At 38.3% G+C, this 71,450-nt stretch overlaps 2 protein-coding genes and 1 pseudogene across 3 annotated transcripts; 2 read left to right on the plus strand and 1 right to left on the minus strand.

Annotated features, from left to right (window-relative positions):
* Positions 1–495: 495 nt before the first annotated feature.
* Positions 496–4,267, plus strand: LOC110710006. Of its 2 annotated transcripts, none has more exons than XM_021888268.1 (2): positions 496–1,030; positions 2,271–4,267. In XM_021888268.1, exon 2 carries the CDS (start codon positions 3,219–3,221, stop codon positions 4,062–4,064), a length of 846 nt encoding a protein of 281 aa, XP_021743960.1. In that variant the 5' UTR covers positions 496–1,030; positions 2,271–3,218; the 3' UTR covers positions 4,065–4,267. The 2 variants fall into 2 exon arrangements, with proteins under 2 accessions (XP_021743960.1, XP_021743962.1); XM_021888270.1 differs by having other exon boundaries at positions 496–1,009.
* Positions 4,268–48,860: 44,593 nt separating this feature from the next.
* LOC110710035 lies at positions 48,861–50,684 on the plus strand. Its single transcript, XM_021888298.1, has one exon. The coding sequence runs from the start codon at positions 48,861–48,863 to the stop codon at positions 50,682–50,684; it is 1,824 nt and encodes a 607-aa protein (XP_021743990.1).
* Positions 50,685–57,690: 7,006 nt separating this feature from the next.
* LOC110710036 lies at positions 57,691–60,639 on the minus strand (annotated as a pseudogene).
* Between the last annotated feature and the right edge of the window lie 10,811 nt (positions 60,640–71,450).

The following is a 71,450-nucleotide window of genomic DNA, read 5'->3' on the forward strand; positions in this document are numbered from 1 at the left end:
GTTTACCTTTTGAAGGTCTAATGATTAGTTTGCCAAGTGAACAAGCTTTACAATGAAGTTCATTTGATTGTGGGATCCATATAGTATTTAACGATTACCCATTTGAATTTTTAATGATTTTTTATCATCATGCTTGTTCCAGGATGACCCAAGCGGTCATGCTATATATTAAACATTTCCTGGTTGTCTACCTTGTGGTTAGACACTAAATATGTTTCAATTGGAATGATATAAGTAAAGTACAATCTTGAGGAGTATGTTTCTAATTTTTTAAGAGTCTCGTTATTTTCAGATTTTCTTTTAACGAGATACATATACTCCTTATTGTCATTGACGGTTTCCATGTGATAATCTGATAAGGTCATAAAAGTACATTATTTTATTTATTAGACTCTTCTTTTTATATTGACTTTTAATGATTTAAATGTTTATTAAGTAAAATTTTCTTCCTGAGACACGAGTTATTACTATTTGATTTATTTGTTTGTAGGAAGAAAGATTACGGTATCAAAATGCACTTTACCAAGCTCGGAAAAAGAAACAAATCTTACAAGTGAAGTCACATACGTTAAGCCCAATAGTCACATGTATCCTGAATATAACAAATTAACAACTTGACCCTCAGCCAAAGCAAAAAGAACAAAACAAAAAGAAAAATAAAGGAGCAGCTACTCATTTTTCTCGCGGGTAAAACACAAAGTTCTCCACCGACTTTTGCGGGTACCAAACTGTCAAGCAAGAGATGATGAAGATGAAATTGGATAATTATTGGAGCAAAATACTCGGTGTAGTGGAGATAATGAATGGAGGTTTCTTATCTTTTTGTTGGGGTTCTGGGGAGTTATCAAATCCGTTTTTTTTTTTGGATTTTTTTGGGCTAGGTCTGAGGAATAAATTGAAGATATTAATTTGAGGTAGAGGGGGGACGAAAGTGAAGAAGCACAGAGAAGGAGTAGCGGATTTCATGCGAGCAAATCTTGGAGCAGTGAAGTTCTTGGCATCTTCCTTTGTAATCCTCAAATTGAGTTTGGTACTACATTAGTTTAATATCTTACTTTTTCTTATTGAATTCATTTTGTTATGATTGATATCTTATTAGATTATAGGATTGAATCTTATTATTTAGTATATCTTTGTTAAATTATTGCATTTGGTCAATATTGGTACTTAATTGTTTCGTTTAGCTACTGTTAGCGTTATCAATATAATGTTTAACTATTTCTTCCATATTATGAAGTTTCTGTCTATAATTGTTATTATTCTTTCAACTCTTAGTATGTCAGGCTAGATAAAACAAGGGTAGGGAGATATATTATGCATTGGACTATTGTATTGTGAGACTTGATATGCTTTAATTATTAGATATTATGTTTATATTCTTAATTGGTTTGATAATCTGCTTGAATATTACGAATTTATTGATTATATTTGGGACCAACCATCTTTAGTATAATTTTCTAGTTTGACGACTAGAGTATTAGCTTGTGATCCGTAATTGTCCTAGTTAATATCATTAGTAGTGATTAGGTGTTTGATTGGTGACCAAAACTTGTCATACTACCTAAGATTATCAACCCTTTGAGATGCACAAGTCCGAGCTTGTGAGATTTGTGGCTTAAGTTAACTACTTCCTTGTTATTAATGCGACTAATTAATCGAGTCTAGAGAGCTTGTTCTAGATTATTAGTTAGTTAGACAATATTCCGAGAGCTTATTTGGTGTATTTGCAATTAAGGGAAGTTTCGAATGCTTGTTTGTGTTCATTGGTTAACATTAAAATATAAACGTAATTCATATTATTCGATGAGCAATAATTGATACTCCAATGCAATATATCTTTCGGTCCTTATTTCATTATATATGATTTGTTAATCCCTTAGTATTACTATTTATTATTTTGTTTAGTACGTAGTATATATTTCTCTTAAATTTGCCATTAAACACAGGGGTTTCTAACTTACACAAGTAATAATTTGATAATCCAATCCTCTGTGGGATCAACCCTAGCTTACCCTACTGCATTTTAGGAGGTTTTTGTTAGGTTTATTTTTGGTAGACACGCGACAGTCGTACCAAATTTTGGTGCCGTTGCTAGGGACTTGGCGTTTTATTACATTAATACTTGTGTTTTTGCTAACTTTCCTTACTAACGTGTCATCTAGTTCTTTGTTTGTTTATGTGTGATAGAAATTCAAAGAATAAAATAATAAGGGAATTTGCAGCAAAGAACTAGGGACTTATAATTAATCCTTTTTCTACGTCTTTTGTAGCTAAAAGGACTCGTGCTCAAATACTGGAGCAAGCTCGTCAGATTCCGTTGCCTCTAAGTGAGAGTTCATCTTCGGAAGAGGAAACTGAAGAAATTTTTGAGATGGTTGACCGTACCTTAAAGCAGCTTGCTTTTCCTACATTTGATCCTAATTTGCTGTGCATATTAGATGGCGGGACAAAATGTGAGATCAAGCCTGGACTGATCAGAGCATTACCCACATTTTTAGGTTTTCGCAATACTAGTTCCTTGGGTTCAGTTTACATGAATGAGGCGAACAGATTTTTGAAGGAATTTCACATAGCATGTTCGGGGATGAAACCTGCTGTTGTAACCCTTGATCAGATCAAGTTAAAGGCATTTCCTTTTGCTTTAGCTGATGCTGCCAAGGAGTGGTTGTTCGGACTGCCTGCAGTAACCATCACAACCTAGGCTCAAATGCAAGAAAAATTCATAGAAAAATATTTTCCAGCATCTTTAGCAGCAAACATTAGGAAAGAAATATGTGGGATTCGACAAGAAGATGCAGAGACACTTCATGAGTATTAGGAGCGTTTCAAAAAGCTATATGATAGCTGTCCTAACCATCAGATCAGTGAGCAATTGCTAGTGCAATACTTTTATGAAGGGCTCACGGAACCGGATCGGAACCTAATTGATGCTGCAAGTGGCGGAGCATTGGTTGATAAGACACCCATAGAGGCAAAGACATTGATTGCAAACATGGGCAGCAAACTCTCAATATTGAGGAGGTTGAAATATCAAGTCTGGTTTTGTACATCAAGTTAATGAAGTAATGAGTTCTAACTTTGTGTAACAATTAGCTAACTTTGTGTAACAATTAGCTAAAATCACTTCCTTAGTGGAGCGAGTGATGATCGAAAAATGGTAAGAAAAATTTTGTGGCATATGTTCGATACCAGGACACCCAACTAACATATGCCCCATTATGCAAGAGGAACAAGTGAATTATGTTGGTGATGTCCAGGGGCAGCAAAGATGTTATGATCCGTTCTCTCAGACCTATAATCCGGGGTGGAGAGATCATCCAAACCTGAGATATGGAAATGTTCAGCAACAGACCAACAACTCCAACCTCAGACAACCAGCTTTCCAGCAGCATCAAGCATCTAATCCTCCACCTGGTTTTCAACAACAACCGCAATGTCAGCCGCGACCTCAAAACCACCAAGTTTCCCAGCCACAATCTGGTAGCTTGTCTCTGGAAGAAATCGTGAAGGCAATGGCTGACAACACTTTGCATTTTCAGCAAGAAACAAGAAGTGGATTAAAGAACTTGGAGAACCAAGTTTCTCAGTTAGCTAACACAGTGGGAAAGCTCCAAGCTCAGAACTCTAACAAGCTTCCAAGTCAACTAGAGAGAAATCTGAAGGAGAATGCAAGCGCCATATCACTTAGAAGTGGCAAGCAGTTGGAGGTTCCAGAAAAAAGCAACAGTGAAGTGTTGGCAGATTACCAAGAGGAACAAGAGACTGTTGTTCTAGGAAAAAATGAGCAGCCCTCCAAGGTAAGTGATGTTGTTTCATCTAAAACTAACCATTTTTCTTCTTCTGTTCCTTTCCCTAGCAGGTTAACTTCTAAGGATAAGAAGAAAGAGATGGAAAAGGAGGTGCTAGATGTATTTCGCAAGGTAGAGGTGAACATACCTTTACTAGAAGCCATTAGACAAGTGCCACGTTATGTAAAGTTTCTAAAGGATTTGTGCACTAACAAGCGGAAATTGAATGGAGATGAAAAGGTCAGTGTAAGTGAGAACGTATCTGCAGTTATATAGAGGAAAATTCCTCCCAAGTGTAAGGATTCAGGTATTTTTACTATACCTTGTAGAATAGGCAACACGAGATATGAGAGGTGCATGTTAGACTTAAGAGCTTCTATTAATGTGATGCTTTTATCTATTTATAAAGCTCTAAACTTATAACCTTTAAAAGATAATCGTGTGATTATCCAACTTGCTGACCGTTCTAATACTTATCATTTACGAGTGATTGAGGATGTCTTAGTACAAGTAAATGAACTTGTGTTTCCTGCTGATTTTTACATGTTAGATATGCCAAATGATGAATCCTCTAATTCAACACCAATCTTATTAGGGAGACCTTTTCTAAAAACATCTAAAACTAAGATTGATGTTCATAGTGGGATTTTGACCCTGGAATTTGATGGGGAGGTTAGTACGTATTTGGTATTAAGATCTATTGTATAGACTTAATAAAATGTTTAAACGAGTAAAGGAATTTACCATGTTAAAAATGAATTGAAGGACTTTGAAAGACTTTCGACCCGTATGTATTAAAACTAAGTAAAATTTTGAACTAAGTGTGAACTAAGCTAAATACTAAGTCAAACAAGAAAGACTTTAGTAGAGACTTTCAACCATATCACATAGCAAACAATTTAGCAAGACTCAGTGAAATTGGATGAGCTAAAATATAACGTGGGTGGAACAAGATTAAGAATCATTCTACAATTAAATCCATCATGTACTCTATGATATGGAATCGTCGCACAACTTAATTGCTTAGAGCATGTGAAGTATGTATATAGTACCAATCAACCTGAACCTATGTAATAGATTATTAGATCATTGCCAAGAACATTCAAAGTACTTGGATAAGTAACATGATGAGTTCTTTACTTGTGGAAACAAATACAAATTGAGAATTGATGTTACAAGCACAAAGCTGAACAAGGATTAGATCCTTAACAAGGAAGTCGTTTATAAGCACAAGCTAACAATGAGTCATGGCTTGAGAATGGTAACATGGAACTGCATCCATGTATAATGTGTGAGAATTTAAGGTAAATCTCCATGGTCACAAGTGATTAGGGTATCCCAAATCATTGTGAGCCATTTGGAGTTAAACCCAAGCAAAGCATCATCAAGAAGTCTACTAAAATTTATGTTGAGAATATTGTTGCCATAAAAGGCGATAATAAAGAAGATGTTCTATAGAAAGTTCATTATTGAACGTTAATGATTGTAGGTTGTCAAGTTAAAGATCTCAATCATGAAAATGAGTGGGAGCCATCACTTGGACAATAAATCCTAAATCACATATAATCCATGGCACTCTAAAATTGTATCATCTTATTATGAAAGTGATCAGTAATGAAGATGCTAAGATTAGCAAAGTAATTATAACTAAACCTATGCAATAAGTGTACGATAACATTCACAATTACATGAAAGAAATCAAGCATATTAGATATGGGTGTGATTTCTATAAATGTTTTATAAAGAGTGTTACTCTTAAAACATTCAGAAAAACCATTTATCATAAGATGAACCATTCAGGTTTTGAAGTAATTTAAAATTTCATACAGTTTTATCACTCCGTTTGCTTTTTAATTATGGTTTAGGATTAAAAAAATGAGTCCATTCAATTATGAGAATATTTAAAATAGGGTATCAAGACCGATCTTGATAAGGAAACACCTATTAAGTGAAAAATGAATATTATAATAAAAATTTATCCCTAATCGAGGTCATTTAAACGATGGACAATTAGTGACCACTTGAGATTAGTGTGTAGTTTGATTTATAGCACAGTTTCTTGTGCTACAAGGACATGATTATCATAAATCATTTGCACAGGTATTGATTTAGAACCATACTGGATCGACATATGAGAATACTGTAAGAGATTAAAAAATCGTCATAAGTATACTTCTCATTATGGCTATCGGAACCTATTTCCTCGACCATGAGTATTATGAGTTCTCTTGTTTGAGTACTAGTCCGCTTTGATGTTTTCAAACGTCTGGCATAAAAGGGGATTATAACAGAAACAGTCGGGAGGCTAGGTCCTCTAAGTAAGAGGAGCTACATTATTAGACTGGGAATGTCCCCCTATTAAAAATAGGGAAGATGTCTTTGTTCTTTACAAGGCCTCTCGAAGAGCGAGACTGTAAAATGCATGGCCGTGCTCGGATGGATTTTAGAAATATCTGTATATTGACAACAAGACTCGGGATCGAGAAACACTTCTGAACATTATAAGGATGATGAATAAATCTTACCTTATAGTTCATGAAGTGACATTAAGTGACAAAGGAAAAAGGCTATACACTAAAAGTGGGAGATTGAAAGGAATGATGTCCTTTGAACAAGTGTATTATTCCGATAGAGGGTTTGAAATTATTAGAAAGTTAATTATTCAGTGAGGTCAAGTGATCGGAATTCCTGGGTGGAGGCCACTTCCGATCGGTAATATTAATGATTAATTAATATTACAGCTTAATCTTGACTTAACCCTTCGGGTCACACCCAAGAAACTAACGAACCAACGCGACAAACTAATTCAAAAGAAATGAATGAGTCACCCAAGTTATTAATATTTAGACGTCTGAAATTCGAGCTTGGAGCGTCGAATCCGAGCGTCAAAAGTCAAGCCAAAATGTAAAACTTGGCGAGACGGGAAAATTCTTCAAGTAACAATTAAAACCCTAGCCACGCGATAGGCTAGGGAAGAGCGCCAAATAGAAGTGTGCCACGTGGCAGCGTATATGGCAGCACACGTGGCAACACACATGCCAGTGCCATGTGTTGGCCACATTGGCAGCCGCGAAGTGGCAGTAGCCACGTTGGCAGCCACTAAGTGGTAGCGTGCCAGGCCACGTGGTAGCGCGCCATGTTGTCAACGCACCACGGTGGCAGCGCTATGTGGCATGGGCCGTGGACCCGGGTGAAGGGTCATGAACACGGTCCAAAAAGTGTGTGGCCTAACCGAACCCAATTGGGGGATCAAGGTTGGGTGGCATGTGGTTAGCTCACAATGCATGTGAGCTGCCTTAGGGAGCAAGTGAGGAAGTGGTCCTCACCTAACCATGTGCACTCGTTACTTAGTTATTCCTTGGTTTATTTAACTAAGGATTGAATTTGCCTATCTTTCCATGTGGGATCTTTTTGTGACAAAGTCCCACATTGAAAGATGAGTGGAATTCACAAGGAAGCTTTCCTTATAAATACCTGTAGACACCCATTTGTGTCTCCCCAAAACCAAACTCAGTGATGAGTACCTTTCATGTCGAATCATAATCGAATGAAGTTAAAGTGTGGAAGGTTTAGTGTTGCGGATAGTTTTAATTTCTTTTCTCTCCTCTCTGTTTTTGAAAACTTATTTTAAGAAAATAGCCAATCCAGTTTGGTTGGTCCATGATATGGGTCCAATTGTAGTGTAGTTGGATGTGGCTTGCAAAGACCTTTCCAACGATATATTATAAGCCCAATTCCGATGAATATTGAGGAAGTTATGACCAATTTACCAAACTGGGCCCAGTTTGAGCTTTATGTGCGGCCCAATGATCTAGGGGAGGGCCTAATATGATTTATCATTCCTAATGAAATTAGGAATGGTTTTAGTCTTCTAGAATCTTCTAGAAGGTTCTTTTCATTCCTAACTTAATTAGCATTGATAAATTGACTTTTGATTTTTCAGAGTTTTAATCAAAATCAAATAACATTTTCGAGGAAATTATATGATTTTATCCTCCAGTACGGAAAACTTATCTGATTTTCGAAAACGCGTTGAAAATAGGCTTGGCGCCTTACCCCAGGCTTTGGCGCCTAGAACCAGGCCTGGCGCCTGGCGCTAGTGTTGGTGCCTGGCGCCAGTTAGCCAGGGTTTGCGCCAACTCTGTTTTTTGTGCGTCAGACTCTGTTTTGTTTATTTTATCTTTTTGGCTAATTTCTCTATAAATATCGTATTAAAAACTCCGTTTTCAATCATCTACATTCATCTACAATCAGTTTTAATTAGCATTCGTTAATCTTTCAATTTTCTCTTTTCTCTTTCTTTCTTATTACTTTGCATTTCAAATACAAAATTCCGCATTCACAAGATCTAGAAACACCTAGCCATATTCCAAGTTGCCTTCGCCCTAGACGTGAAAGAAAGAGGTACAAGGCATCAAAGTAAGTGCTGTAATGGTTTTAATTGATTTATTGATATAATGATGTAGAAATCATGTTTATATTGTTATTATGATATTCATAGTATCATGTCTAGGGTAATTGTAATATTAAATATGATTGTTACGATGCTTCCTATGTTCTTCCTAATATTTATGATTGTAGTATCATGTTAGGGCTAAAGATTTGATTTTTATTGCTTAGTGACATGCTAGGGTTTGTTATTAATCATGTTAGTATCATGCCTAGGATCTTGCTATTATTATGCTTTAATATTAACATGAATATGATTATGATTATAATTGTTATAATTTATGATGATTATGAATATTATTATTATTATTTTGATGATGATTATTTTATTTTGATTATGATTATTATTATGATTATTATAATTATTATTCATGATGATTATTTATTATGTTGCTTGATGCTTATTTATTTTTATTGCTTGATCACACCTTTTATGCATGTTTAAAGGGAATTTGTACTTGTAATCACGCTTAATGAGATAATTAATAATCTTGTTTAGGGTTAATTGTGATTATAATTCAAGTGATCGCCAATAATAGATTTATTTGTGCATTAATATTCAACCAACATAGATTAAACAGGTTTAGAGTTAATCCTATTGATTGCATGTTAATTTAAAAGCGCACATGAATACGATCAGAATAAAGTAGAGGCCTATTATTAGGGCAGGTTCAATCTCTTTTAGGTTGGATTTGTACCATCATCCCCGAACCTTTATTTGGTTCATGACCTTATGGAGTTGACGATCTCTTGGATCGTTAAGGGGTGTAACCTTTACCCTGTGAACAGTTTATAAGCTCCTAAAAAACTTGTTGGCGACTCTTTTGCTCTATCTTCTTCCCTTTTGGACGCCACCGTACTTTAGTGTATGATCACAGTGGGGTTCAAGCTAGTGGGATTAAAGCTTGAAAATATTCCCTACAGTTTTTGGCGACTTCACTGGGGAGGATTTCTATTTTAATTCCTGAATTTGTTTCGGCAATGATTTAGAATGAGTGGATGAGACTCGAAAAGTTCTAAGTATTTCATGTGCGTAATTTTGATTAACATTATTGTCATATGCATAAAAAATATCTCATTGGAAAGACCATCCGTAATGAGTTAAAAACATAGGATTTTACACGTAGGAAATTTGAGAAATATCTTTCACAACTAGGACTGAAATAACACCGCGCGAAACTGGAAAATTTTATCGAGCACAGAAAGCTGCTGAGGCATGTGGGAAGTAGCTTCAGGGGCTAGAGCATTGGCGCCAGCATTTTAACCGTAGCGCCAGACGCCAGTATTGGCGCCAGGCGCTACAGCTAAAAGCTGGCGCCAGTCTCTGTTTGCTGGCGCCAATTTTCCCCAATACCGAGGCAGAAATATGCGTTCTAATTTTGACCAATTTTTCGTATTGTTTGCTCGATCCTACTTCCTGATTGAATTTTTTCTCACTTTTCTGAAACCCATATGTGTTCTACATATGGACATAACCCTCTGGGAATTCATGCACCATCTACCAGATTGAACGCTCCGTGCAACAAAGGGTACATCCGAGATGTTGAATTCACCAAACCATGGAAGCGAGTTTTTCCTAAAGCTCGCGGTGTCCCATCCACTCGCGCCAACCCTTCACGGTTAGGCTTCCGCGCGGTGCATCCGGACAATTAACCATGGACCCTCTATTGACTAAACCATATCCCGAACTATAGAGAACTAGAGCCATGGTTAGGTTGCAAACACATTGCATCATATTGTGCCTACTTGACTAAGTGTGCATTATTTGTTGTGCATATATATTCTATGTTTCTCTTAACCGTTTGTTGACTTGTGTTGAGACTAAATAAATTAATGACTTAAAGAACTTTGCCTAATTAATTAAATAATTAATTAATTGGAGTCAATAAAGTCTAATATTTTAATCTTAATTGACCTAGTACGACTTTAGGCATACCCGGATTGACTAATAACACCGAAAACAGTCCCAGATCGAAGCTCCAATATTGGCGCCAAGGTCTGAGCTATAGCGCCACATTATGGAATGTAGCGCCTGACGACAAGTCGTCTGGCGCCAAGCTCCACAGTGCGATGCTAGTCCTGTCGCTTGGCCGACAGTTCGGATTATTGGTCGAGTCATCACCTAGAGTCTAATTAATCAGTTTTTTATTTAATTCGGTTAAATTTTTGCTGTCAATAGTATTTATTTGAGTCAATGATCGAGTTTAGGCACTAAGTCCCATGGTCTTACACAAGAGTCCAAGCATGTCACTTACACTCAACGCACACACCAATACACATACTTTGACCATGTTTAAGAGAGTCTTGTGTGCGCGTTTTTCTGTCATTTTTTTTAGGGGGGTGAGTCGGATATTAATCCTCCAACAAAAAAAAAAACTATACTTAGTTCCCTAAAAATATGTACGTTTTTTTTTGCCAAAAATATGCACCCTTTTCTTTTTTCTTTTTTCTTCCTTAAAATAAATCATAAAGTCAAGTTGATTCGAGTCGAGTAATTAAAACGCAAAATGGTTTAATTTACAGCGCGTGGTCAAGAAAGGAAGGACGGTTAATCAATGATAACCTCTTCGTACAAGTCCAACTTTTCGACAAACCCATAGCTCGTAAGAGGAAAGCTAAAACTATAATGGCAACACAAGAAGAAGTCAGTGATCTTAAGAACCAACTGGCTACCGTGACTGAGACACTGAAATTTCTCGCACTCAAGATCGATGATCTCGTGAAACAACAACAGATGGACCTCATGCAAGAGAATCTAAGCAAGTTGTCTAGCGATTACAAGTTTCAAGAGCTTACATCACAAGGGGTCTTGGTGGACAAAGAACTTCTTCCGCAGAAGTTCAACGCCAACGACATCTCAAAATTCAGAGCAATTGACAACCCTTACTTTCATTTAAGAGCATTTGAAGCAATCATGAGTATCAAGGGTATTGATAAGAAGGTCTTCCCTTCTCTGTTCTCACTATCTCTCGAGACCGTTTGCCAACAATGGTTATTTTCTCTCGAGAAAGAAAAGATCTCCACCTGGGAGTCCATAGCAAACACTTTTGTTGATAGGTACAAGTGCAACATTCAAGTCGAGACTGATCATAGGGAACTTGAAATCCTCAAGCAGAAAGAGAATGAAGGCTTCACCTCTTTCTTTAACAAATGGAGGGAAACCTCAGCTAAGATGATTGAGGTGCCAAGTGAAAAAGAATCCGTGAGGCTATTCATCAAAAATCTTCAAGAAAAATATTCCAAGCATCTCAAATATCAAAATAACCTCCATACCTTCAAAGCCGTTTATGACATTGGGATCAATATTGAAGATGACTTGGCTAAGTTAAAAGCTGCCAACAATAACTCCAACAGTGGTTGGAAAGGAAAGAAGAACGACAATCCTTCTTCTTCCAAAACCGCCCACTCAAACAATGTTAACACCTTTAATTTAGGGGAAGTACTTGCCATGAACAATCAAGGACAGAAGAAACCATTTAGGAGGAGTTTCACTCCTATTGGCATGAGTTATGACATCGCATTTGATCGATTAAATGCAAAAGGTCTTATAACTCCTATTGGACCATTTGGGGACCCACCAGTTGAGAAGAGGTCAGCTAATTGGAACCCCAATGCCGCTGCAAGTATCACCAAGGTAGGGGCCATCTCACTGAAAACTGTTGGAAGCTTAAGGACGCTATCCAAGACTTGATTGACAATAACAAGCTGCCGTTGCCCCCTGCCAGTAAGAAGCCGAGCATTGACAATGCACCTCTCGCTCATACCCTGGCTATCTCCGATGAGGAAAACGAGGTTGACCCCTCATCTCTCATTAGACCTGTCAAAGAAATCCGTGTCAAAGAAAAAGAAGAGGAAATATTTTTCGATGTCAAAGATAACCTTCCAGAACCGGCAAATAAGGAAGATATACAATTCCTCACACTGTCTATGAGGGAGGTATCACAGCTATTACGCGAAGCTCTCAAAGCTATGAACGAACTCTATAAGAAATATGATGAGTTTCCATTTTCGAAAGATGAACCTAAAAGAGAATTCACACCAGTGAGAACGACTTATGAGGCAAAGCACATCCTTTACAAGTCACTGAAAAACACAAGAAGAGCAATATAATCTACACTTCAATTGGGATCCCATATACACAAATGTTCGAAATGCTCTCTGAGAGTGGCCAGATCAAACCTCTCGAACCGAGACCATTCGAATCGTTGAAAAGGACGGATAGATATTACTATCAGTATCATCAATCAGGGGGTTACACTATAGAAAACTGTTTCAAATTCAAGAATTTGGTTCAGAAAATGATTGATGAAAAGAAACTAGTCCAAGTTCAACAAAAAGAAGATGCAACCATCAATGGAGTTTGGGACAATGATGAAGAAGGTGTCTATCTAAAGGACATAGTAGGACCTTCACCTTCTGTGTCATGCACCACAGATGACATTTGGGCTGAAGAAGACTCATCGATAGACGTCCTCACAAATGAATGATACCTCAAGAACGTCGCTAGAGCTCCGACAACTCGCACCACGCTGAAGCTTGATGATGCAATAACTCAGGGCGTCAACCAGCTTCATGAGTCCCATCATCTTCGGGTGGTTAGGCTGAGGATAGAATAAAGAAAAGTCAGTAATAAACAATGTTAAAAGGATGAATAATGCATCAAAGAAAACTCACCGGCTCAAAGACCTCGGGCAGAGACTCCTGCGCCTATCTGTAACCCTCTGGCGCGTCAGCAATATGGTCCTCTGTGATACCAATCGACCCTGGATAGCGAACAGACTGAGGAGGAATCTGAATCCTCCCCACAGTGCAAATAGTCGTCTGAAAATATGATCGAATAATCAAGTTATTCGACTGTTTAAAACAGAGACTAATAAAGAAGATCCTCAAAAGAAATAATACCTCAGGAAGACGGGGTGAAGGAGCCAGAGAGGGAAGCAAATCCGCGCATAGTCACTCTCCATGTGTACAAGCTCCTGCCATGGAAAAGTATAACGCTCTCCCCTGTTGATCAACTCTCTGAACAAGCAAGAGTCCAGCACCGACTCTGGTGGAGATGAGGGCACCACAAAACGATCGCCGCTATGCTGACGAACGACTCGCTCCCCCAAATACCAGACAAATCGTTCGGTACCAACCAAAATGGTGCGGTGCGCAGAAAGACGCAAGGCCTCAGGTAGATCAGTCATCCCGGCCCAAGGACGATACTGGACATCAATGGCAACCTGAAAATCATAAAAAGTCGGCGTGAAACAACAGAAACAACGTCAGAGGGAAAATAACAGCAACAAAACTAATTCTTACGCCGACAGAAGAGGTGCCTTGGCGTAGTAGCCCACGCAGTGTAGGGACAGATTCCACCCGCGACTTTCCTCGATCACGCCAACTGGCCCCGACAGGGAAATCATGGACCGCTCCACGACGCCGGCGAGGAGCCAAGCCTGGGAAGTACTCGTAGAACCATAGCTGCAATGAAAAGTAATCTTTAGCACATGAGTCGAACAAGTTAAAGTGAAATAAAAAGGGAAAAGATCATCACCTCTACGACTCTATTCACAGACCATAGACGGTGATGGGAGACTCGTCATTCAGCTGCCGACAGCCTTGACGTAGCGATAAGAGGAGATCGACGTATCCAAGGCTGGCCCAGCTATAGGATCTTATCTCATGGATCCTGACCAGAGCAGGGAGGTAGCAAAAGAGTACACGTGAACTCCTATCGGGAGAAAGGGTCATAGAGATCAGGATCAGGATGAAGATCCGCACTCGCTGCTCAGCCGTCGTATCCTCCATGTCGAAGCCACGAGCTAAAACTGAAGCCAGGTCCGATCGTCCGCTCCTAGGACCACCTCGAGACACTGGTTGGGACCTGATGTACTGAACAATCGGACCCAACAAATCAGCTGTCTCAGCCGATCCCCAAGACAGATCAGACATCTGAGCTACAGCCCGGTTGGTGAAGCGCAACCCGCTGATCATACTGAAGTCTAGGGGGGTCACCGTCATCTCCCCCCAAGCAAAATGAAAAGTGTTGGTAGTATCCCAAAAATACTCCAACAATGCGCGAACGATCGTCGCACCGCAACCCCGGGGGCTGCGAAACCCTACAACCGCCGTATAGAAATCTACTAAACCAGTCGATTCCCATAGGGCGCTCGTAGCAGGATCCCTCGTAATGATCTGGTGAACTCGAGGGATCAAATCGCCGGCTCCAGAACCGTGGTGGCGAAGCGTGCCATCGACTATGCCGGAGAGTGAGTGATGAGAGACATGGTTTTCACGGCAGAAAACCAACTGGTCTGGAGTCCACGGAGGTGGAACCCACCTACCTCTACTCGCGGATGCCCAAGGCTCGGACTCTAAAGCATCGTCGTCCATACCCTCAGGAATGGTGGGAGTGTCCTCCCGAAAAGCCCGATGCCGGCCGAGGGTAGAAAGTTCGCAATCTCGTCACCTAGGCATGCTATTATAAAAATCTAAATGCTTAGCATCATTTCCTAAGACATTTAATTCAAGTTGCATATTTATAAAAATCTAAATACTTAGCATCATTTCCTAAGCTATTTAATTATTTATTGAATTATATGCTAAATTTTTAACTCCAGGCTAAAAATTGGCAAAATTATGGTATTTAATTTCTCCATGACAAACTAATACTACAGTTCTCCTAGCCGCATGATACTATGTTCTCCATGACGATATAGTACATACGCAAAATATGTTTCGAAGTTTCACAAAAACAATGAATCAACACATCATGAAACACTTCACAAGATTTACCACCGTTTTTTCACCATTTCAAGTACAAAAGAAATAACATGAACATCATTTCACAAAATAGTACCCAAAAATGGTGATTTGCTCAATTCTCCATCAAATCATGTAATTTTTTGTCTCAAATTTCTCACAAACACACATATATACATATACAAGTAAAATCATGGCAAGAATTTCACCATAAAACCTCTAAATTAAAAATCCCCAAATTGATTTTTGAGGGTTTTTCATGAAATTTCTTGAAGCAAATTTGAGATAAAAATTAAGAGGAACTTACATAGATCCTTGTAGAGAGTCGAAAATGAGGAAGGATGTAGAAAATTAGAGCAAAATTGGTGAAAATTCGAGCTCCAAAGGCTCGAAAAATTTGGAAAAAAACCGCGCAGCCGCCGTGACACGGTTGAGCTTGGCTGCTGCATGGTGAAAGGGTGACGTGTCACGGGGGCCTAGTCCCATGTCATGGCAATAACTGAAGTCGCCGGAGCTCCGGTGACTTTGTCAGCAACTTCGAACAACAGCAACAGCAGTAGGCAACACGAAATGACAGCAGCAGCGGGTCACAAAAAAAAAAAAAAAAATGAAAGAGAAGAGGCAAACCGCCGTGACACGATGGTGAACTCCGGCCGACGGGAAACAAAACCGGGCACCGGTGATGTGTCGACGAGGCATGGCAAACCAAAAGAAAATTTTTTGAGTTTTTTTGAGTGAGAATCAGACGAGGAAGAGAATGGCTAAAATGAAAAAAATGTTGATATTTAAAAATTTAAGAAATCCCGTGCAACGGACCCCGTTCCCACGTAACGGTCAGATTTTTGTGTGGTGCACAAGCTTTGACCGGTCAAAGATGCTCTTTTGACCGTTTTTCAGCCATTCGGTTCCCGTGACACGGGACCCCCTTGCCGTGTCACAGGAAGTAGCTCCGCGTGACGGGGGTCCCTGACCGTGTCACGGGAATATTTTCTTGTGACACGGCGTTTTTGTTCAAGTTATTTGCAAATATTCTGTTACTTTGACTGAAGTTGCACGATTTCTTGCATAAATCGGACATTTATTTTTCGCTGGAATTACACGGATAATTCTAACTGATACTTAAAGGGGACTAAAATTACCATTTTACCCCTAGCAAGCATCGAAGTCTATTTTTCAGCGTTTTAAGCACTTAACATGGTCGAATAATCGGCTTAATATTGTGAATTATCTGCGGCCCACGTTCGGGGATAACCGAACCATCATACACTTACCAATTTCGGTAATCGTCGGCTTTCCTCAGGCTTGGAAAGCATTATCGGTGGATTTTTCTTTAAGTATAGAAAACCGCCAAGTCGGCTTTCCTCAGGCTTGGAAAGCGTTACGGTGGATTTTTCTTCAAGTATAGAAAACCGCCAAATTTCTTTGTCGGCCTTCCTCAAGCATGGAAGGCATTATTGGTGAAATTCTTCAAGCATAGAATGACACCAAATTCATTCATCGACTTTCCTCAGGCATGGAAAGTATTATCCTGTAGCTTTCTTTAGGCTTAGAAAGCTACCAAACTATTTAGTCGGCTTTCCTCAAGCACGGAAAGCATTTCAACAAACGTCATTCGGTGGATTCCTTCAAGCATAGGAAAATACCAAACTCATTTGTCACCGATACACTGGTGTCAGATATGTATTATATCCCTTTACTCCTTTTATCTGTAGAACTAACATTTTTCTGCAGGTATCGGCGTATACAGAGTGATTTAGGATCGCAGAACGTCTTAAATCATTCTGCGTCCCTATCGGCTACTTTGACTATCGTTTTCGAAACTGACGTTTCTACAAACTCAGTCAAAGTGGGGGCTTCTGTAGACACCTAAAAATGTCTCCCCAAAACCAAACCCGATGATGAACAACCTTTCACCGCCACTATTAGTCGGGTTTAGTATTTAATCCCGAGAGTGCTTAAAAAATCATATTTTATTAAATACATATTTTTGAACAGTCCATGGATTAGTCTTGATGTTTGGTAAAAGCATAGTTTTAATTTCAGCCCAAACTTATTAATTAATTTTAAGCCCAAACCTTTTTTTTATTTTTTTATTTTATTATTTATTTTTGGCCCAAACCCTTTATTTATTTTTATTTAATTATTTTCTTATTTTAGCCCGAATAATTAGGGTTAAAAATGTATTTAGACGGAAAAACGGGCTGGAATTTCCCGCGCCATGGTAGGTACCTACCGTGTCACGGGAATCCTTCCCGTTTGACAGTGGGATTTCCCGTGACACGGGAGGTCTTCCGTGACACGAGACAGTCCGTGTCTTTTCCGCGTAAACCCTTAACGCGTTTTTTATCCCGTTTTCTGAAAATTTCCCGCGTTACATCAATTATGTACTGTGTCACGGGAAAGTGTACCGTCTGACGGTGGAGCTTCCCGTGTCACGGTACAGGTTGACCGTGTCATGGGATACTTTTTTAGGGTTTTTATCATTTTAGGGTTCCGTATGCTCTCTCAGCACATTTTCCCTATAAATACCCCCCTCATTTCTGATGAACGGGGCACCGAGTAATTCTCTTATTTTATTTTCTCTCTTCTATGCTTTAGTCTAAACACTAGACTACCCTTTTCACTTCAAAATTCCTTCTTCAAGCACTCAAAGGAGTCCACACTTTACTCGTGGTTCTATCCTTAAGCCAAGGCGTGAAAGGTAGAATTGTTTAAGGGTTTGGCCCCAAAATCAATTTTACTTAATTTAATTTAATTTAATCATCGTTTTATTATTTCCTTGAAGTTACTAACTCGTTTATTATTTTTTAGTTGCAAACAAACATAATCAAAGTCAGATTCATGCTCCTTTTATTTTTATTATTTTTCTAACGATTTTATGTTGTTGGAATTGTGATTAAATTGGTTTTAATATTAATGTTGTTTTATTATATTTATGATCACCATATTGCATGTTTAAAGGGAATATGTAATTGAAAATTACGCCTAATAAGATAATTTGGACAACCGGTTTAGGATCCTTTTTAATCTTATTATTAATTGAAGTGATCACCAATATTTTAGAATTATGAGTGCATTAATATTAAACCAATTTAGTTAAATTATAGTTTGGAGCGAATTGAATTATTGTTTGTATCCCTTTGAGATCACAGGAATGCTTTTCACTATAAGAATCGAGTAGAGGCCAATACGGGCGAATGTGACTCCATGACTCACTTCGTACCATCATCCCCGATCCTCCTTTCGTGGTTCCGAACCATATGGAGTTAGTAATCTCATGGATTATGAATGGGGTGTAACCTTCACGGGTCAATCGTTGTTGCCTATCGTTGTCCCTTACCGTGGTTGCCTTAAATGATCCGTGAACGGTTTACAAGTTCCTTAAAAAACTTGTTGGCGGCTCCCTGCTTTATTTGTCCCTAATCGTATTATGTCAATTCCCACTTCCTATGAGTGCCAAGCATATTCACCACATGCTTTTAACGTAGGCGCCCTTCGAGCGACGCCTACAACACTATACCACTAATTCCAGGAATGAAACCTGTAAAAAAAAAGTTACGTCGAATGAAACCTGACGTAGCACTTAAAATAAAAGAAAAAGTTTAAAAACAGATAACTGTACTTTTCATCAAGGTATCCAAATACCCCGAATGGGTCGCCAACGTCGTCCTAGTTCCGAAGAAAGATGGAAGGGTAAGGATGTGTGTCGACTATCGAGATGTAAATAAGGCAAGTCCAAAGGACGACTTCCCTTTGCCACACGTCGATATTCTGGTAGATAACACGGCAAATCACGCGCTTCTCTCATTCATGGATGGGTACGCAGGTTACAACCAGACCCTCTTGGCAGAAGAAGACATGGAGAAAACAACTTTTATAACACCATGGGGTAGTTACTGCTACACGGTAATGCCATTCGGGTTGAAAAACGCGGGTGCTACTTACCAACATGCAGCAACTGCCTTACTCCATGACATGATGCATAAAGAAGTCGAAGTATATGTCGATGACATGATTGTAAAATCAAAAGACCGTCCAAGCCATCAAGTAGGCTTAAGGAAATTTTTCGAAAGGCTAAGAAAATATAATATGAGGTTGAATCCATCTAAGTGCGCTTTTGGAGTCACCTCAGGCAAGCTTTTAGGTTACGTCATAAGCTCTAGAAGAATAGAGGTAGACCCAACCAAGATCAAAGCAATCATGTCCATGCCACCGCCCAAGACTGAGAAACAGATTCGAGGATTTATTGGCCGGTTGCAATACATAAGTAGGTTCATATCAAAACTGACGACGATATGTGAACCAATCTTCAAGAAGCTCAAGAAGAATGTACTAGTAATATGGGACGACGAGTGTCAAAAATCCTTTAAAAAGATCAAAGCCTATCTCGCAAATCCTCCCGTATTAGCACCAGCACTCCCCGGAATACCTCTTAGGTTATATTTGACGGTTACCAAAGAGACAATGGGAGCTATGCTAGCACAATAAGTAGAAGGCAAAGAGAACGCAATTTACTACCTAAGCAAGAAGATGCTCGAATATGAAGCACGCTATACACCACTCGAGAAGTTGTGCCTCGCCTTGGTGTGGGCCACAACTAAGTTAAGACATTACATGCTGGTGCATACTGTCTTCATAGTCTCCCGATTAGATCCACTCAAGTATCTATTCGAGAAATCCACACTCAATGGATGCATTTCAAGATGGATAGTCAATCTAGCTCAGCTGAATGTAAGGTTCATGCCACAAAAAGCTATCAAGGGATCCGTGGTGTAAGATTTTCTAGCAAATTTTCCAATAGAAGACTCGACGCCAATACAAGACAATGAATTTCCAAATGAAGATTTAATGGTTACTGAAGATGATACTTGGACCTTATACTTCGACGGAGCCTCAAACCAAAAGGGATGTGGCGTTGGAGTACTACTATTATCACCTAAAGAGGAGCATGTTCCAATCTACATAAAGCTTGATTTTGACGTTACCAACAATGCTGCTGAATATAAAGCATGCGTGGTAGGCCTTGAAACAGCTTTGGCATTGGGAGTAAAAAAGTTAAGAATATTCGGAGACTCTTCTTTGATCATCAATCAGATATCTAAAAGGTGGAAAGTAAGGAGCGAAAGCCTAGCCCCTTACCAAACCTATCTGGAAACTCTTACCGATCAGTTAGAGAAGGTAGAATACACATATCTACCTAGAGAGGAAAACCAATTCGCTGATGCTTTAGCAAGACTAGCCTCAATGGTTAGGATTCCCATGGAAATCGAGCAAATGCCTCTAACTATAGAAAAAAAGGTACAAACCAGCATACATCCGGGCCATAGAAGACGACGAAGTAGTTCAAGGCAAAGAAGAAGAAGAAGAAGAACCGTGGTACACGGACATACTCAATTATGTCAGCAATGGAGAATACCCTCCTCATGCTGACAAAAGAGCAAAACGAGCATTAAGACTTTTGGCTTCTCAATATGTACTCATAGACAACGAGCTACATAAAAGGGTACCTAAGGGTCGAGCTCTCCTATGTGTAGGAAAGAAGGATGCACAAAGAGCAATGGGAATAGTCCACGAAGGAATCTGTGGAACTCACATAAATGGCAAAATGCTAGTCCAGAAGATAATGCGAGAAGGATATTATTGGACTACAATGAATAGGGATTGCCATCAATACGTAAAAAGATGCCCTAAGTGCCAAATTTATGCCAATTTACAACATGTCCCTCCATCCTTGCTCTACACCTACACATCGCCATGGCCATTCTCTACATGGGGAATTGACATCATTGGCAAAATCACTCCCCCAGGAACAGGAGGCCACGAATATATCCTAGTAGCAATTGATTACTTCACAAAGTGGGTCGAAGCGCAATCATACGCTAAACTCACTGCAAAACATGTAGCACTCTTTGTCGAGAGAAATATTATTTGTCGATACGGAGTCCCACATGAAATGATAAGTGACAATGGAACTCACTTTCAAGCCGAATGTGAGGAATTGCTACAGAAATATGGCATTCAACATCATCATTCTTCCCCTTATAGACCTCAAGAAAATGGAGCAGTCAAGGCAGCTAATAAGAATCTAAAGACTATCATCGAAAAAATGACGGAAAATTATAAAGATTAGCCTGACAAACTTCACTTCGCATTGTGGGGTTACCGCACGTCAATCCGTTCATCAACAAGAAATACGCCATTTTCCTTGGTATATGGAATGGATGCCGTACAACCTGTCGAACTAGAAATACCATCTCTACGCATTGTGTTAGAGAGTAAACTCGATGAAGTTGAATGGACTAGGGCAAGATATGAAGAATTGATTCTACACGATGAGAAACAACTAGAAGCTCTACATCACACTCAGTGTTACCAAACTCGTATGGCTAGATATTTTAATAAGAAGGTCAAGACGAGAAATATTAAAGTAGGAGACTTGGTGTTAAAAGCACTAAGGAAAAATGTCTTAGATCCAAGGGGTAAATTTAGACCTAATTGATCTGGACCCTACATTGTCAAAACAATCCTGCCAGGAGGTGCAGCAAAATTAACTGATATGGATGGCAATGAATTCTCAAACATGACAAATCTTGACCAACTTAAGAAATACTACCCATAATTACTTGAGTAGGATACTCAAGAGAACTACGTTCGGCCTGATTCCTTAAGAGAGGATATGTAGGCAACCCTTTACGGGTGCGGCCACTTTGTTTTTCGACATCTCCGCGTTCCAGAATTAATTAAAAATTCAACAGAAGATCGGCGAATTATCGGCGTCGTAGAGGAATACCTGGCGCCAGCCAACAACCATCAGCGCCAGCCGATGAAATTGGCGCCAGGCGCCAGACTTCAATGACAGGCGCCAATTGAAAATAACTGGCGCCAATTTGGAAATAATTTCTGGGCGAAGTTCGGTGTTTTTCGGAAAATTTTCGACTTCCGTACTCAAAGAATTTCTAGAAAATTAATTTTTCGTTTTTCGTTGCTTTGATAAAATAAATTTAAAGTAAATAATTTAATTGAAAGCTGAAATTTCATTAATAAAATAAAATTACATTATTATTGATGGAATTTAAATAAAGCTGAAATAAATTTTAAATAAAAAATAATAAACTAAGTCTAATAAATTGAAAGCTAAGCAATGCTCCTAATCTTCTTTTCCTTTCTAACCCTTTTCCAATTTTTGTCTGCTTCCTCCTCCTCATCCATAACTTTAGCTAGTAGGTATCCTTTAGAGGACCTACATTCAATTTTAGAGTAGATAGTCTCCCCTTCAGCTAACACTCCATGCTTCTTTTCCACCTAAGCCTTTTTATCTGTGGTGTTAGCTTTCCTTTTCCCTTTATCTTTGGTAGCATTTTTCTTCCTAGGCATTGCAAGTGTTTTGAATTCAATTCTTGCACCTAAGCGTTCCTTGGCAGGAATCACCCTGTCACCTAGACGATTCTTCACATCAGGTCTACCCTGATCCTTCGAAGACTTCTTCAGCAACCACTTCTTTACATCATTGGGCAAAGAAGGAGGAACCTTTTGGGTAACCACTTCCCACAAAGGTCTAGCACTCCAGTAAGCATCAAATCTGTCCACTTCTTAAGAAACAGGGTACTCATAGGGAGGACGAAGATCCCTGGAAGGAATATTCTGAAGCAAGCCGTATTGTCTTTTTACCCTGCAGGGGTAATAATAAGTTACACGAGACAAGCTTGGAAGACGGCAGAAAGGTTGCTTGTTAACACCAACCATCCTTTCTATCTTCCACCATGGGAAGACCCACTTGATAGCAAAATCACGAGATTCGAAGACTTTTCTCCACCCATGGCGCCCAATTTTAGGGATGCGTTTCTTCCTTCTCACGAAGCAATTGGGAGTATACTTCTCAATATCGTCCGGAGGGCTAATTAATCCTAGCCTTTCCATTAGCCACATATGTAAAAATTGCAATGCAAATAAATCATTATTACAATACAAAAAATATATTTTTTGATTTCTGTAATTAATTATATTATTTTTCTACCTGTAATAAAATTGGAGAGCCGCGAAAAGGTGCTTTTGGGTCCCTTTTCAGTTCATCAAGACTAATCATAGTCTCTCCAACTATCAATGGCATTGGATTTCTCCCTGATTCAATTTGTTCTAAAACAGTGGTTATAATTAATTGACCTTCATTATTTTTACCACTACTAAGAAAAATTTGATTAAGCATACAAAATTGTAACGCCCTTCTTCTATATATATGAAAAGATTCAGAAAGAGGTTTATCAAAATAATGGCGTGCAAATTCTTTCAAATTAACTATATTGCCATCTACTATTTTTGATAAATCCCTTTCTTTTAAATTAAATAAGCGCTCAAAATCCATATAATAGTATGCATCTACTCTAGGGATTACTATGAGGACTATTGCAGGGAAGCCTAAAATAGCACCAAATTCCTCTGGCAAAGGGCTAATCTCATCATACCCTATTCTGAAACAATGAGTATCAACATTCCAAAATTCTAGAGCGGTATGTATGAAATCTAAGTCAAGATCTACCCCTTTGATGCCATAAATTCCCCCCTAAGTGAAATAAATCTAATTCTTTTCTCTCCTTAGCATTAAGAGATCGACACCATTCATGAGTGTATTGGGTGAAGGTTTTGGTGACTAAAGACATGGTTATTTTTATTTTTTTTTCTAAAGCAAAGAATTATTTTATTTCGCTGGAATTATGAGAAGAATCAGGTGGGCAGGGGGCTATTTATACACAAATTACGAGAAGTTTTAATCAGAATGAAAAACGGTATCAGCGTTAATTGGCGTCAAAACCCCGTAATTGGCGCCAGCCGCCAGCGCTTGGCGCCGCACGCGAAGTGTAGCGCCTGGCGCTACGCGCCATATTGTGGCGCCAGCTGGCGCCAAGTTGTCACAACAGACGCGCGTGCTTAACTTGTGTTTTTAATCCTAAACTTGAGTCGATTAATGACTTTATGGCTCCGATTATCTTTCCTAAACATCTTTTTTATCCTCTTTCTTAATTAATTAAAATAGCTATTATATTAATTATATTATTCTTTTATATGGATTTTATCTAGATTAATTTCCAAGTTTTTTCTTTTTATAAACACCCGATATTTTATTTGATTTTTTCCTTTTTATTTTTTCTTTTGGGGGAGAGAGTCGGATACCCTCCATCAATATTAAAAATGACGGAATTTTTGCGCAAAATTGTTTATCACACTTCTCTTGCACACACAAACATACACATAATAATAACAAACAAATAAACTCATAATAGCATAAATATATAAAATGTGTCTATAAATAGTGAGTCTAAGGCAAAGTTCTAAGAAAAGTCAAAATAAAATATACACAGGAACAAACTACGACACTGGAGGACGTAGGCCCGTCATATCATAAAACTGCGCCGTACGAGGAGTCACCTCTCCACCAGCTCCAGCTCCAGCTCCAGCTCTAGTCTCCGTAGGAAGAGGAAGACTCAATGTAGGACCACTCCACCCATGATCAACCTGAGGCTGAGGCTGCGCAAGCTGCCGCGATGACGAGCCTACCTTGTACATCCCACCACCTCTGAAAGCCAAGGTAGCCTCTCCTACCGGTGCAGCATGAGCACCCTCAGAAGAAGATCCCGATCCCTCTGCAACGTCAGCACGAGCAGCCTCAGAGCGACCACCTCTACCCCCTGACGAAGTACGACGACGTCTCGAGCTAGACCTCGCCGGATCTCTCCGCTCCTCAGGTCTCGTGCGGGTGTGAGAAGCAATAGGCTGGCCCTGCAAAAAGAATTAAATTAGAAACAACGCAAAATTGAAGCGGTAATGCAAAAAAATATAAAGAAAGATTACCTCTCGGGTGACGTCATCCCGACGGCAAGTGGCCACATTCCTCATCCGGACGAGCTGGCTTTAGAAGGCATCTATACATCGTGTCATCGCCGAAACCACATCGCGTGAAAACTGTCAGGAAAATAAGTCAGTAAACATGCATGATATATGGACAAAAACAAAAATTGTGGATAACTAGGCTTACTCGAGTCTGGTGGCGAGGAATCGACCGCTCTACGAAGCGCTCGCCCTCGGGAGTAGGAGAAATCATCTCCTCAATCGGCCCGTACATCCCCTGGTAGTGGATGGACATACGGGGTGGCACGAACTCAGCAGAACGTCCTGATAAACAACAAAAAGTCAGTAAAATATTACTTGGGGGCTACTTCATGGAAAGTAAAAAATGAAAAATCTTACCCTCACATCCTTAGCCGGTACGGGGGCTGGAGCTAAATAAGGTAGTAGCTCCTCAGTTTAGCACCGCCCGAGGATCACATAGGACCGCCGAGGGGTACCAGCTCCCTTAGACATGCTCGACAATCGCGCCTCGTCGAACATATGACGTGGTGGAACAGCAGGAACGACGAAGACATCAGAGGAATGCTGTCTAGCAACCCTTTCCCCTAAGTACACAATCGCTCCATAAGTCCCCAAGAAATAGCGACGCTCAGCAGAATACTGTGCGGCTAATCCAGGGACTGTCCAACTGCTCCATGGCCGGTACACCACCTCAAGACCCTACAACAAACATCAATCAGGCAAAAGTATACCCAAAGCATCGCAAAAAAGCAAATAAACAATAAAAGTCATACCGCGATGATCCAGTTCCGGACATGTGTAGTAGACATATCCACATGGTGGCCGCCCCAAGAGGCGCTCACTGGAAATCCACGCGGCGATGGTCTCGCCAGCGCAGCAGAAGGGAAGTGCTCGTAGAACCAGATCTACAAAGAGTTAAAAGTGTGAGTAAATGCTAACTAATATGTAGAGCTAAACTTCATAGGGAATAATATTTACCTCTACGACCTTCTAAAAAGTCAGACAAAGAAACATTCGTCCCAAAGGACCGGTGTCGACACGAGTCCCTCAGCGCACGAACAAAGTCAGCATAGGCCAAGCTGGCCCAGTCATAAGTCCCGATCCGGTGAAGATCACGGACAGCAGGAAGATAGTAAAGCAACGCCCTACTACCTTTGTCAGGGGAGAATGTCCCTGACAATTACATCAGCGCAAAGATGCACACCCACTGCTCTCAGGTGGTCGCATCGTCGTCAAGAGCAGATGCCAGTATCGAGCGGCGAATTCCTCTAGCGTTAAACTGAGTCGTCTCGACCTCATCTCGGGCCTAAATAGCGATCGACCCCAACTGCTCCTCGACCTCCGAAGAAAAGACGTCGATTCCACTATCAAACGGCAGTGGCACAGAGGTGAACTCCAGTCCTGTGATGAGACTGAAGTCCGTAGGGGTGACCATCATCTCGCCCCAAGGGAAATGGAAGGTGTTGGTGGTGTCCTAGAAGAACTCCACCAAAGCGCGCACTACATGATGACCCTCGCTGGAGGCAACCATAGCCTTAGAGGTCTCGGACAGAGTAGCTAGCCCGCAAGACTCCCATAGGAGTCTCGTCTCAAGATCCCTAGCGATGTATATCCTGTACAAATCGCCCAAACCATCACAGCCGGAGCTATGATGCTGCGTCCTCCCGGGCGTGATGCCCCGTCTCACCTTCTCAGAAATTTGGTGGACGGGGGCGAAGAACAGGGTCCGCTCATCCCACTCCGGAAGTGGACCAAGCGAAGTGGAAGGCGTGACGTCATCCTCTACGGGCTAATGCTCCCGTCTGGTGTTTCGGGACCGTGAACCCGAACCTCGTTGTCTAGCCATGCTACATTGTGATAAAATATCATAAATTAAGGTTCTATAGTATCTAAGGTTCGCCTAGACGCATGATACTATGTTCGCAAAAAAACAGAGTACGTAGTACTAAAACAGAGCACAAATTCAAATTGAGCATAACGACATTTTTCAAGCAATCACACAATTTCTTGAAACACTATAGTAATTATTGTGACAAATTGGACAAGAATTTCTAGCAAAAACATCAAGAACAAGTCACATTGTTCTTCACGACCTTAAGAGGTCCAACAATGGCAAATTGCTCATTTCTTCTCCAAATTGAGTCAAACAAGTCTCAAATTACTCCCAAGGAAATATATAAACATAATCAAGAAATTTCATGGCATAAAACTTGACAAACGAAGCAAATTGAGCATTATAAATTTCGAATTTTTATGAAATTTGTGAATAAACATGCCAAAAATTCATATAAACCGATGTGAGTTTGAAGAAAAATTAAATAGATCGGGAAAATAGATGAAAAGAGCTTTGATTTGCAACAAATTTGAGCAAATTCGGTTGAGAAACGAGCAAGAATCGAGCAATTGAAGTTTTCGGATTTTTTCGAGCAAATTCGCGACGATCAGCCAGCAAAATGAAGAGGAAAGGGGTATTTAAGGAAATCCCCGTGTTGGCGCCAAGCTTTATGCATTGGCGTCACAAATTTGGCTTGGCGCCTAGCGCCAATCTCAGCGCCTGACGCTAAGGCCAGTTGTGTGGCGCTGATAGCTTTTCAGTGGCGCCAAATCACCTAGCCACCTGACGAGGTAGTTCTACCTTTCTGCAACATATTTTTGGGTTCCTTGGTACGCCAGTTAGCCCCTATGAGCAATTTGACATGATTTAGTAATCAGCTTGATTACATAAAGTGATCGACCTGATAAAAGATCGTCTCACTTAGCTTAAAGCGCCTAAGCATTGGCTCATTAACAAAAGGCACCGACATACTGGTTCATTCGCAAAGAGGCACCGACATATAGGTTCAAAAGTAAAAGGGCACCGATATACAGGTTCAAAGCGGCAGAAGCGCCGACATACAGGCGAAGCGGAAGCAAAGTTCAGGAGAACTTTTAAAGATCGATAGGCGTGGATCTTCGGTAATTTCCTTAGGAAAATTATCGCATCAAATGAGGATGACTTATAATGAAGGTATCTTCAACGAAATTCCGTAGCTTACGGAGAGTTGTCACAAACAACTAGAGGTAAGTTTGAGAGAAATAATCTTCGATAGTATTCCCTTGGACGTGGAATATTATCACTGCGGATGGAGATTGTTTCGAGAGAAATAATCTTCGATAGTATTCCCTTGGACGTGGAATATTATCAATGCGGATGGAGATTGTTTCGAGAGAAATAATCTTCGATAGTATTCCCTTGGACGTGGAATATTATCAATGCGGATGGAGATTTGTTTGAAGAGAAGGAATCTTCGATGATATTCCCTTGGACGTGGAATATTATTAATGCGGAGAAGGATCGTTTCAGGCGAAGCAATCTTCCAATTTGGAAGCAGTTACAGGCGTAGAGGTTTTCAAGCGGGATGGCATTCTCTAGCTTGCAGGAGGTCATCAAAATAACAGTAAAGCGGCAGCAAATCGGTTACTTTCAGAGACGTGTGCTCGACGATGCAAGATACGCGTTTCTTAACTCTTTTATCTGTTTAACTAATGCTAGTTTTGCAGGTACGTTACAAGAGTGATTTAGGATCGCGGAACGTTCTGAATCATTCTCCGTCTTTATCGATACTTTGACTTTTGTTTTCAAAATTTGCGTTTCTCCAAACTCAGTCAAAGTGGGGGCTTCTGTAGACACCCATTTGTGTCTCCCCAAAACCAAACCCAGTGATGAGTACCTTTCATGTCGAATCATAATCGAATGAAGTGAAAGTGTGGAAGGTTTAGTGTTGCGGATAGTTTTAATTTCTTTTCTCTCCTCTCTGTTTTTGAAAACTTATTTTAAGAAAATAGCCAATCCAATTTGGTTGGTCCATGATATGGGTCCAATTGTAGTGTAGTTGGATGAGACTTGCAAAGACCTTTCCAACGATATATTATAAGCCCAATTTCGATGAATATTGAGGAAGTTATGGCCAATTTACCAAACTGGGCCCGGTTTGAGCTTTATGTGCGGCCCAATGATCTAGGGGAGGGCCTAATATGATTTATCATTCCTAATGCAATTAGAAATGGTTTTAGTCTTCTAGAATCTTCTAGAAGGTTCTTTTCATTCCTAATTCAATTAGCATTGATAAATTGACTTTTGACTTTTCAGAGTTTTAATCAAAATCAAATAGCATTTTCGAGGAAATTATATGATTTTATCCTCCAGTACGGCAAACTTATCTGATTTTCGAAAACGCGTTGAAAATAGGCTTGGCGCCTTACCCCAGGCTTTGGCGCCTTGCGCTAGTGTTGGTGCCTGGTGCCAGTTAGCCAGGGTTTGCGCCAACTCTGTTTTTTGTGCGTAAGACTCTGTTTTGTTTATTTTATTTTCTTGGTTGATTTCTCTATAAATATCGTATTAAAAACTCCGTTTTCAATCATCTACATTCATCTACAATCAGTTTTAATTAGCATTCGTTAATCTTTCAATTTTCTCTTTTCTCTTTCTTTCTTCTTACTTTGCTTTTCAAATACAAAATTCCGCATTCACAAGATCTAGAAACACCTAGCCATATTCCAAGTTGCCTTCGCCCTAGACGTGAAAGAAAGAGGTACGAGGCATCAAAGTAAGTGCTTTAATGGTTTTAATTGATTTATTGATATTATGATGTAGAAATCATGTTTATATTTTAATTATGATATTCCTAGTATCATGTCTAGGTTAATTTTAATATTAAATATGATTGTTACGATGCTTCCTATGTTCTTCCTAATATTTATGATTTTAGTATCATGTTAGGGCTAAAGATTTGATTTTTATTGCTTAGTGACATGCTAGGGTTTGTTATTAATCTTGTTAGTATCATGCCAGGATCTTGCTATTATTATGCTTTAATATTAACATGAATATGATTATGATTATAATTGTTATAATTTCTGATGATTATGAATATTATTATTATTATTTTGATGATGATTATTTTATTTTGATTATGATTATTATTATGATTATTATAATTATTATTCATGTTGATTATTTATTATGTTGCTTGATGCTTATTTATTTTTATTGCTTGATCACACTTTTATGCATGTTTAAAGGGAATTTGTACTTGTAATCACGCTTAATGAGATAATTAATAAACTTGTTTAGGGTTAATTGTGATTATAATTCAAGTGATCGCCAATAATAGATTTATTTGTGTATTAATATTCAACCAACATAGATTAAACAGGTTTAGGGTTAATCCTATTGATTGCATGTTAATTAAAAAGCGCACATGAATACGATCAGAATAAAGTAGAGGCCTATTATTAGGGCAGGTTCAATCTCTTTTAGGTTGGATTTGTACCATCATCCCCGAACCCTTATTTGGTTCATGACCATATGGAGTTGACGATCTCTTGGATCGTTAAGGGGTGTAACCTTCACCCTGTGAACGGTTTACAAGTTCCTAAAAAACTTGTTGGCGACTCTTTTGCTCTATCTTCTTCCCTTTTGGACGCCACCGTACTTTAGTGTATGATCACAGTGGGGTTCAAGCTAGTGAGATTAAAGCTTGAAAATATTCCCTACAATACCTAAGGCATGCCTTGGGATTGCTCACTTGAGTAAGTGTTGAAAAATGCATCACCATTGTGAAAACCTTTGAACATAATTAATTACTCCGGTTTAGGTCGGGCTTTGCTAATTCCAAAGCAATAGACCAAGTTCGGTGCTCACAGTGCGGGTGGACTTCGTTGAAGGTCCTCGTGTGAGAGGGCTAAGAGCTTTCGAAGTAAGAGCTCAATTAAGTGAGCAAATCACGCTACAAAGGTAATATTCTCTTACTTAGTCTTGTGTTTATGTTAATTATGCTTTATGGTTATAATTATTGTGAGTTTGGTTTTGGGTCGGGTTTCTTTTGTGGTGGTCAGACTCACCGAAACCCAACATAATGAACATCCTTACAGATTCTTTCTCAGTAGGCACCTCAACCATTTTAGCGGAAGTTTCTTTCCACTTATTAAAGAAAGAAGTAAAGCCTTTATTCTCCTTTTGTTTCAACATCTCATGCTCTCTATGGTCTGTTTTGACTTGGACGTTACACTTGTATCTATCTATGAAAGCATTTACTATGCCATCTCAAGAAGAGGTTTTCTCCTTTTCAAGGGAGAAGAACCATTGTTGGAAAACGGTCTCTACAGATAGTGAGAATAGAGTGTGGAAAACTTTCCTGACAATCCCCTTGAACTTCATTATGGTTTTAAAGGCCCTTAGATGAAAATAGGGGTTGTTAGTTGGTTTTAACTTAGGGATGTCATTGGCATTGAACTTTTGCGGAAGATGTTCCTTGTCCACTAAGACCACTTGTGAGCTAATCCCTTGAACTTATAGTCTTTGGAAAGCTTGCTCAAGCTTTCCTCCATTTGTTCCATTTGTTGTTGTTTCGCAAGGTCATTGACTCGAAGAGCAAGGGTCTTCATCATCTTGGTCAAGTTAACAAGGTTGTGCGTAAGCTCATCGACTTCTTGTTGGGTTGCCATTAGTATGAACTTTTTTCTGTGTCTAATGGGCTTATCGAAAAGTAAAACTTGAACGAAGGTGTTGTCCTTGATTAATCATCCCTCTCTTCTTGACCAAGTACTGCAAATTCAAACCATATTTGTTTTAATGACTTGACTCAAATTAACTTTGACTTTATTGGTTTTAAAGACAAAAAAAAAGCAAAAATAGGGTGCATATATTTGGGAATCAAGTATAGGGTTAAACTTCGCATCACGCCGGACACTGGCGTGTCGCGCCACAGGCCAGACTTCGGCGTCATTGTTGAAACGTCAGTTTGGGTCTGTTTCCAGTATTCTAGCTTAGAGGGAAATTCCTATAGTCGTACTAAGTCAGGTTCGATCAATTTATTTAAACTTTAAAAACTCATATTAATTGGTTAATTAATTAATCAAAGTCCTTTAGTCATTAATTTATTTATCTAGACTCGACCACAAGTTAAACAAACGATTAGAGTAAATGTGAACAAACAAGAGATACACAAGTAGTTAAGTAAGCACAATATGACGCAATGAGTTTGCAACCTAACTATGGCTCTATTTCTCTAAATTTAAAGGATAAGGGTTAGTCAAAGAGCGTCCATGGTTATGATTCCGGATGCACCGTGCAGAAGACTTACCTTTGGAAGGGTTGGCGCTTGTGGATGGGACCCCGCAAGTTAAACTTGCTTCCACGGTTTCGTGAATTCACAAACTCGGATGTACCCTTCGTTGCCATGAGTGTTCGATTGGGTAGATGGAGCGTGAATTCCAGAGGGTTATGGCCATATGTAGAACACATATGGGTTCAGAAAAGTGAGAAAAACTCAATAAGGAAGTAGAATTGAGCAAACAGTACTAGAACTGGGAGAAACAAAAAGGTAGATTTCTTGCTCAGTACTGGTGAACATAGTGCGAGACAACAAAGTCAGTCGCGAGACGATGACTCTGTCGCCACGCGACATTTCTGTGGCACAGCGACAACGCCATTGCACTGCGACGAGCTCTATTTAGAAATTTTCGAATCTCATACAATCATTCTAAATTATTGCCAAAATAAATTTTAGGCATTATATAGAAATCCTCCCCAGTGGAGTCGCCAAAAACTACAGGGAATATTTCAAACATCCCACACTTGAGCCCCACTATGATCATACACTTAAGTATGGTGGCATCCAAAGGGAAGGAAGCTAGTGAAAAGAATGGTGTCCTTCGAACAAGTGTACTATTCCGTTAGTGGGTTCAAAATTATTAGAAAGCTAATATATTCAGTGAGGTCAAGTGATCGGAATGCCTGGGTGGAGGCCGCTTCCGATCAGTAATATTAATGAATAATTAATATTACAGCTTAATCTTGACTGAACCCTTCGGGTCACACCCAAGCATTCAACAAACCGAACCGACGAATTAATTCGGAAGGAATTAATGAGTCGACCGAGTAATATTTATTTAGACGTCGGAAATTCGAGCTTAGAGCGTCGAAACCAAGCGTCGTAAGTCGAGTCGAAAAATAATGAAAGACGAGAAATAGTAATAAATCAACAAAAGACCAAAATACCCCTAGCATCGGAATGCCCAAGCAAACCGAGTGCTAAAGGTGTATGGCCTAGCATGGTGGCTAGCATGCGCACCAAGCCGAGCCTAGGCTGGCTTGTGCGTGCTAGCGCACCCATGCTAGCATCGCAAGGCTAGGCGCTGCCTAGTGCGTGCTAGCATGCTAGGCACAGCCTTGTGCGCGCAATGGCTAGCAAGCCATGCCGTAACAAGCTGCAGCAGCTAGCACGCTAGGCGCACCAGATCGCCACAGCTAGCAGCAGCATGGCTAGGCCATTGCTTGCTGCCTAGCAGCGCTGGTCAAGGCACAAGGCCAGCAGCAGCCCGCACAAGCATGCTGGGCTTGCTGGCCAGCAGCGCCTGGCAGCCCGCATGCGAGTACTGGGCCTGCTAGGCTTGCTGGGCGTGGCTGCCACGGGCAGCAGCACATGGCAGCCCACCTTGGCTGCCTTGGTGACCAAGGGTGGGTGCCATGTGGCTTGTGGTCCTTGAGTGTTATGGAGTGAGGTGGCCGGTTATGGGAGAGGGAGTGGGGAGCAAGTTTGGTCCCCCCCTTCTCCAAGTGGTCCTCACCTAACCACTCACATGAGCTTGCCACTTGTTGATTTATTACTAGCTTGATTATTAATTTTATTTTAGCTTTAAAATAAAATGGAAAAATCATACTATCCCACATTGATGGGAGAGTAAATGATACTCCCATCATTTCCTGTAAATACCCAAGTATGGGCATTGGGAATGATGCTTGAGTAAGAGTTGGAAAAGGCATCACAATTAGTGAAAACCTTTGAACTTAATATAATTACTCGGGTTTTATTGGTCGGGTCTTGCTAACCCCAAGACATTGGACCTAGTCGGTTTTGTTGGTGCGGGTGGACTTCGTTAGAGGTCTCCGTGTGAGCGGGACTTGAAGCTTTCAAGTAAGAGCTCATTTTGGAGAGAAGCACGCGTCAAAGGTAATTAGCTTATCTTAATCTTGTGATTAATTTAATTATGTTTATGGTTTTATTTATTGCGAGTGCGGTCTTGTTTTTGGGTTTGTTTCCGCGGTGAGTCGGACTCACTAAACCCCAACAGCGGTATCAGAGCCTCGCTCGTTTATTTTTTAAATCATAATATTTTCAAGGTGTTTTTATGGCTTAATTTTTCTGGTTTTAAGTTGCTAATTAGATTAGTAACTCGTTTTTTCCAATTTTTACCTCGTATTAGAGCTGTCTTCAGCTCCTGAACCCAGATTTCGACCCAAAAATAGTGAATTTTGGGTGGAAAAGGCGTTCTAGAAATGGTTTTACCCTTTTAAGACTCAACTTTTAGCCAAAAAATGACCAGAAATGCATTTTTCGAGGGATTTATCGTTTTGACGAAAAATTTTAAGTCTTTCTAACCTTGAAAATTGATTGCATATTTATGGTGGTTATGTATTTGGTTCTTTCCTTTATTTATATGCAATTTTAGACCACTTTAAGCATGATTACTTGGTAGTAATTGGTGCTTGAAACTTTGGTTTTATTTTTTCACATAATTGCAAATTAATTGCATTAGTGTGAAATAGTTGTTCTTTGTTGCTTCCAAGTACTAAAGATTCAATCTTTATTTATGATAAGTGATTGAAACTTTGAGTTAGTAAATTTCATGAATTTTGGTTAAACTTTGTTGATTTATTCATTTTTTAGTTGATTGGAATCATAAAGTTTAAAACTTGTGATTGAAATTGGTTTATCTTCATATTGGAAGATATAATTTTTCATGAAGTCACAAGTATTAAAGTTGGAGTCTTTATTGAACTTATGTTCATTTTTCCAACTCCCTTTTACTTTGTCAAAATCTCTAGATTAATTTAAAGTGATTAAATTAATAGTGAGAATTGCCCTAATTTATTTTATTACACCAAGTTAAACCAATTTATTAAAGAATGGTTCTTGGAAATAAATTTGGTTAATTGCATTTGGATGAATTATTTAAGTATGACTTGTTATTTTTCATTTTTCCTCAAAATTGATTCTAAAATTAATTTAGAATTGATTTATAATGTCACACACAAAATCGATAATTTTCGAAGCATTAGCACGCAACACGAGGCCTAAGAGCCCCAAGCTAGCTCTTGGCCAGCTGGGCTGCTCACGCAACCCATATGTGGCTGCCGAGGCTGCTGGGCACTTCGTTCTTAGGTGCTTGGTGCTGTGCGTGTGTGTGTGTGCGAGGAAGGATGTGGGCTGCTGCTCGCTGCCAGCAGCAAGCAGCAGCATGGCGCAGCAGCAGCATAATGTTGTGCGCGCTGTGCGTGCTGTTACGCTTGGCTGGGCTGGGCGTAGCGCATGCGAGCACATGCAGCCCACATGCATGCTTGGTGTTGCGAGGGTGCGCATGGGCATACTACGTGCTTGTTGTACGGTACGTACAATCCCATAATTGGCACAATAACCCCGGGTTATTAAGGCGATGCTATTTTAAAGTTAATTTTAGCGTTGCTTAATATGTAAATAAGGGTATTTTTTTGGGACTCCAAGTCTTAGTGCTAGGCACTTAGACATTTTGGAATTCGTAATTTTGCTTAAATTGTGGTTTTAATTATTTTAATTATTTTGTTTATTTAATTAAAATTTTTGGAGGCTAGGCCTCGGTTTTTGAGCGACATTTGCAAAAATTAATTTTGGCAAATATTTGGGTTCACCGACTTAATTAATTGGATTAGTTAAGTTGGATGCGGAATTTAGTGGGAGCGTCTCCTAGTTATTTCCATAACCGGTTAAAACAACTTTGACTAGTTTAATTAGGCGTGTTAATTGGATTAACCACCTAGATTAGTTACTATTTCTCGCGCGTTTTATGCATTGTTACTTGTTTATCGTTGTAAAACGCATGGGCCATTCACAGATAGTGAATGGATGAATGGAATGTAAATTCTCTCACAGGTTTTATGAAATGGCAACTAGTGGGGCCCGATTAGGATAGAAAATACGAACTGTGATCCGTGATGTTTTTTTTTTTGTAAATCTAAATACGGTCTGCGAATCGTTGAGTATTTTTGTACTTTAATATTTAGATTAATCCTAATCGTAGATACTAGCAATTGTAATATTTTGGTCAAGTCTTGAAGACGGGGTTCTTAGAAGACAAAGCCATGAAGTTGCAAATGAAGACCTTTTGAAGACTTGAAGATCTCAAGGGGTCATGCTAGTTGCCAAATGCATCTCTATTTATTTTTTCGATATATATTTATGTTTATATATATATGAATTATATGTTAGATGCATGTTTAGGGTTTCGAATGTTGAGATGATTAATTAAGTTCACTTAAATCAACCAACATAGAAACCCTAGGTCCCTAAAATATTGAGTAAAACTTGGCATTCCAAAACACACTTACCAACCGAACGAGGGTAGTGGTGGGCTACGCCAAAGCGAGGCATCACTACTTCTCCAAGGAACGTAAGGCATAACGGGTATGCAAGGTGGTTTTGGTCATACTCAACGATATGAGTGATGGAGTCCTAACATGTCGTGGCAAAGTGAATAAATTGTTTAGAGAGAATTGGATGCGACGATTTATTCAAACAAGAGTGGCTTGGAGCCATTAGCAAAGCATTGCTTACCTTAGGAAATTGAGTGTTAAGACAAGCCAAAGCATGCTTAACCACTCTTTGTTTCTTTGGATCTTGGAATCGACTTATTCTCACCTAAAATGGGGACAATCTTTAATGTGTGAATAAGACGTTTTAAATAAGTTTGATTAAAATTCATGAATTCAATCTTATTTAAGTATAATGAATGGTTTTTTATTTCAAATTCTTTCAATTGTAGAATCATGTCTTCAACTAATGTCAACGACCTTATGCTCCCGGAATTGCCCGAAAAGTTGCCAATTTCTCTGAACTTGGTAAACTTTAAGGAATGGGAAGAGAAACTCCGAAAGACCCTCCGAAATTGCTACCTAGAGCACATTCTGGACACTCAAATCCCGAGTTTCTACTCAAAGGGGATTATGAGTGATGAGGCACATGAGGTATGGAGTGTGGATTGTAAAAGAGTTTCTAGACTCATGGCAAACTCCATCCTGGTACAATGGAAGGGAAAGTTCTCCAATTATTTTCCGGACATGATGCTCAAAGCTCTAGAAGATGTAGTCAATTTGAGAGTCACCAAAAGTACCAGAGGCAATTATGATGGACTTGTGGAAGATGTGACTAGGTCACTCTCGAACATGAGGATCAAGCCACCGCAAGATGGGTGTCTCACGACAGAGAGACAAGAAGTATGGGCTAAGGTCTATAATGCAAGACTTAGAACCGGGATGCCACTTCAAGCTCATGTGCTCAACATGACAAGGCTATTCACCCATCTGGAGCTAATTGGCAAACCAGTGGACGATGAGCAAGCGACTCTCATGCTACTAAGCTCACTCCATTCGGGGTATGTTGCATTAAAGATGCGACTTACGGCCAAGCGGAACAAACTGTCCTTGATGGAAGTTGTTCAAGAGCTCCAGAAAACCTATTGTTGCAAGAAGGCTAAGGTTGCTCCGAGACCAAAGAAGAAGGAGTTCAAGAACAAAGCTAAGATGCGCTGCTTCTATTGTCGTAGACCCGGACACTAAAAAAGAGAATGTAGCATGTATCTAGAAGATGAGGCGAAAAGAAAAGTAACCTCAATCTCAGGTATCATCTTTACACTTGAACATAAGCCATTTATAAGGTATTAGATACCGGAAAATTGGCTCACTATATGCTCCTGTTTAAGGAACAAAGTGAGCGGTGCTTTTCAAGTGGATATGAGTACACAAGTGGAAGAAGAAGATAATCTTTCAAAGAAAACTTGTAATCTCATATTTTGTCTAGATTTAAAACTTGTTTAGTTTTATCTACCATATTTTGATCTTGTGGCGTTGGACGTCATTTTGAACTTGATCACAAGACATATCATCTTGTTTATATTTATGGAATGACACGTTTGTGTCTTTGGACAAATTGTTTATAATGATACCAAAAGAGCTAAGACCATAGAGTCAAATCAGACTTTCTTGTGGCATTGTCGTCTTGGCCACATCAACATCAAATGCATCAAGAAACTTCTACAAGAAGGTGTTCTTGACTCTTTCGATTTAGAATCGTTTGAGAATTGCGAGGGATGTCTATTAGGCAAGATGATTAAACAGCCATTCTCCAAGTTGGAAGAAAGGGCAAGTGACTTATTGGGTCTTATACATACCGATGTATGTGGACCAATGAGCTCAACCACAAGAAATGGACATCGATATTTCATCACTTTCACAGACGTCTATAGTAGATATGGCTATGTCTACCTCATGTCGCATAAATCTGAATCATTTGAAAAGTTTAAAGAATTTCAGAGTGAAGTTGAAAATCAATGGGTCTTAGTGATCTTCCTATCTCTTTCTGGGGACACGCACTTCTAACTACGGCACTAACACTGAACCGTGCTCCATCAAAAGCTATAGAAAAGACTCCATATGAATTATGGACGAAGAAACCTCCTAGGTTATCTTTTCTAAAGATATGGGGATGCGAAGCATATGTCAAGAAATTAATTTCTGACAATTTTCATCCCAAATCTGACAAGGTTTACTTTGTGGGCTACCCAAAAGAAACCAAAGGGTATTACTTCTACAACAAATCGGTGAACAAAGTTTTTGTTGCTCGGATGGTGTCTTTTTGGAGAAGGAGCACCTTTCCAAAATGACAAGTGGGAGGAAAATCGAACTCGACGAAGTTCGTGAGGATGAGCAACAAAATCATAATGACAGTCAAAGTGCTCAAATAGCATCTGTTGACGCAAGTCAAAATGATCAAAATGTGCAAAGTCGAACCGACAATGCAAATGCTCAATCCATTACCCTACGTATGTCTCATAGGCCGAGATCTGAACCTGATAGATATCTTGGTTTAGTATTAACCGAGAATCAGGACATCCTGATTATGGATGGAGATGAACCGGCAACCTACAAGCAAGCGATGGCAAGCACCGACTCTGCTAAATGGCAAGAGGCCATGAGATCTAAAATGGATTCCATGTTTGAAAATCAAGTATGGGACTTGGTTGACTTACCCAAAGGTTATACACCAATCAGATGTAAGTGGATTTTCAAGTTGAAAACCGACAAAGATGGAAATGTACTCATTTACAGAGCTAGATTGGTGGCAAAAGGTTACAGACAAGTTCATGGTATTGATTACGATGAAACCTTTTCACCAGTCGCAATGCTTAAATCCGTTCGGATCCTCCTAGCGATTGTTGCAAGTAAGAGCTCATTTTGGAGCGAAGCACGCGTCAAAGGTAATTAGTTTATCTTAATCTTGTGATTAATTTAATTATGTTTATGGTTTTATTTATTGCGAGTGCGGTCTTGTTTTTGGGTTTGTTTTCGCGGTGAGTCGGACTCACTAAACCCCAACAGCTAGAGCAAAAGAGTCGACAACAAGTTTTAGGAACTTGTAAACCGTTTACTGAGTGAAGGTTACACCCCTTCACGATCCATGAGATCACTAACTCCATAGTGGTCTGGAACCATGAATGGATATTTGGGGATGAAGGTACAAATCCAACCTAAAAGAGATTGAACCTAACTTACATACAATTATTAGGTTAACCCTAAACCTGTTTAATCTATGTTGGTTAAATATTAATGCACGAACAAATCTATTATTGGCGATCAATTGAATTATAATCAAATTAACCTAAACAAGATTATTAATTATCTTATTTAAGAGTGATTACGAGTACAAATTCCCTTTAAATTAAACCTACAAGAGAGGGTGTGGTCAAGAAATAACAATAATAATATATCAAGCAACAATATATATTGATACAACAAATCATCATCATCATCATAATATTCTCAATCTCATGAAAGCATAATAATATATTAGCAAGATCCTAGGCATGATACTAACAAGATTAATAACAAATCCTAGCATGTCACTAAATATTAAAGATCAAAGCTTTAACCCTAACATGATACTAACATGATAGAAGAAATAGGAATCAACCTAAACATGATACTAAAAAGTAATAAGTAACATCCTAATAACATGATACTAGGAGTTAATATAATCTAAGCATGCTTTCTAAAGAAATAGATCAATTAAAACAACTTACTTGGTTGCCTCATATCTCTTTCTAATAACAAAATACACGCGTTTTCAAGGAAAATATTAAATCAAACAATAAATTTAAATAATTGAAATAGGGATTAGGGACCAAACCCTCAAAAATTATCAACCTTTCACGTCTAGGGAAAAGGCAACTTCGAGCTTCGTTAGGTGTGTCTAGAACTTGTGAACACGGTATTTTATTTGTAAAAGGCTAGGCTTAGAAAAGGGAGAAAGAAAAGCTATTAGCTTGAGAGAGAAGAGAATAGAATATTGTTGATGATTATGAATGAATAAAAAATAGGGAAATACGACCCTATTTATAGAGAAAATAGGCCGGAAACGATAAGAAAAATACCAAATTCTATTAAAAGTAAAACTGCTCATGTCATAGAACGACAGAGTCTAGCGCGAGGCGACAGACCTACCGCTGTGCGACAGGCTTGTCGTCCAGCGCCAGCTTTGTTGTTCAGCGCTGATTCACGCGTTTTCTACAAACTTGTACGAAATCCTTAATCTAATTGAATTCGATTAACAACGTTCGTACTTATCTTTAAAAATCAGATTTTCATCTCTTTAAAACACCAGTTTTATTCCGAATAGAATTCTTTATTTTCATAAAAAAAAATAATTATCATTCCTAATCCCATTATAATTCAAAATAACCTTCTAGACTATTCTAGAAGATTAAAATCAATCATAATAACTTTAGCAATATTAATCAATGGGCCCTCCACTAGATCATTGGGCCATAAAACCATATTAGGCCCAATTTAGTATTTTGGTCATAACTTCCTCATTATTCATCGGAATTGGGTTTATAATATATCATTGGAAAGCTCTTTTTGAGCCCAATCAACTACACTATTATTGGACCCTTATCATGGACTATACTAAACATGAATGGAAGTTTTCATTAAATAGAGTACATTTTCAAAAATAGAAAGAAGAGTTATTTTTATAAAAAAAAAAAAACAACCGCATCACATGACTTTTCACACTTTCACTTTGTTCGATAATCAAATGACGTGAAAGACACTCATCAATGGGTTTGGTTTTGGGCAGACACAATCAGGTTTCTACAGTTACTAACCGTTTTCTTTTTATATAGTTCATTTTCTATTTTTCACTCTCACTTGGTTTTGCAAATTCATGCTATGCTTTTTAGAGCTTCATGGAGATGCAATGGTACTTCCTTTACCACGCTTTTCTTTGCTTAGATTAGATTTCCGGTGAGATATTTCTTATTTCCCTCTTTTCTTTATTTTCTTTCATTATTTTCATAGAATAGGATTAGTTTAGGAAGAGTTGAATGGTTTCAGGATGTTTGCTTTGTAGCACCAAGGGAGTTTGGGGTCATTGGTGATGTTGTCGAATGACCACTTGTTTGTCGATTGGGATATATATGACACGCATGCATCTTTGCACTTTTCTTTATCTTTTCCTTTTCTTCTCTTTTCTACTTTCCTTTTTCATTTCATTCTTTTCATAAATGAAAAAATCCAAAAATATGATTTTGAGGCTTTCTTTTAGTTTTCCTTTCATGATTATGCTTTTGTTATGGACATAATATCATCCAAACGTTTATTTGGTATCGGTATGAACGGTTTGAGAGGATCTTTGGTTGATTCTAGGATAGAGTATGCAAACGTAGTGTCTTTAGAAATTTTGGGACCTTGAAGCCGGATTCTAATTGTTTTTGAAATTTCGAAATTGCTCCCTTTTAGTGAATTTGAAACTAGTAGTTAGTTATTGCTACAACCATGTGAGTTTTCATTGTTTTCAAGCCTTCTACGTATTTTTCATGAGCGGTACATGGATCCTTGACTATTGTATGCTTTATCTAGAATTTGACTCTTGTTTCCCAAGATCGTGACCGAGCCATTTAAGAAGGACAAAGGCATCTTTTTGGGGTGGTGATTTTTCTTTTTCTAAGATAGTTTTTTTTTTATTTTTTTATTTTGGGTTTTCATTTGCCTACTTGCTAACCATTTGAGCCATAAACCTTCTTCTTAAGCCATATCTTTAGATTTTGAGCATTTTGTTTCATTCTTGTTTCCATTATTGGTTTTTGTGAAGCAATTGATCATTTTGTTGGAGTATATGATGGATGAGTTGTATATTGGTTCTTATGATGAATGCTAGTTAGTATTGTAAATATCTTGTGAATAAAAGGCAATTGCCAAGTTGAAAAAACCGTCCATAGTAAAAAGAGGCAAGGACAATGAAATAATGTGAAAAATGAAAATTTTAAAAATGAGAAAAAGCAAAGAAAATTAAAAAAGCTTTGGCAAAAGTGATAAAAAGTGAAAAATGATAAGCTCAAAAACATTTTGATGTAAAAGTTTCTCCCTATTTTAAGCATTGGGGACAATGCTTTGTTTTAGCTTGGGGGGAAGCGTTTTTATGCTTTTTGTACATATGTTTGAGACTTTGGCTTTGAATAAGCTTGGGGGTGTTGGTGTTTTTTTTTTTGTGATTGCTTGATTATGGAGTTGAGGATTGATCACCCTTTTCTTCACTATTTAGGTATACCACTAAATTTTAAATTTTAGCCTATCTTCATCCTTTTCGCTGTTACATTACAACCCTTCTCCAGATCTTTTGACCTTCTTGGTTAAGTCACAAGTCGGTGGAGGGAGATGTGGGTCAAGCCTATAGAGCGGTGTGCATTAGTCAAGATGTCGAGTAGCCTTAGATTTCTTGGTTAAGTCACAACCCTTTTTCTGGTTCCTTCGAGGAATCATTGAAATGCTCACTAAAGGTGGATTTGAAACTAATTGGGAGAATGTGTTATGTTTTGAGATGAAGCTGAATCGTGTTTCATTATTTCTCTATGATTAGCATATTCTATATTTCAATCAACCTTAGATTTCTTGGAACGTGCATACCCTATTGTATAGAAAGTTATTTATTCACTAACATTTGGTCATTTGTAAAAGTCTATTTCATTAGCTACTTGTTTGAATTTTTTATTTTACTTTCTTTTTTTTGCCTCATTTTACCTTCAAGAGTTATGGGTCAAAAATTTTAGATACCCTTACGAGACCTCACTCGTCCTCATTGGCGACTTTGGGGTTTAAAGGGCTTGTTTTAGCTAAAAACAATCGTGATTCCTACAAAAGTGAGTCTTAGTGTATACTCTTATCTCTTTCTTTCCTTTTCCTTGTTTGAATAAGTCTTTCATCCCATTTCTTCTTGCTTTGTTTTGCTCGTGGACGAGCAAAAGTCTAGTTTGGGGGAGTTTGATGAGTGTCATTTATGGCACTCATTTAGCTTCTTTTAGGATGATTTTTCATTGCTTTTGCATCTATTTTATTTCCTTTTCTCTAGTTTTAATTGTATTTTCTCTATTTTGCATTTTCCTAAGTTGTTTCCTTATTTTCTTGCATTTCTTAGTTTATTTTGCATTTTCTTCTACTTGTTTGCCTTTCTTTGATTTTAGGAAGTTGGTCATGTTCGAGAAACTCATTAGCATTCTCTCGGGGCATACAAGGCCAAAGATACATCCTGATTCCCCCTCTTGAGGCTCAAAAGCAAAGGAGTGCAAGAGTTAAGTCTTCAAGGTCGCGCTCTCATGCCGTGTGGACATTAAAAGACAGTGTTGACCCCACCGTAAGGGCATTAAGTGATTACCTCACCAACATGCGTCATGTGGAGCGCACGAGGGCATCTTCGAGCGCACCGAGCCAAATTCCCCTGCTCTCGGAAGCGGTCGCGCGCCAGGGAGGAGCGGCCGCGCAAGCCACTGGCGCGGCCACGTAGGTGCCAAGAGCGACTGCGGGTCTATACTCCCCCTATTTTCGTACCCATTTTGCTGCGGCCGCGCTTAGGGATGAGAGGTCGCGCCTTTTGATGTCTCTTTTGGACGTCTAACTAACTTCTTCTTATTTAGTTTTACTATACATAGATTTCCTTCATTTCTAGAGGGAGAATAGCTTAGAATTGAATTAGAATTAGACTTTGATTAGAATTTTAGAGAGTGAAGCTTTTGATTTTGGAGAATTTGTTCTTGGATTTTAGAGAGAGAAACTTGATGTTTGATGATTGTGATATTGAGATCTTCATTCCTCTTTGATATTGATCAAAATGTATGTAAGAATCCTTTCATTTTCAATGCAATTTTATGTTTGATTTTGATATATTGTTGAATTTCTATAAGCTTAATTTTGATTTTTGATATTTGGATTACAATGTTGATGATGAGATTGATGATTACTTTTGTTATGCTTTTCAATTTTACCATGAGTAGTGAGTAGTTCCTTTGCTAGGGATGTGGTGAAGCATGTATTAGTGATAATCTATAGCTAATTTGGGATTTTTGATTCATTTGCTGATGTGAATAAATTAGTTGATGAAATTTGTGCATGTGTTTGATTTGAAGAGGAGTAGCTAACCTTGATGATCATGCTAGATTCCATAATAGTTTTCAATGACACCAATAATTGATTTGAATGCTATTATTATCGATTGATCTTGAATTGCGATTTTCCTTTGAAATCATTTGTAGAGACATCGAACTTGACCCTAGGAAATAGCTCTTTGAGTGATTTTGATTGCAAATATCGTTTCCCTCGCATTGCTTAATTGATCAAATTCCTGTCAAATTATCAAGTTTATCATTGGTGCATGTGGATCCTAAAATTCCCTAGTGTTTGGATAATTTATTTCCATTAGCTTTGAATTAATTTCTATAGCATAGACCAACCCATCGTTTTAAAATCTCGGAATAGCTTAGCTTAAACCCTAGCAATATCGCTTTCCCTTGGGTTCGACCTAAACTTGCCGCTATACCTATGGTTAGGTTTGGTTTTACAAATTTTGTTTTGACCGGGGAATCTAGTTTCCAATGACCTAGGTTTATCCGTCGTCATTATTAACATTTTTATATTGTTTTGGCCAAAAAATATTATATAGTATCATGCATTTATTATTTTGGTATATATAGACTGTGATAATTTTATTTAATTTAATATTATGCGTAACATTTAAAGGAAATAGAAGGAGTCTTAGTAAAATTGTGAAAATTTGCTTTATATAGGCTAGTGGAAAAGAGCGGGAAAACTTCGTTTATGAAAGTGACACGTGTAGCTTTAGATTGGAGTGCCCTCTGTTTTATTATAGTTATAGATAGATTACTTTCACCTACTAACAGTTAATATATCTCTAGTAACCATACTTTATATCAAACAATTCTCCTTCTGGTCATAACCCTATAATTTTTCAAAAACTTTTAGACAACCCCACTGTTGTGATTATTATGAAACATAAGAAGTATTTACTTCTAACAATATATAAGTATATTATTGTATACTTATATTATTGTCACGTTCATGGAAAAAAAAGTATATTATTGTATAATGTGAGAAAATATATCCTAATTTAATATTTTGTCACGTTCATAATATAATAAGGTTACTACCAGAATATAAAAAAACATTGTTTTTCTATGTAATGACCAAACATAGTTTAAATCATTACCTAACCCACAAACAAATTCAAGAAATCTTAATTACATTTATCGGATCAAAATGCAACCACTTCATCTTTTACATACCAACTTGCTAATCCTTGTTCTTTGAGAAAATTACACAATTTAAGTCACAAAAAATCATATTTTGAACCATTCAAAGCGGAATTCATCTTTTGCAAATACTTATAAATGAGATTGTTGTTGAGATTTTTTATGAATGAAAATCTAAAATCAAGAACTGCAAAAAACACAATTTGTTTACGAAATTCTATCCCGATTTTAGTCCGGATTTGCAAATTCATCAACAACTAACATTGATTTTGGAAATAGGGGGTTAATCTATGACATGATTGTTGAACAATATAAACAATGATGAACAATGTGAAGTATGAACAATGTTGAATGATTTTAATTTTGTTCGAAAATTAATTAATATTACAAAAAATAGATTTTTATAAATTATAATTATGTATTTCTAAAAAAAATACATGTATTAAAAAGAATACAAAAAAAAACAATTTTAATACATTATGGATATTAAAAAGAATTCTAAATGAAATTAAAAATAAAAATATTAAATATAGGCCAATCAGATTTTGCCACATCAGCAAATTACAGTGTTATTTTTAAAGAATGACATTGTAGAATTTTCAAATCTACAAGGCTAGACATCTGACTGTATACTAATTAATCGAAAAATCAGTTGTAAAACAACTAATAAAGTGACACAAAATTCTTAGCTGACAAGCTTAGTTCAGATACTTGTTTCCTCATCTAAGATATTAAGAATGTTATTGAGAACGTATCCAAGGCAAATATTAACCTGCAACAGAATACAAAACAAGTCATTAAAGGATGTTGAGCATTTGAAGAAGCTTTCTTGACATATATTATTAGCAACAAAAGAAGTGAGTTAAATTACAGTACATTAAAATACATGGTTTCATGAGGGGTTAAAAGCCAACAACTACGCTTAGTAGATACAAAGTAATCGTCACTGTTAAAAGCATTCAACGCTCAAAAGTCAAGTTAAACTCTGAGTTAGTGACAGAAGACCAATAAGCCTTTTATCTTTGAATAAGAAAAATTACATCAAATTAAAAAAGAAGATTACAGGGAAGAGGATCAGTGACACCCAAATCAATCAAAAAGAAAGAGGAGGTCCTATCATGTACGGAGTATAGCATAAAAATATACAAACTGATGAATTGATGGCCTGGGGATGTTGAAGAGTTTGTAACCAATGATGCATTGATTCTCATTCATGGGAACCTATAAGAGTTTATAGGTAATTATGGGTTTTTAACCATTGGAAAATACTGATGAAATGCTACTGATCATTTTTAAAAAAACTTATAAATCATTGAATAGATAATTAAACAAAAACATTAGTTACTTGATTCAAATCAAGCTAAGTAAGATAATATGCAGTACTTTGTATTAAAAACTCAATCAAATATAAATGAATGTAAAGCTAATTTAAAATAATCAAACAAAATGTATTTTTGACTTTTTGTGATTTGATAAAATTTAAATTCAGGTTATAGAACAATTCACAATTTCAAAATAGCAAATAACACCTATAATTTTCTTATAATAGTATTTTAATTTGTACCAAAATTCAGGGTTATATTATAAAACCTTTAATCTTGCAATTTAATCTATCTGCATCAACAATAATAGTGATTAAATCATATAATCAAAAGTGGTCATTCAGGAACTAAAAAAACTGAACAAGATTAACTTTAAAAAATGAAACATCAGGAAAACTTAAGCTACGTAGAGAAACACAAAGAGGATTCGCTAATGTCTTATGTTCGATTTTCAATATGATCTTATTTAGTGAAATTAAAGCATAAATGAAGATACATACACATGACATACCCCCTTGACTAATCAAATAAATCACAAAGGAGAAGAAAGACGCACCAATGTGAATGTTGGGGATGTGTTGAATATAGGGCCAGTCCTCTCCAGGTGGATCTTTATGGCATCTTCTCTTCAGGGTTTCTGAACAGCCCCAAAGGTGAAGTGTTGTGAGTGAAGTGAGTTTAGGCATCCAATTTGGGATGGCTTTCAGTGCTTTGTGTCCGTAAATTTTCAGGGCGGGCAAAGACTGCATCCAATTGGGCAGATCCACATCCTCCTTGCTCATCCATAGAATTAGATTGATAATGTCGATCTTAAGTTTTGATGATGACTCAAGGAACCTAAGCAAACCTATAGGGACTTTAACTTTTGTCTATTAGCTTTGATGTATTGACAGGTTTTATATGCAACGAAGTTCTAGAGTTAGAATGGAGCATGGAACAAGTCTAAAGGATGAGCTATGGACGAGCATAGAAGACAATCAGAAGCCAAGTTCCCTGAGTGAGGAACTGAAGCTCCAGAGTTGAAGCTTCACTGTGTTCCAAGGAGTATATTGTATCTTTATTATTTATTATAGGCTTCTTGTATATATGTTAAGTACATTGTTAATTGATAGGATTTAAGTGGATTTAATTTCAGTTTATAAAGATTTTATTTTTCCTTTCTTTAAAAGATTTAATTTTATTTCGGAAAAAATATCTTTTAAGTAAAATATCTTATTTATTAAAAGATTTTATGGTCTGATTTATCCTAACATTTTGGAAAATCTGACTTGGTAAAACTATTTTTCAAACGGCTTTTACTTGGTAAAGGAGGTTGAGAAAATATAGGAACCAATTCCTTGTTGTGCGCTTTAGCTTGCTGCTCAAGCATCCACGAACTGCACTTCCTTATTTCATGGAAGTTGTGGTATAGTGGGAGCTAAGGAAAACGTAAGGTTTTCAACCGCTTTCCTCCTGTATAAATAGGATTAGTTTTTTGTTTTGAAAAACACACTTGAGCATTACGATTCTTAGCTTTTCTAAAAGAGTCAAAAATCCACTTAAGTCCTTGAGTGTCTTTGTACTTAGCATCTTAGTAGTTTTATATTGAGTTGTATTGGGGTAGAGTTTGGGTAAACTCTAGAGTGTGAAATTGCTTTGAGTGAAGTAAGGAGAAAGAGAGAGATTCGAGAGCTCAACTGATTGAGGGATTAGTTGAGGGGGAACTTAAGTTCGTAGAGGAACTTGAGTTTAGAAGTCTTAATTTGTAATAGGTTGTTTGCTCTATTATTATTAAGAGTTGTGATTAAAATCCCTTGTGGTCGTGGTTTTTCTTCTTGATTAGGGCCAAGAAGTTTTCCACGTAAAATCTCTCTTGCACTTTAAAGTTTTGTTTAAGTTTCTTTAAGAATTCCGCAAAAATTACCCTAATTCCTCAACAATACAATTCACCCCCCTCTTGTATTGTTCATTCGAGTCAACAATTGGTATCAGAGCGGTTCCTCGAAGAAATCAGGAAACCCTAACGAGTTAAGATCCTGGAATCAAGATGAACAATCACGAGAAACTGGAAGAAGGTTACTCTACGCAGCGTCCTCCTATGTTCAATGAAAAATTCTACACCTATTGGAAGAACAGGATGAAGATTTTTATCAAAGCCGACAACTACCAGGTTTGGAGAGTGATCGAAGTTGGTGATTTTGAAATTACCAAAACCACTGGTGAAAATGAGGTAGTACCTAAACCCATGTCTGAATTTGATAAGGAAGATTTTGAGAAAATGGAAATTAATGCACTTGTTGTTAAATTACTTCATTGTGGACTTGGACCAAATGAACACAACCGTGTTATGGGTTGTAAAAATGCTAAAGAAATTTGGGATTTACTTCAAGTCACTCATGAAGGAACTAACGAAGTGAAACGCTCTAAGATTGACTTGCTTTTGTCAAAATATGAACGGTTTGAAATGCAACCAAAAGAATCAATTCATGAAATGTTAACTAGATTTACTAACATTACTAATGAGCTTGTTTCTCTTGGAAAGAAAATCCCTATTGATGAGCAGGTCAGAAAAGTTCTAAGAAGCCTCCCCCAAGATGAGAGATGGAGAGCCAAGGTGACAGCCTTACAAGAAACAAAGGACTTCACAAAGTTCAATATTGAGCAACTTGCTGGTTCCCTTATAACCCATGAGCTGCACCTAGGAACAAGCAACAGTGAAGGAAACCGAGGAAAAGGCTTGGCTCTCAAAGCTAGAGATCAAGAAGACTCTGAAGTTGATGAAGAAGAGGCTGCTATGTTGGTGAGAAGGTTTAAAAGAATGTTCAACCAAAACAACAAGTCAAGGAACTTCACCAAGAAACCCTCTACTTCAAAAACTGACTCTAGTTGTCACAAATGTGGATCTCTAGTACACTTTATTCGTGAGTGTCCACTTTGGGATACAGAGAAAGGTAAAGGGAAGGCAAAGGAACAAGTTAAGAGCAACTACAACAAAACTCCTTTCAATAAAACAGACATTATGAAGGCTATGATTGCTGCCTGGGGAGATTCTAAAAGTGAGGATGAAGAGAAACAACCTGAAGAAAAAACAACTCATCTATGTCTGATGGCCAAACGTGATGAAAAGGCTTACAACGATGAGCTTGCTAAAGAGGTATTCCTTGATCCTAATGTGCTTAAAACTTATACTAAAGATGATCTCATTGATTTAGTGTTTGAATTAGAAGATGACTGGACTCACACTAGTATTCGTCTAGGTGAATGTCAAAGAGCTCTCAAAGTCAGCAAGGAACATAGTACGTGGATTGAGAATCAACGAACTGATGTTCAAAGTAGATTTTTTGAACTTTTTGACAAAAATCTTCTATTAAAAGAAATGAATGAGAAACTCAAGTTTGAGATTATCATGGTTAGTGTAGAATTGACTCAATACAAACTTGCTAATACTGAAGTGTCTCCAAGTTCCTCTTCTGAATCTTTGCCTAAATTCAATGAGGATTTTGAAAAATTAAAATATGATCTTGACGAGTTAAGAATTGAAAAGGAAAAATTAGAGAAGGAAATTGAGCTTCGAAAAGAAAGAAGCATTAGCCAGTTTGGAATTCCTAAGTGGATAGAGAATGCTCAAACCAAAAGAACTGAAGGTCTAGGATTCATACGTTCTAAGCATAAGGGCAAGAAAAAATATGTAGACCTGCCTAGTTATAAAGTATGTACCTTCTGTGGTAAAACTGGTCATCTTGTTGCCACGTGTTACAAGAAGGAACAGTCTGTTAGTAAGAATGTTAGGCAAGTTTGGGTAAAGAAATCTGATATTGCTTCAACTTCCAAGGAACCCAAGGAAACCTGGGTTCCTGAATCTAACCAATAAGTTCTTTTGCAGGTCCTAGTGAGGGGGAACAACACGTGGTACCTCGACAGTGGTTGTTCAAAGCATATGACAGGAGATAAATCAAAGTTTCTCTCACTAGAGGCCTATCCAGGAGGAACCGTGACCTTTGGAGACAACAAAAAGGGTGAAGTAATTGCTAAAGGAAAAGTAGGAAGGTCCAATTCTCATTCAATAGAAAATGTACTTTTGGTCGAGGGTTTGATGCACAATTTGCTGAGCATATCACAATTTTGTAATAAAGGAAACTCTGTAAGTTTTACCTCTGATTCATGCAACATCATTAATGATAAAACAGGAAGGATTGTTCTTGAAGGAACTAGAAAAGGGAACACATACATTGTGGATCTAAATTCTGTTCCAAGGAACAACCTTACCTACTTGAGTGCCATTAATGATGATCCTTTATTATGGCATAAACGTTTTGGACATGCTAGCTTCTCACTCATGGATAAACTTAGAACAAGGAACTTGGTTATAGGGCTTCCCTCAGTCAAGTTCCTCATGCAACATATCTGTGATGCATGTGTGAGAGGCAAGCAAGTCAGGTCTTCTTTTAAAAGCAAAAACATGGTCAGCACTACAAAGCCATTGGAGCTAATTCATATGGATTTGTGTGGTCCCATGCGTGTTCAAAGTAGAAGTGGAAAGAAATATGTTTTAGTTATTATTGACGATTTTTCTAGGATTTACTTGGGTGATTTTTCTGTCTAGCAAGGATGAAACTTTTGATGAATTTGTGTCCTTTGCCAAAAGAGTACAAAAGTCAAGTGGAAATCTAATTATCCACATTCGATCAGATCATGGAACTGAGTTTGAGAATTCAAGATTCGATGACTTTTGCAAAGAAAATGGCATGGATCATAACTTTTCAGCCCCAACAACCCCTCAACATAACGGAGTAGTTGAAAGGAAGAACATGACTCTAGAAGACATGGCAAGAACTATGCTCATAGCAAGTGGTCTTCCAAGAAACTTCTGGGATGAAGCTATTAATACTGCATGTTATATTATTAACAGAGTTATGATGAGACCAATCATCAATAAGACTCCTTATGAACTGTTTAAGAGCAGGAAACCCAATATTTCTCACTTTCGAGCTTTTGGATGCAGGTGTTTTGTTCATAATAATGGAAAAAGGAACATAGGAAAATTTGATGAAAGAAGTGATGAAGTTGTGTTCCTTGGCTATGCATCAAATAGCAAAGCTTACAGAGTTTACAATAAAAATACATAAAGAAAATGCTGAAGTTCCACGAACCAAGGAAGTAAGAGAGGAACCTGAGCAGGAACATAAAGAAAATGCTGAAGTTCCTAATCAAGAAAACCCAGAGGAATAAGATCATGGAGAACCTGGAAACAAGGAAAATGGAGAAGAAGCTGAAGAAGAAGTGCCTCAAATAGGAGTTCCTGCCATAGAATTTCAACCAAAGCCATTCAGATATCGAGGCTCTCATCCAACAGACCTTATTATAAGTGATATTGGTAGAGGAACTCAGACCAGATCACAGTTGAGGAACTTATGTGCCTTTCAAGCCTTCCTATCCATTATTGAGCCAAGGAATCATGATGAAGCACTAAAGGATGCTGACTGGATAATTGCCATGCAAGATGAACTCAATGAGTTCGAAAGGAACAAGGTCTGACATCTTGAAGAGAAACCTAAATACAAAAAGGTTATAGGGCTCAAGTGGGTATTCAGGAATAAGCTGGATGAATATGGAACAATTGTGAGAAACAAAGTAAGACATGTTGTGAAGGGCTATAATTAGCAAGAAGGTATTGACTTTGAAGAAACTTTTGCTCCTGTTGCTAGATTAGAAGCTATTAGAATCTTAATTGCTTTTTCCTCTTTTATGGGTTTCAAACTATATCAAATGGATGTTAAGTGTGCTTTCCTAAATGGTTTTCTTGAAGAAGAGGTGTTCGTGGAACAACCTCCTGGTTTTGAAAATCCCCAATTTCCTAATCATGTCTTTAAGCTTGATAAAGCTCTTTATGGGCTGAAACAAGCACCTAGAGCTTGGTATGAGAGGCTCTCTAAGTTCCTTCTAAAAAAAGATTTTAAAAGAGGTAAATTAGATAAAACTTTGTTTTTAAAATCTGAAGGAACTGACTTACTAGTTATTCAAATATATGTTGATGATATTATTTTTGGAGCAACTAACGAAAACTTGTGCAAGTACTTTGCTGAGCTAATGAGTGGTGAATTTGAGATGAGCATGATGGGGGAACTCAACTTCTTTCTTGGACTACAAATCAAACAAACTAAAAGAGGTATTGCAATTCACCAACAAAAATATGTCAAGGAACTGCTAAAGAAATATAACCTTGACCAAGCAAAGACCAACCATACTCCAATGGGAATAGGCACAAGGTTAGATGAAGATCTACAAGGAACTAGTGTAGATCAAACCAAATACAAAGGTATGATTGGATCCCTTTTATATTTGACTGCTAGCAGACTTGATATTGCATTTAGTGTTGGCTTATGTGCAAGGTTTCAGTCAATCCTAAGGAGTCACACCTTACGGCAGTAAAAAGGATCCTACGATATCTCAAAGGAACTGACCATCTTTGTCTCTTCTATCCTAGAAGTGATACTTTTAATTTAAAAGGTTTTGCAGATGCTGACTATACAGGAGATTTGGTGAATAGGAAGAGTAATTCAGGAATGATTCAGTTTCTCGGGCCATGCCTAGTTTCTTGGGGATCCAAGAAACAGAATACAGTGGCCTTGTCAACTGCTGAAGCTGAATATGTGGCAGCTGCTGCCTGCTGTTCTCAAGTACTTTGGATAAAACAACAACTAAGAGATTATGGTATGAAGTATAATTGCATTCCTATTTATTGTGATAATACTAGTGCCATATGCATTTCAAAAGATCCAGTTCATCATTCTCGTGTGAAACATATTCACATACGACATCATTTCCTTAAGGATAATGTGGAAAAAGGTTTAATTAAGTTAGATTTTTGTGAAACTGAAAATCAAATTGCTGACATTCTTACTAAGCCTTTAAGCAGGGACAAATTTGAAAAGATGCGCATGGAACTTGGAATGATACAATTGAGTTAAGAAGACCTCAAGTTCCCCCAAGGTATAAGTCAATCATGCATGCATTATATGTATCTTACACAATATGTATATGTGAAAACATAGTCCTAAGCATTAGAATGTATGGCATTGCATATGGGATTGTGGCTGTATGTGAAGAAATCAAATTACATTAGGCATGTTTGTATTTTAACAAACTATGTTGATTTGTTCCTAGTTCCTCCGAAATAATCTATAAGATTTTGTTCTATCTTTTTGTGAATTAATTAACTGGGTCAGTTGATTGATTTTATCTACTTAAAATCTTATCTTTTATTTTGAATTATCCTCCATTGCTTATCTTTTAAATTTCAAATTCTTTCCTTGAAATTGTTGATTAAATACCCGTGACCTTTTACATTCAATTCAAAGTTCTTGACCAAAAATAATCTGCAATTAACTTAAACCCTTCATGTCAAATCACATTAAAATCTGACCAAGTGAAAAGTTTTGTGCTATTCTTCATCAATCGACACCTACCCCATTTAATTAACCTTCTACACCTTTTCACCGATTAAATTCACCCCTCTAAATTCCACCATTATAAAATGAAGCCAAACCCTAACCACTGTTCCTCACCACCTCACTCCGTAAAATACACACTCATATTTAGTGACACCTCTCCAATTCCCATGGAAATATCACCCAAAATTCAAAACTCTCCTCAAAAGGAATCACCCATGGAAATAGAGATTGAAACCTCGGTCAAAACCGCTGCTGAAAAACCCCAAAACAAACCTATGGCTCGCAGTGATTGGAAAAAGAGGAAGATCGAGGCTAAAGAAGAATTGGACTATGAGGAACTGGGTGAACCAATTCAAGGGGAAAAGTCAAAGTCCGCTGCTGTCAAAAGGCTTGAAGCCAGCTCTGAACGTTTCATTCCTGGGTTTTGTATAATCTAAAGTGGTGCGAATCGAGTAAGCACTCTGAACTTCTTGATATTCTTGAAGCACAAAATTGGATTAAGCTGTTTATTGAATGCTATGACAATGTGATTGCACATGCACCTTTAAAGGAATTTTGTGCGAATTTTAAGAATGTGAATGGAGTTTGTGTTAGCAAAGTTAAAAACAAGAAAATTAGTTTTGATGTTGATGATTTAGCTGCTATGTTTAGAACCCCTAATGAGAGATTTGATGAGTATTTTAAGGGAGAAACTGAATTGAGTGTAGAGGGTGTTCCTATTGAGAAAATTGTTGAGTCAATTGGGGGTAAAGCTTCCAAAGTCCGAACCAACCATAATTTGTTTTCACCTATTCAAAAGCTGTTGTTTATTTTTGTTCACCTAGCCATCATTCCGAGAACCCATCATAGACATGAGGCTAATCACCTTGATGCCGTGCTTATGTATTGCCTTGAAAACAAAATACAGATAAATTTTCCATCTTTGATGATTCAGCAGCTCACTTATTGTCTTTCCAATCATCTAAAGGTTGGGTATGCAAATTTGATAATCACTCTTCTTGAAAGTTGTGGAATTTCCATGACTAACTATGAATCCCTTAAGCTTAAAACAAACCATTATGTCCAACCCAAAACTCTTAAAGCCCGAAACCTAATTGTTGTTGAAGGAACTACTCAATTTCTCTCAAAATCCATCTCTAAGCCTAAACAGGATGAGAGTAGTTTGAAGAAAAAGGAGGATGAAGAGTTGGATAAATGGTTGGAGGGAGAGGACAGTGAGAAAGAAGGTGAACAGAAAAAGAAAGAGGTGATTGTGATGCCAAACCAAAAGAGTACTCAAAGCTCTGGGAAGAGACAAAGTACTAGGTTGGCTATTAGGCCAAGAGGGAAGGACAAGGCTGAGTCTGCCGCAGTGGTTGATCTGAGCGAAGAGAGAAACAGTGCACCTGGGGATCAAGGGATCCTTGAAGAGAAAACTGGTTCTCAAGGGGAACAGGGCATCCTTCAAGCTTCTGTTGAAAAAACATTTCCTACAGGGTCAGGTTTTGCTAATATCAACAGAGTGAGTTCCACCTTGGAACTTAAGGCTCTCAAGGAGACAGTACAAAAGCTAATTGATACTCAACCAGGGTTGATTCAAAGGATTGAAGCTCTTGAGAAGGTAGTGTCAGACTTGGTGAAAGCTTCCACAGAGCTCACCTCAACAATACATCAGAACACATCAACTCTTTCCAAAGGGCAGGCTGACTTGTTGAAGAAATTGGAGGACTTGGTCATTGAAGAGGTGCCAGCGAATGACGCTGTAGAAGAGACCTAGTCCTCTTCCCCTAAAGCTTAATGTTTTCCTTCTGTCTTAGCTCTAAGACTTTATTTTCTTGAACTTGATCTGACTTGAACTTGTTTTATTTTGCTTCTTTTGGTCTGTAAACAATTAAACAGGGTATTTTCTTTTGTTTTTGATGTTCTGGAGGAACATCAGTTTGTTTATATGGATGTTGCTTGATTGCTTTATGACTATTTGCATACTATTTCTGCCTATATGTGCTTTGTTCTATGCTTTGGACACAAACCAATAAAATGGTGTTGTGTTTAGATATGTATATTTGTGTGCATTAATTTTGATGAACGCCAAAAGGGGGAAAAGAAGGAAAACTCAATAGTTGACAAGCTCTCCATCCATTTACAATAGAAGGTATAACTATAACTTTCATTCAGTTCCTTGTTTAAATTTAGCTAGTTCATTTTTGTTTTAAGTTTTTCGTTTTCTGATTGTCTTTCAAGTTTTTTATTTTGTGAGTTTGCTTAGGTTTGTCATTCATCAAAAAGGGGGAATATTGTTGATCTTAAGTTTTGATGATGACTCAAGGAACCTAAGCAAACCCATAGGGACTTTAACTTTTGTCTATTAGCTTTGATGTATTGACAGGTTTTATATGCAACGAAGTTCTAGAGTTAGAATGGAGCATGGAACAAGTCTAAAGGATGAGCTATGGACGAGCATAGAATACAATCAGAAGCCAAGTTCCCTGAGTGAGGAACTGAAGCTCCAGAGTCGAAGCTTCACTGTGTTCCAAGGAGTCAATTGTATCTTTATTATTTATTTTAGGCTTCTTGTATATATGTTAAGTACATTGTTAATTGAAAGGATTTAAGTGGATTTAATTTCAGTTTATAAAGATTTTATTTTTCCTTTCTTTAAAAGATTTAATTTTATTTCAGAAAAATATCTTTTAAGTAAAATATCTTATTTATTAAAAGATTTTATGTTCTGATTTTATCCTAACATTTTGGAAAATCTGACTTGGTATAACTATTTTTCAAACGGCTTTTACTTGGTAAAGGAGGTTGAGAAAATATAGGAACCACTTCCTTGCTGTGCGCTGCAGCTTGCTGCCCAAGCATCCACGAACTGCACTTCCTTATTTCATGGAAGTTGTGGTATAGTGGGAGCTAAGGAAAACGTAAGGTTTTCAACTGCTTTCCTCCTGTATAAATAGGATTAGTTTTTTGTTTTGAAAAACACACTTGAGCATTACGATTCTTAGCTTTTCTAAAAGAGTCAAAAATCCACTTAAGTCCTTGAGTGTCTTTGTACTTAGCATCTTAGTAGTTTTATATTGAGTTGTATTGGGGTAGAGTTTGGGTAAACTCTAGAGTGTGAAATTGCTTTGAGTGAAGTAAGGAGAAAGAGAGAGATTCGAGAGCTCAACTGATTGAGGGATCAGTTGAGGGGGAACTTAAGTTCGTAGAGGAACTTGAGTTTAGAAATCTTAATTTGTAATAGGTTGTTTGCCCTATTATTATTAAGAGTTGTGATTAAAATCCCTTGTGGTCGTGGTTTTTCTTCTTGATTAGGGCCAAGAAGTTTTCCACGTAAAATCTCTCTTGCACTTTAAAGTTTATTTTAAGTTTCTTTAAGAATTCCACAAAAATTACACTAGTTCCTCAACAATACAATTCACCCCCCTCTTGTATTGTTCATTCGAGTCAACAGATAACACAGTGAAAATACTCTGACGGCAGCATATTTGGCCATGCCATGTTGTCTATGTTAACACTCTGTAATTTGGGATTGCTAGATGTGGAGGAGGATGTGGGAGCTATTTCATCTCTTTTGTTACTAATTATTTGCAGTCCTTCGTTGAAACTCATTAAATTTAGGATTTCTAAATTGGAATATGACGGAAAACATGTCAAATCTAGGCAATCGTATATTCTCAATGTCTGCAATTGGGAAAGGCATGGTAGTAATTGTTGTGATCGAAGCTTGTTGTTGTCTTCCACCCAGCCGACTACCCCTCTCCTCCATCCTTCCAACTTTTGCAGAGATTCTAACCTAACTTCTTCAAGGGAGGGAAATAATAATAGTTCCTTGTCACTGCTTCCCAACCCAGACGACATAGGCATCATGGAGCTGGAATTAGCCCAGGAAGGAACATCCACTTCTATGTACTTTAGCATTGTTAAACAGTCAAGTTGTATGGATTTCAAATTATGCAAGTTTCTCAGGCATGGTAGATACTCCAACTTCCCACAATTATAAATCTTAAGTGTTACTATATTTGGAATAAGAGTTAACCAACCAGGAATTTTTAGACCATTGTAATTTCCCATAGTTAAATACTTCAAATTAGAATGAGGCTGCAAATTTTCCATCAAACTTAAATTTTCATCCATTCCTCCATCATCTCCCACCTCATGTATGAAATAAAACAATATGTGAATTAAATGTTCTGTATTCCTCATGTATAGTCCTTCTCTCATATCATCTTCCTTGACAAAATTCCTATCTTTTTTGGGCCACCTAATGTAAACATTAAGTGTACCTTTGAGGTTGTTAAGAGCCTTTAGGTCTTTAAGGCTATCAAACCATTGTTTCCAACTTGAACAACTCCCTCCTCCACCCACAATAAAATCACTAAGCCTATGAAGGGAAGTCAACTTATCCATGCCCTTGGGCATATATGTATACGTCAAATCATCACAACGATTTACATCTAAGAGCCTGAGCTTAACTAGTTTTCTCATATCTTTTGGAAACTCTCTCAACCTATTGCACCCCCTCACATTCAAGGTCTGTAGATTACAAAGTTTTGTAAATGATTTAGGAAGAACTTGTAGATCTCTATTAAATGAGAGATCTAAATACCTTAAATGCAAGAATTCACCTATGAAGCTTGACAAATTTTTTATTCTTAACGATCTCAAATCCAATGCCCTTAGGCACTTGCAATTCACAACTAATGCCTCCTCCAAAGATTGTATATCTTCTTCAACATTGGAATAAAAATGAAGATGAGATTAAATATGGGTCTTACCTAATAAAGAGTAATTGTCATGTTCCCTCATGTTTACAACAAGTAGATGGCGAACCTTTTTATCTAGGTTGCCTCTAATGGTATTTGTTGCATAGAAAATCTCCTTCCTTGAGACATCTAGAGTAATATCATGCATGAGATCGTGCATCTTACATGAGTGAATCTCACCGAATTCATCTTTCTTGACATCTTGGAAAAAGCATCTCCTCACCAAAATCGAAAAATATTCCTCACAAGCATCTTCTATACTTTGACCTTTATCTAATGGAACAATATAGCCTTGTGCCATCCAAAGGCTTTTCAACTTTTCTTTCTCCATCTCAAAATCCTTAGGATACAATGCGTAATAACTGAAGAAACACTTAATTGGAGATTCAAGATGATGGAAGCTCAACTTCAATATGGACAAAATCCCATTTTCGCTCTCCCTTACGTTGGCTAACCCAATCTCCTGAACTGACTGCCACTTACCTTTGTCTTGACCATACAAAAGACTTCCATCCACTCTTATAGCTAGCGGAACTCGAGCACATCTGTCAACAATCTTTCGCCCAATCTTGACCAAGTCGTAAGGAGGGTTTGATTGTTCTGATGTAAATGCATTATGTTCAAACAAGAGCCATGAGTTTTCCTTGGACAAGCCTTGCAGGTTATACATTTGACCTCCAACAATCGTTGCAGTCTTTTGTGAGCGTGTAGTCACCACAATCCAACTTCCCCTTTGACCTCCAATAAAGTATTTTACCAAATCAAGCCATTGAATATGCTTCTCAGTCCAAACATCATCTAAAACAAGCAAGTATTTCTCACCTTGTAGCTGTTCTTGAACTAGGCTTTGCACTTTATCCATAGTATAGCACTCGTCAAACTTCTGACCCATAATCTTGCAAATCACTTCTTTCACATCCAGTTCTTTCTGATCTTGATCAGCGACACAAGTCCATTTCCTCAACGGAAATGCAGATTTGACCCTGGGATCATTATACACAAGTTGCGCAAGAGCAGTTTTGCCCAACCCTTCGATTCCCACCACAGTCAAGAAAGAAACATTTTGTTTAACATTAGTATCAAGTAACATACCAATGATATTCTCCAAGTCATCCTTTCTTTCGATGATGTCAGCTTCATTCACGTGTGAATCGGTGTCAGACCGTCTATTCCTCATAGGTTGAGGACCATGCTTAAAGCTAAATTGCTTGTTGTAAGCAATAGCATCCAGCTTCTTCTTGATCTTCTTAACTCCTTGACTCATTCTATAAGCAACGCTAAGTGGGTTGTTGGAAAACGAAAAGAAGCTCGAAACTTTTTAAGAGACTTTACCATCAGCCTTGAGGAGTTGTTTCTGCTGAGCAATAGTGACAAACTCACCTAGCAGATCATCCGCTTCAAAGACAGCATCCTTGAGCTCGTCAATCAAACGTCTTTCTTGATGGGGGAGGAGCTTCTGCTTGATCTCAGCAGCATCACGGAGAACAGAATCGATAGTTTCAACAGTGCTTTGGAGGTCATCAAGTTGGGATTTGTAGTCAGTCATTGAGTGGATCTCTTTCAGCTCTTGACATTGCAGCGCAGCTAAAATAGTTTGAACAGCAGAAAGAGTGGTACCAGCAATCTCCATTTTTTCTGTTTTGGTTATTGGTTTTAATATGGTGCTGCAGTTATGCGTGTTTCAGTGTGTGCGAGAGACTGTATAATGGAGGATGGATAGTGAAACCAGGGTATTAATAAATTGCTTGTATGTTGTATCATCAAATTCAAGAAAAACTCACGTGCATTTGAATGGGTATGAACAAATTCTAGGAAACCTCACGTACGTGCATTGGAAGGGAATCAACAATCACAGACTAGAGGATACCAAATTCGTAATAAGATTTTTTTTTTTTTTTTTAACAAAGAGAGTACTTCATAATAAGGTAAAAAAATAAAATAATGGTTCGTGTATGGGGAAATATCTACATAACGGAAATCATTATAGGCCGATATGGTATGACAGACAGACATACTATTTGAATTCGATCCATCAATAAGCTTTTGTTAATATCGGCATTTCTGTATAAAATATACATATCGGCATGTAAGTAGCTGCTACGTGTCGTGCTCGCGTTTGACACGTGGCAAAAGTTATATTACTTGTTAAACTGCCATCTGTCACTTAGTAAACCTATAAATAATCTGATTTTACTTCATAAACAAGGTAGCATTTATTACACTCTTTCTCTCTCTTTCTCATTACTTTCACTCTCTAAATCATCTTTCTTCCATAAACACATGCTGACTTAATCTTTAGAGTGGTTATCCCCGGATTTACCTCGGGGCTAGCTAATCTCTTCTCTTTGTGTAGGTTCTTACTTGGCCGATAGGAGCAAAACGGGTTATATACTCGAGCTTCGAATCTTTGATTCGGGTTATCGGATTCCTGCAGAAACAGTTGGCGCTAGAAGGAGGGGAGCTACTTAATAACTTCTATTGCCTGAAAGAGCCTCTTACTTTCCGATAAAAAAAGTAACAATAAAAAAAAAAAAGAAAAAAAAGAGGAAGAAGAAGAAGAAAAGAAAAAATGCCTGATCCAGAAATTCAGATTGAAGATGAAACTCATACTTTGGAGGGTAATGAATTCCATATGTCGTTAACCCCTGAAGGGCAGACTGGGGCAGGGATAGACCCTATGGCAAGGTTTACATCAGAAGAGTTGGAAACAGCTGCAAGACCCTATGACCGCTATGAGCAAGAAAAGAAAAGAAATAGGGGCAACCCAAGATGGAGGAGGGATGCCTTTTACAGCTGATGGCAATCAATTTAACCAGACTGGAAGTTCGCAAAGACGCCGGCATGAGGGGTCACCGATAAAATCCCAGCAAACCCCTAGAGAATCAGAGGTTCGATCCTCAGGTCAAGATGAAAGTACGGGAACTTATCAGCAAGGAGCAGTGCGAAGAGTAGTTCAATTGAGGGCATCACCATTTGCACAAAGCATCCTTGATTAACCAATGGAGAAAATCAAAATGCCGACATGTCGGTATGATGGAAGGGGAGATCCAGGTAGATACATGACCTCATATGAGGGTCACATGATTTTATACACCAATTCTGATGCCGTTTGGTGTAAAGTATTTTCCACTACTCTGGTTGGAGCAGCAGCCGATTGGTTCAATAATCTTGAAAATGGAGCAATTCACAGTTTCCAGCAGTTAGCCGAAATGTTCGTGGGGCAGTATGTCAGTAATAGTGTTCGGCAGAGAACTTCTGGAGAGTTAATGGCTGTTACTCAAAAGGCAGATGAATCTTTAAGGGATTATATAAGGAGGTTTAATAATGAAGCCAATACAATTCCAAGATTGCAGCAGGAGATAGCAGTCATGGCACTAATGAACGGTCTGAATGATTAAGAATTTAAGTGATACTTAACCCGAAAAAATCAGCCAACATTAGCTGCAGCTTTTAACAAAGCTCATGATTATATTAAGAGTGAGGAATTGATGAAAATGAGCAGCCGAGTAAGTTCTACTGATAGAATTCACCCTATGTCTGTAGGGGGATCTTCGAGAGTTGTAAGGTCAAGGAATCCAGCTGCAGTAAGAGGAGGAAGCCGCCATGAGGTCAGAGGAACCAAAGCACCAATGCGATATAATTCGTATACACCTTTAAATGCACCAAGGGCTGCAATATACTCTATAAATCAAAACAGAGAAGGATGGGTGAGGCCCATGCCGATGAAAGCGAAAGGAAGGGATACCAAGAATTATTGTATGTTCCACCGAGATGTAGGGAATTACACTGAGGACTGTGTGCAGTTGAAGGATAATATCGAAGAATTAATAAGAAAGGGGCATCTTACTCAATATCGGTTACACTCTGGGGAAAGTCAACAACAACAATATCGGCTTCCAGAACGCCAGCAGGTAGATTACCGGCCAGAAAGATAAGGTCAGGTGAACCGACAAGGTGAAGGCGGGCAACCACCGTCGTCCACTGGAAAAAGAGTTGATGTAATAACCGGTGGACCAGTTCACGGAGGAACCATAAGTGGAGCACGGAAGCACCTATCGGAATATCGGCACATTGTTAATGCATTAGATGTTGCTGATCGCCCACAACCATATGAAATTCCGAATGTAACCTTTACCAAAGAAGATGCAAAAGGAATAGTGTTTCCTCATGATGATCCCCTTGTATTAATAACAAAGATCAACGGAGCCGATGTGAAAAGAGTTCTAGTTGATGGAGGAAGTTCAGCAAATGTTCTGTTTATGCAAGCCTTTAATGAATTGATGATAGGCCGACAATATTTAACGCCGGTATCATATCCGGTGATTGGGTTTAACGGTTCGACGGTAAGGCCAGAAGGGAGTATAGTTCTCCCTATTAGGCTTGGAGCTGTTAACAGAGTTGGTTGAGATGTATAGATTCTATCAGGATAAGTATGATCAGAACATGTCTAACCAACAATCTCTGGAGACAGCTTTGAAGAATGCCAGAAAGGCTCTTGATGGAATTAAGCTGATAAAAGTGAAAGATGATGCCGAATTGTCATCTCTGCGCGAGAAAGTTGAAAAAATGAAAAATCTTGAAGAGGAGATAAAGGATCTTAAATCTCAGCTTGAAGATAAGAACGCCGTGAAGAATCAACTTTCTACTGCACAAAGTGATCTTTCTAAGGCTAAGGCAACAATCGGCAACTTAGAAGGCCAGCTGCAAAAAATGGAAGCCGATAAATCTGGGGTACGGAAAAGGGCGGTAAAGAGATTAACAGGAAGAATGGCAGCGTTAACGCGCTTCATTAGCAAATCGGCAGAAAAAGCGCTCCCGTTTTTTGTGGTTCTGCGAAAAAACAAATCCTTTGAATGGGGAAAAGATCAAGCTGATGCTTTAGAGATGGTAAGAAACCATTTGAAGTCTCTCCCGACAGTAGCACGACCTGAGCCGAGAGAATACTTACAGTTATATATATCGGCGTCACTAAAAACAGTGGCCTCAGTCTTGATAGTTGAGAGGGCCAAACAACAAATGCCGATATACTTTGTCAGCCATGTCCTTAATGTTGCTGAGCGACGATATCCAGTGATAGAAAAAATGGCCTTTGCTGTCGTAATTGCTGCTAGAAAATTCCGACCTTATTTTGATGCACATCCGATAGAAGTCCTTACGAACCATCCATTGGCAAAATCATTGCAAAAAATGGATACATCAGGAAGGTTATTGAAGTGGGCTATTGAGTTATCGGAGTATGAGTTGTATTACAAACCCAAGGTGTCAATAAAAGCACAGGCTCTATCAGATTTTGTTGTAGAAACCTCCTACAATGATGAGGAGGAAGAATTGGGGACATGGCAGGTATCAGTAGATGGTTCAGCAACCTTAATGGGATCTGGAGCCGGTATTGTGATAACAACCCCGAATGGAGAAGTTTTTTAATATGCCTTGAAGTTCAAATTCAAAGCAACAAATAATGAAGTTGAATACGAGGCAACAATTGCGGGCATTCAGCTTTCTATAATGGCAGATGCGAAAAGGTTAGTTCTCAAAACTGACTCAGAATTGGTTTCCAGTCAGTTTTGTGGGGAATATGAAGCAAGAAAAATGGCGATGATAAAATATCTGGAAAAAATAAATGAGCTTACGGCCCAACTGCAGTATTTCGAAGTTCAATTAGTGCCGAGAGCACAAAATTTGCAGGCTGATGCTCTAGCAAGGCTAGCCAGTTCAAGTTTTAATGACTTGGAGAGAACTGTTATGGTAAAGGTTTTGAAGCAGAGAAGCATAGACGAGTCGGCAAAGGCCATTCATTGCATTTAGCTAGGGGAGCAATGGTATGACAAAATCCTAACGTACTTGCTGACAGGGGCTTTGCCGATAGAGAAAGAAGAAGCTCGAAAAATAAAAAAAGATAGTGTATGGTTCATTCTGTACCAGGGCCAACTTTATAAAAGAGGGTTCTCGTTCCCATTACAAAGGTGTATAACGGCAGAAGAATCTGCAGGGTTAATAGAAGAGATTCATGAAGGAACTTGCGGAAATCACCTAGGGGCACGAGCTCTTTCAAGAGAAATAATGAGAAGAGGATATTATTGGCCAGCAATGAATGAAGATGCTTCTTCTTATGTTAAAAAGTGTGAAAAATGTCAAAAGTTCGCACCTATTCTGAACCGACCACCAAATGATTTAACGCTGATATTGAATCTAGTACCGTTTGCACAATGGGGGATGGATATAGTTGGTCCCTTTCCGTCGGCAACTGGAAATCGAAAATTCCTACTGGTGGGTGTAGATTACTTCACCAAATGGATCGAAGCAGAACCAGTAACTACAATATCGGCAGCAGAAGTCAAAAAGTTCATTTGGAAAAATATCTTTACAAGATTTGGCCTTCCGAGAGCAATGGTTTTTGACCATGGGTCACAGTTTGATTGTAAGCCTGTAAAACTTTGCTGACAATTTACAAAGTCAAATTTGCATATGCAGCAGTTTGCCATCCGCAATCAAATGGCCAGGCAGAAGCAGCTAATAAGAAGATGGTAATGGCAATAAAGAAAAAAGATCGATGATGCTAAAGGGTTATGGGCAGATTTAATTCCAGAGATCTCATGGGCGAACAGAACAACAGTTAAAGAAGCAACAGGGGAATCCCCTTTCCATTTAGTTTTTGGAACAGAAGCTGTTATACCCGCCGAGGTCGGTCTGCCGACATTCAAAATACAACACTACTGCGAAGCATAAAATGATCTATTACTGCGACAACAGTTGGATTTTTTACCAGAAGTAAGGGAAAAAGCGGCGGTTAAATCGGCCGCATACAAAAACAGAATGTCAAGGGCCTATAATAAGAGAGTTAATCACCGACCACTAGTTTTCGGAGATTTAGTGTTAAGAAGAACATCGGCAACATGAAAGGGGAATGAAGATGGAAAGTTAACAGCTACCTGGGAAGGTCCATATCGAATAATAAACATGGTAATGCAAGGATCATACTATCTGGAATCTGAAGACGGAAAGCCACTGAAGAATGTCTGGAATACCGCAGTTCTTTAAAAATACTATGTATAATGTAAAAGTTGAGTTAAAGTATTTTGTATGATAGTGATGATAAATAAAATCAGATGCAATGATCTACTCCACAATTTGTGTATAAAGGCATCCTCCAATTTACAGACCACCGTTAATTGGGATGGACAGCCAAAAACCACTTCCGTGACGATAACGCTCTTACAACCTGATCAGTTGTATTCGTTAAATCACGAGGTTGTTGGTTCAATATAATATCCCGGCCAAATCATTACACAGTATGCGCCGACATGAGGCGTAGCTAAAACATGATCGCCGATAAGGGTGCTTGCGAAACTATTATATAGTTGCACAAGTGACCAACGAGTTACAAAATTTAAACTATCGTCGTATACAAAAAGATGTAAGTACATACATCATGAAAATGATGTCTGCATTAAGCGGGGAAGAATAAGGGGCTATACTACGCCCGATATTACAGTCTTAATAAGGGGCTATATCGATATCCTTATGCTTATAAGTATAACGTACGAATTTTTCGATATCCTTATGCTTATAAGTATAACGTACAAATTGTGTAAAGTAAATCGATTCTAAAGTGAATAATTAAAACCGATAAAAGTTAAAACCGGGACAGTTATAGCATTTAAAAGAACTGCATAAAAGCGTAAATACATTAAAGATATACAAACATAGTGTTATGAAAGAAACGATGTTTTGGCAAAGCGAAAACAAAATCGACAGACATCACCACAAAAGGGTATATGCCGATAAAACAACATTGTCAAAAGCAAGTTTTCTAAAAGTACATAACCAAAATAGAAACTACAGTGAGTAAGGCCACATAACACAAGAGCCGCAAGATGATGATGGTGATGGCTACCCGCCCCTTTAAGCCGATTTGTTTTCAGGTTCAGGAGAATCCAAAATCTTAGGGTCGGAAACGCTAATATCATCATGGGGAGCAAGATTAAAGATATCTGCGTCTGAGAACTCCTGTTGCTCGAATCCAGAAGGTGTCTTGTGAGCATCATTATTAAATGTTGTTTCAATCTTAGCCCAGTCTTCTTGTTTTAGGCCGATAGCATGAGCAGCACACCTCTGAGCAGCAGTCCACCCACAACGGTTTTGTAGTTTACTGCAAATTCTGCCGATGACAAATAACGGGTAACCGCCCTTTGCTGTACCCCAAATTTATCGGCTTCCATTTTTTGCAGCTAGCCTTCTAAGTTGCCGATTGTTGCCTTAGCCTTAGAAAGATCACTCTGTGCAGTAGAAAGTTGATTCTTCACGGCGTTCTTATCTTCAAGTTGAGATATAAGATCCTTTATCTCCTCTTCAAGATTTTTCATTTTATCAACTTTCTCGCGCAGAGATGACAATTCGGCATCATCTTTCGCTTTTATCAGCTTAATTCCGTCAAGAGCTTTCTGGCATTCTTCAAAGCTGTCTCCAGAGATTGTTGGTTAGACATGTTCTGATCATACTTATCCTGATAGAATTTATACATCTCAACCAACTCTGTTCTAGAAGCAACCACCTATAAACAAGTGAAATATGAAAGGTATAAGCCATGTGTCTTAATGTAAAAAAAAAATGGATACATAGTAAATTATAACTACATACCCTCATTAGATCATGCATATGTTGGGCTGCAACTGGGCCGATAAGTCCAGACGGCCTATCAACTGGAGTTGAAACATTTCGTAGCAGCCGATATCCCAGATTTCCACCTCGAAGAGGGTAATCAGTGAAAATGGATTCATTACGGAAGACGTCCATTTCAGGCCGCCATTGATCGCGAGAACGGCCCTCAGGAGCCCTTACTCTATTCAGAACCTCATCTGGAATCTTTCCTTCAACGTGTTCAATCTACTGTCCACCCCGATAAGTAATACCGGGAATTCTTGTGTCGAGATTGACAGGACCAACCTGTTGAGGTTCAGCAGAAATGGGGACAGTTTCCTAATAGAAAATAAGTTAGTAAAAAATAATAAAAATAATAATAACGATATAATAAAAATTTTCTTTTCGACCATTATCACAAGTTTATTACCTGTTGAGGAACAGGAGACACAATAAGATCTTCAAACACCTTATCGGCATTTTCACCGGTTGTTGCCATTGCCGAAACTGTTTTTTCGGGAGCAGAAGTTTTAGGTGGCGATGGAGCCTTTGGCTGTTCAGTGTCGGTCTTTGACCGCTTTGATGCCGGCTCATCTTCTTTTCTTGTAGAAACGGTAGGAACACTACCACCGCGTCTGTTAGCCAATGAGGTCAGACGCCGATTTCTTCTCACATTCTCATCAGCCATCTCTTCTGCTCTTCTTTTAGGATTACGTGTAGGGGCACATGAGCAGAAAGAAATGAAAGTCTCTAATGCCGGTCTTGGAGATGGGGGACAACGGGACACCACTCTCTTGCCGTCAGGTGATAAGCCGAGGGCTGCCTTGTCCAACTTCTGTGGGCCTACATGTCAAAGATTATTAATAAGTATAAACCATTAAAAACCATATCTGTATAAATAATACCAACAGAAGTATCATATTAATGCGTAAGTACTAACAACGTAACAGATAACAATAATTTGTAAGGTTAATACCATAAGCGTTAGTCCGACATAAACCGATATAAGATAGTGGTGCGTTGTTCAAAATGTACTTTACATTTGGCAACCACACTTTCGGAACAACACGAGTTTTTCCACCGATACTGGCCCTAACGGCGTCAAAGTAATCACAGGCCTTCTGTTCTTGAGGGCCAAGCTCTCTCTCGTCAATATGGCCAAAACGAGGATGAGGCCGAAAGAAAGTTCTCCTGATAGGAAAATCTTCCGGAACACTCATGAAAAAGAACTTATCCTGCCAACCTTTACAACTTGACAACTTAGGGTTTACAGTGAACTTGTGAGAGGCTGTATACAACGACCACCAACCCTCAGATTGTCCATCACGTTTCAAAGTTATTAACCTCCTAAACAAGTTCAAGGTTAACGGAAAATTTTTATACAGCAAAACCCAAACCAGATCAATAACGGCACGAATAGTAGGAGGAGTAACTTGTACCAGGCATACATTCCATGCCTTAAAAATTTTAGCAATAAAAGGATGAAAAGGAAATCGGAGGCCGAATTCAAAGTGTTTGGCATAAATAGCAATATGACCATCAAGACAATCAAGAACAGTAGCAGAAGTTGGTGGAAGTGTTAACTCATACCCATCTGGAAAACCATAAAATATTTTTGCCTTACGACAATATTCCTTTTCTTCGGCCAATTTCAGCCAAGCCTTGCTAACACTAGCCTCAGCAACCTTACTGTTAGAGGGTAAGATAAGTGGTTGTCGGAAATCAACCTCATCGGTTTCAGACTCATACTCCTCATCTAAACTTTCCTCATGGGTAACTTGAGCCATGAGATCAATCATTTCGGCTCTCTCAGGGCTTTTGGTGTTATCACCCTAATTTAGTTCTTCATCACTATCATCGTCATCATTTAACACATATTTGATAGCGGAATCGTGAACAGGAGATTTCGAACCTCTTTCAGACTCAGAGCTAGAAGAGCTTATAACTTGTGCTTGGCCAGGCCTATTGCTTGGCTCAGGCCTAGAGCTTGGTTCAGCCTCAACATCAGCAGTCTGAGATGGGTTGTCAGTCGGCTTAGATCTCGGCATACTGGAGGTTCTGATATAAATATTTCCGACGTTAGTTCCGTATTGATCAAAATCAGGTTTGTCGGCAAAACTCTGCAAATGATACCGGATGCTAACAGGTTCAATTTCAAGAACCTCAACGTCCTCAGGAATGTTAGGGTTTGTAGGGCGTCGTGCCTTTTCACAATCCGCTAGTATTTTATGACCATAAAAAGCCTCCTTTTGCTCTTTCTCTTATAACGGCTGAAAAGGGTCGTCAATGTATTCCAACGTATGCAAATTGAAATAGAAATCTTTAAAATACCTTAAACTACTCGATGGCAGCGACGACGCAAAGAAGAATATTTGATGCTTCAATAACACGATAAGTCCAGCAAGACCCAATTGTGGTTATCCCAAACAAAGATCGCAGCTTTCTCTGATAAAATTCGCAATTTTTTGCAAAGGAGATGAGAAAAATGTGAAAAGTAAAAAAAAAAAAAGAAAAGAGAAGTGAAAAAGGAAGTTGAAAAGGTGACGTTTGATATGACACCTGGTCAGAAATCTAACAGTTAGAACAAAATGTTAATTTAAAAAAATAAATCGTTAGATCGTCGACACGTGTCCTCTACTTATACAATTTTCCCGCCTAAAATTTAAAGCCACCATACATAAATATAATTAAAGTAAACCTTGTTTGCTAACGGCAAACAAGGTTACTTGGGGGGAAAAACGAAGTTTTTCGCTTCCAGCCTAAATATAATTAAAGTAAACCTTGTTTGCTAACGGCAAGCAAGGTTACTTGGGGGGAAAAACGAAGTTTTTCGCTCCCAGCATAAATATAATCAAAGTAAACCTTGTTTGCTAACGGAAAACAAGGTTACTTGGGGGAAAAACGAAGTTTTTCGCTCCCAGCCCAAATATAATTAAAGTAAACCTTGTTTGCTAACGGCAAACAAGATTACTTGGGGGGAAAAACGAAGTTTTTCGCTCCCAGCCTAAATATAATTAAAGTAAACCTTGTTTGCTAACGGCAAACAAGGTTACTTGGGGGGAAAAACGAAGTTTTTCGCTCCCAGCCCAAATATAATTAAAGTAAACCTTGTTTGCTAACGACAAACAAGGTTACTTAGGGGGAAAACGAAGTTTTTCGCTCCCAGCCTAAATATAATTAAAGTAAACCTTGTTTGCTAACGGCAAGCAAGGTTACTTGGGGGAAAAACGAAATTTTTTGCTCCCAGCTTAAATATAATTAAAGTAAACCTTGTTTGCTAACGGCAGGCAAGGTTACTTGGGGGGAAAACGAAGTTTTTCGCTCCCAGCCTAAATATAATTAAAGTAAACCTTGTTTTCTAATGGCAAACAAGGTTACTTGGGGGGAAAAACGAAGTTTTTCGCTCCCAGCCTAAATATAACTAAAGTAAACCTTGTTTGCTAACGGCAAGCAAGGTTACTTAGGGGGAAAAACGAAGTTTTTAGCTCCCAGCCTAAATATAATTAATGTAAACCTTGTTTGCTAACGGCAAGCAAGGTTACTTGGGGGGAAAACGAAGTTTTTCGCTCCCAGCCTTAATATAATTAGAGTAAACCTTGTTTTCTAACGACAAACAAGGTTACTTGGGGGGAAAAACGAAGTTTTTTGCTCCCAGCCTAAATATAATTAAAGTAAACCTTGTTTGCTAACGGCAAACAAGGTTACTTGGGGGGAAAAATTAAGTTTTTCGCTCCCAGCCTAAATATAATTAGAGTAAACCTTGTTTTCTAACGGCAAACAAGGTTACTTGGGGGATAAAACGAA

The sequence above is a fragment of the Chenopodium quinoa genome, unplaced genomic scaffold (genome assembly GCF_001683475.1).
Source record: "Chenopodium quinoa cultivar QQ74 unplaced genomic scaffold, ASM168347v1, whole genome shotgun sequence".
Taxonomy (NCBI): domain Eukaryota; kingdom Viridiplantae; phylum Streptophyta; class Magnoliopsida; order Caryophyllales; family Amaranthaceae; genus Chenopodium; species Chenopodium quinoa.

Excerpts from the sequence above, each read along its gene's own strand:
- LOC110710006 (XM_021888268.1), top strand. The coding sequence starts at position 3,219 with ATGCAAGAGGAACAAGTGAATTATGTTGGTGATGTCCAGGGGCAGCAA.
- LOC110710035 (XM_021888298.1), top strand. The coding sequence starts at position 48,861 with ATGAACAATCACGAGAAACTGGAAGAAGGTTACTCTACGCAGCGTCCT.